We start from the raw sequence: 70,871 nt of genomic DNA on the forward strand, positions 1-70,871 counted from the left end.
ATTTATGACCCGTGTCCAGTCTACAAAGAGAGAGAAAAAGAGATCCAGGAAAAGAGCAACATTAGGGTGACAGACAATGACACTGACAAATTAAGAGAAATAGGAGGGGTTTTATTAGTGAGTTTGGGCTGACATCTTCTGAATTCTCAGACAGTGAAGTGACAGAGATGAGAGATCACAGACGCCACAGTTAGCACATGAAGTTTGTCTCATGAAGTGAGTTTAAAGAAGGTTTGGAGGCTGACTATGTCAAATCAGTCCCATATGTTAAAATAATAATAATAATAATAAAGTCTAATTCTAAGATTAATTCAATAAAAGAAGAGATTGAAACCATATTCTACATTCAGAAAAGGGTATCTCACCGCTTGACCTCTCGCACAGCTCATACACGCATAAATACAGTCATACATTTAGTAATGTGTGGTGAGGTTTGCATGTGTGATGAACCCAAACTGTGTTTGACAGACAGAGGGTGGTGTTTTTGATCTGGAGGCTATATTGTGATGAAAAGTAGGCGCTATTTTGGTTCACAAAGATGTGGAACGAATTGACTGAAGACAAAAAAACATTTTAGCTCTTATAAACTAAACGGTGTCCTTAAACCACGTCCTTAAATATATTAACATGATCTATGCATTATAAAATAAAACATCTAAGCCAGTCTCATTTGTATTAAAAAAAAAAAAAAAATTATAGCACAAATTTTAAAATAATAGATACTGCATATAGTTCAAATTTAAGACAAAAAGTATTAGGACAATTTCTTGTTGTCAAACTTTGTGGAACATGTCCATAGTTAATGTGATAAACTATACCTATGGTTACTCTTTAGGTCCCCTCTGTGAATTTGAGAGGAACTGACTTCATACATCCAAAAAAAGTCTTTGCAAAAATGGCAAAGAAAAGTGAAATTGCTTCTGAGAAAAGGTATTAGCAGATGGTTTGATATTATGTAAAATACAATAAAATTCATAAATAGTTAAGTGTGGTGTAAGTGTCCAAATACTTTTTTGGGCCACTGTATGTGTGTATTTGAAGAGAAAGAAATGGAAGGAGAAATAGAGAAACTGTGGGCTGAGGAAAAGACAAAAGATTGCGACCAGGGCAGGAGAACTCTCTGCTCAATCTAACACATACTGTATGTTGTAGGCTAACGGTGTTGTAGCTTGAGGGCACAGACAGCAGCAGCAGCAGAATGTGAAAAAGGTTTTCCACCTAGACTTCAAAAAATTGCTTCGCTTCAAATTTAAGGGAGAGGGGGAGAAAGAGAGAGGCTAAACTCAGTTAAATGGGAGGTTGTGTGTGTTTGGGGAGGAGGAGGTAGAGAAAAGGAGAGAAGAAAAAGAGATGTAAAGATATGATCAATATCAGAGCCATCTGTGGATTAACACAATTTACACCTCAATGAAAGCAGGTCCATCAGCACCTCTCTACTGCTCAAAGGAGGCCTTCAAAAAGCGTGGCCTGGCCCTCGAGATTCTCACTGCAAACCTAAATAAAAACACATTCAAGCAAGTGATATAAAAAATACTGTATGCAGATATTGTAATTGAATTTAAATGAAGTGGAATAAAGATGTAATGAAATAGAAAGGAAGAGTCGGGTTTAGCTTTAGCACAGCCATGGCAAGAATAGTGTTAAGTGGAGTTTTGTTTCGTTCATGGTAAGTTCAGACACTGATACTTTCCTCTAACACACTTTCAAGTGAGATCAAAACAAATCATGTTTGATCTTTAAAGGACTAGTTCAAATGAATATTCTGTCATAATTTACTCAACCTCATATCGTTCCAAGCCTGTATGACTTTCTTTATTGAAAATGTGAAGACAGCTATAACTGCTGTTTTCCCTATAGGTCTACATGATTATAACAAACATCATAAGTGATGATTATTTTTCCTTGATATGGTAATCACGATTATTAATTTCTATTAATAGAATTTACTTTTAAAATGTTTTGGGCATCTTCTTGTCATTTTCTTGGCTGTTACACATCCAAAACAAGCTGAGAGCTGTGTTCATGTGAGACATAAAACTAAAAAGTGCATCAGACTCTGCTAGACGCACTCTTAGATACTAACCAGACGGAATTTATGCATGCAGAATTACGCAGAAAACTGCAGATTTCCACAGAACTGGGAGTGGCACATGCATCATTCACAAATTTCCACACATTTCCTGCCACTTGTGTTTATATTTATATATATATATATATATTAGCTCATTTTTAACTACCTTCAGCACCATTAAGATTGAACTACTCTCAACTCAGTTTAACAAATTTTACCATGTTTAACCATTTTTTGGACCAGACTGATCTCAAAGTGAAATCAGAAACAGGAGTTAACTTTTCTTTAGCTAAAATTGGTCTGTGCTTACCAACATTTTAAATACTGCACCCAGTGGCCAAAGCAGTATGTTTTGTTGGGCACATGTGAGCTCCATTTTCTGGGTGTACAGTAATGTCCAGGGAGGGGCAACAAAAGTGAGCTGTGAAGTGAGTTATTTTATAAACTGTACCCCCCAGCCCAAACCCCAACCATCAGTGGAGTAAAAATGTAAAGTTAGAGGGAAGAATGCAAACTCCCAGAGGTATTATGCCCATTTAGGCTGAGGCAGCATGTGCCTCCTTAGATTTTTGAGGTAAGAGGATTTTGAATGGATTATTTTAACTTTCAAAAACGTATTTGTACGTTCGATAATTAGATTCAATGATTATTGCATGTAAAAAAGAATGTCTGTGACAGAAATCTTCATTCACATGTCTTAATTTCATCAGTCCAAGTCCAATCGGGTCACATTTGTTCCACTATACGCAGCATCCCGTGGCAGCTTTGGAGATCACACTCAAAGGGAAGGTCGAGCACCAAGGAAAAGTGCTGTGTTATGGTAGTATAAACAGATGGTAATATAAATATTAATTGCATCAACTTCAGTGCAGTTAACGTTTTTCCAACTATGTCTGATCTCTGTGGAATAGCCATTTAGTTTTTTTTTTTTATAGTCTAATATAGATTATATTTTTGTTTGATCGGCCGCTGTGCATTTACTTTGGTGCTGAAATGCATTTGACAGGTTTTGCGGCATCTTCACACTCTCTTTTCTTCATGTTTAAAGAAAGCAGTGGCTTGTTATTTTATTTCTGGGTGAATGATCTCCTTTCCAGTCATAATAAAAACTTTAAAGGAATAGTTCATCCAAAAATGAAAATCCTCTCATTTATTCACCCTCACATCCAAGATGTGTCTGGCTTTCTTTCTTCAGCAGAACACTAAAGAAAATTTTTGGAAGAATATTTCAGCTCTGTATGTCCATAAAATGTAAGTGAATTGGTGCAAATTTTTGAAGCTCCAGAAAGCACATATAGCCATCATAAAAGTAATCCATACAATTCCAGTGGATTAATTCATGTCTTCTGAAGCAAAACATTTCTATTTCTGTGTTTAAGAAATAGATCAATATTTAAAACTTTTTTTACTAAAAATTTTCGCTTCCGGCCAGCTCGTTGACGAGGGTGGAGTTCAAACTCCCTCTCACGTGACGTAAGCACGAAAGCCTCCTCTGCATAGATATTCATACATAGATACCTTATTAGCAGCCGTTCCTATGGACCGTGATACTGTTTCTACACAAAAGCAGTTTATGCAGCGATCTGAGCAAGGAGCTCGGTCTGAGGCATCTCCTCCATTCACTTGCATTCAAACCGATTCAAACAGCTCTCCTTCTGGACCATTTCAAGATGGCGCAACTGATGTATCCAAATCAGGATATGAATCACAATGAGGCATCTATGTATGATCTATACTCCTCTGTTGTCAGGCGAGAAGCCGTTTGAACTCCACCCTCATTTAGTAAAAAAAGTTTTAAATATTGATCTGTTTCTTACACACACCTAGTGTTTCGCTTCAGAAGACATTAATTAATCCACAGTCAGCAGTTACAGAAATACTCAAACCAGCCTGTCTGGCACCAAGTATCCATGCGATTATCTAATCAGCCAATCGTATGGCAGCAGTGCAGTGCATAAAATCAGGCAGATACGGGTTAGGAGCTTCAGTTAATGTTCACATCAACCATCAGAATGCAGAAAAAATGTGATCTCAGTGATTTGGACTGTGGCATAATTGTTGGTGCCAGATGGGCTGGTTTGAGTATTTCTGTAACTGCTGATCTCTTGGGATTTTCACGCACAACAGTCTCTAGAATTTACACAGAATGGTGCCAAAAACAAAAAACATCCAGTGAGCGGCAGTTCTGTGGACAGAAACGCCTTCTTGATGAGAGAGGTCAACAGAGAATGGCCAGACTGGTTTGAACTGACAAAGTCTATAGTAACTCAGATAACCGCTCTGTACAAATGTGGTGAGAAGAATAGTATCTCATAATGCTATTCAGAGATACGGGTTGGCGCTGTTTTGGTGGCACAAGGGGGACCTACACAATATTAGGCAAGTGGTTTTAATGTTGTGACTGTCCGGTGTATATATCACACACATTAGCAGAGGACTTTGTATGAAGATAGATAAAAAGACTTCACTTGCTAAACATAAGAGAAAGGACAAACCCAAAACATTGTAATTAATATTCTTATACATTAATAAATTTACATGAATCTAGCCTTATGTTGTATCAATGTTTATAGCAGCTACAAAACTTTGTCATTACTGTTTTATAGGTTCTGGACAAATGTTCTGAAGCTGACCCCCAACCTGGAGGCATGACTCAACACCCAGGTTTTGAAGCAGTCTGTTTGAACCCACGGATTCTTCAAGTTGAGTATGCATCCATGGTCCAGTATTATATGGTGACTATGACCAGGATCAATTTACAGACGAGGAGTAAGTGTGAAAAAAATTGCAAATGTATGAGCTACTATTACTATTCTGCATAAATAAGTCAGTGTTCTTTATGCTGTAATGGAGGCTTCACTTCACAAAATAATTTCACCTTTTTAAAATTATTTTGTTAATTATATTTTGTTATTTCATAATTGGTTGACAACTTTTTTCAAATGATATTGTCACACCACTTACAGGACATTTTTCAGATGGTGCTGGGGCTACTTGGGGAGAAGACTATTTTTTGTTATCCCATCATGTGTAATAGATAAGATCAGAAACACTTTTCCATCTGAGCCATACCAAGGAATCAAACTGCCTCTGTTACATCCGCACTAATATTTTTTTATTAAATCTGTGTTTTATTAAATGATGCCAACTTGACTTGTACCACTGCATTTTCATTTTACTCTTTTGCAGAACACATTCAGTTCTTACTAAGATGTTCCCTTTAACAAATATTTGAGCAGAACTTTACTCTTTTTCAAGAAAAGACTGGACAACACATTTTTCACATACTGTACATTCTTACTGTGAAAATGCTTTTTAGGAATGAAAACACTCACTCACTCACTCACTCACACACTCTCAATGTGTGAAAACAGAACATAAAATGTATAGAATGTATTTTATCACTCACCTCTTTAACTGAACACAATTATTAGATAATTAAAGACTTTACACTCTTGTTATATGGATCAAATAGCATGCTTTTTAGCATGTCTCATGGAGTTGATACAACTTACAGTAAAATGTAAGTTATGAAGTGAATGCAATTTGATAAAAAACCTGTTCCCTTATGGTTCATTAGCTGAGACCTTTGTCTACAAATAGGCCTGTATCCATTTCAAATAAATTTAGTTTTAAAAAATCAAAACGAAGATTTAAAACATATTTTGTCCCTTATCTCAAGTAAGGGGAGAAATCCTCTAATGTTGTTGAATGCTTGCTTCTAGACTGTGAACTTTATGTGCATGTAGAGCTGGAGTGTCTGGAAAATATGAGCATACTGGGCTGTAATCGGTAAGAGAGTGACTAGCTTTTTGCCAACAAAACAACGTCCACATTCACACACTGAATGTTTGGGACTGACAACTGTATTTATTAACAGTCTGTAAGAACAAATAACCGAAGTTACGACCGTATTTTATTCTCCCGATAGCCTTGAGCAGTGGTTCTCAACCTTTTTGACTCCAAAGCCCTCCCATTGTCCCAGACAATATTCAAAGACAGTGTCAACTGTCAATAGATTAAAATATGATGATTAATTTCTGGATTACAGATGTTTCAGGAACTGCCAGTTTATTTGTTGTAGGCCTACATCATGAATTTAGCTTAATTCAAGTTATTGTATTTTAATATAACTTTTAAGGATTTTATTTTTATAATTTTAAGTCATTTGGGGCCCCCTGGTTGAAAACCACTGGCCTTGAGTAACATGTAACCAGACTGAAGTAAATATCAAAGATGGCGACGTCCACACCAGAAGGTTTTATTACAATGGACGGCGCGTCATTAAATAAACAAATGCAATCGAGACGTGAGTTCATTCATCAGATCATAATTAATCGACAGCGGATTTGAATGATTTTTAAACAAGTGCAGAGCACAGCATATGTGTCGCACGGCTCGCCCCCGTAACTCCAGACGGTGGAAGGCAGCGTCTGTATCTTCGGATGACACACAGCTCATATCTCCGTCTCCGTAAGTTAAAGAAACCCCACATGAAACATACGAGATATGCGCGTTTACAGTACACAGTGGATTATATTACCTGACAAACAGTTGTCCGTTGCGGTTTCGTTCACACAGCACGGGTTTCCCGAAAATGCGGGTGTGAACCCAGAAGAAAAATCACAGGTGTCAGTTGTTGTAAGATACTGTAGAATACGGTTGTCAGTCAATCTCGTAAATAACCGACGGTCATGTGTAAACTGCACTCAAATACAGGACTGACAACCGTTTTCTGCTGCTGTGTGACTGTGGCAAACACAGAACAGCCAGATAAACTTAATAAGATTGATACTAAAATGAAGGCTGTATGTGGGACAAAACATTTCTACTGCCCTGGAAAGGAGAAACACAAAGGGACGCTGATACTTGAGTTAAGGGACAAAACATGTTTTAAATCTTTGTTTTTATTTTTTTTAAACTAAGATAATTTGAAATGGATTCAGGTCTATTTGTAGACAAAGGGGTAGTCAGAGTTAAAGCTGACCATGGCTGTGTCTCGTTTGGAAGGATGCGGCCTCCGGAGGTCACATTCGTCGGCCGCATACGTCATCGAGGCTGTCTCGTTTCATAAAAGCAGCCTTCGAATGCGACATTCTTTCACGGGTATTCGGAGGATGCACGAGGTGTATCCTTCGTGGGCACTCACAACCCACAATTCTTTGCTTCAACAGAAATGTCAAAAAAATAAATAAAAATATTTGCCCGTAAATATAATGTTCAAATGCAAGTAATGTTAATTCCCATGTAGAAGTACCTCAGTAGATGGGTGCAGAGTATATAATATGTATAATTATATTAAAGGGGACCTATTATGCAAAATTCACTTTTACATTGTGTTTGAACATAAATGTGAGTCAGCAGTGTGTGTACACAACCACCCTACAATGTTAAACGTCCACCCACTCCTCTTTCTTATATTTCTATTATTCAAAAACAGTGTCTTCATATCTGCTCTAATGTGATGTCACTTTAGAGCAGGCCAGGCCCATGACTGGTGACAGACTCCACCCTATTATCATAGATCCTCCCCTGAGTGATCGACACACAGTCCGCCATTTTTTTCCACGCTGGAGCAGCTACAGTGAGAAGAATAATGTCTCAACTTCGTAAGCGTCATAAGTGTTCTGTTGTTGGCTGTAAAAGTGAACATAAGAGTCTTCATGTACTCCCGGCATCAGAGCCACTGAAGACGGAGTGGACAAGTTTTGTTTTTGAAGAAAATGTGCCCCAAAACATACCAAAATTCGTGTATGTTTGTGCAAATCATATTACACCGGACTGCTTTGTGAATGAGGGTCAATATAAAGCAGGATTTTCTAAAAATTTGACTCTCAAGCATGGATCAGTACCAACTGTTCGTGTTCCAGCTTTATATCCTGAAGATGTAAGTATCGCACTTTATATTTTGTGAATGTTTGCAAATCGCCTTTCCGAATGTGCTTGTTTGCTGATTCCATGGCTAATACAGCTAAAGTTACCATTGTCTCTGATTGTATTCATGGACAGAGACCAGAGCTATGTCGTTATAGCTTGTTTGCACATGACATCACGTCACTGCGTTGCTGTGGTGTGAAATGTAGATGGAGGGCAGGAAGTGATTTTCTACATAAGAAGCACTATCACAAAGTCAAAATGCCTATGTTTTGCGTCGTTTACGGTTGCTCATACATGAGAGAGCTGAACTCCGGTATTTACAGTGTCATTCATATTGGTTCTGATTTGTTGTTGCTATAGTATCCGAAGCATGAGCTGTAAAGGCACAGCCCTCTTCCGGAAAGGGGGCTAGGAGCAGCAACTCATTTGCATTTAAAGAGACACACACGAAAACAGCGTGTTTTTGATTCCACCCAAAAAGAGGCATTTACAACATGGTATAATAAATGATCCGTGGGGTATTTTGAGCTGAAACTTCACAGACACATTCTGGGGACAGCTCAGACTTGTATTACATCTTGTAAAAAGGGGCATAATAGGTCTCCTTTAATATATAATTTAACTAAAGTATTAGACTAAAAGTACAGCTGTAAAATCTATTTTCTTTTCTCTTTACATCATTATAACTCTCCTGAAATGTACCTCATGCATTATCTTCCAGAGGGACTTTGTTCCCTTCTCACTCAAAGCGCTCGCGCTTGTTAAAGAGTGGCGTGCTGTCATAGCAACCATGTTACGTTCCGTTTCCGTTTGTCCTACGAAGGCCGTCTCGTTTAAATGAGACTTGTTTAAAGGAGGACACTCGGTATACTGCAGCTTTCAAAGGACATGGCCTCCGGAGGACACATCCTTCCAAACGAGACACAGCCCATGACTTTGGGCGAAATCTAAATGGAAGTGAGCCTCCCTATGCCTTACTCCCTCCAAAGGGCTGAGCCCTTGAAGTGAGAACTCTGGAGGGAGCAGGGCACTCGTGTCTCATGTATGGCCGTTTGGAACACCCTTGATTTCAAATATTGAAAATTTAGTCTTATTTAAAATTGCTTACTGTTGCTGTTTTAATAATAATAATAATAATAATAATAATAATAATAGTAATATATATGTACTACATAAATGTATATGCATGAACATTTCCCGCCGAAAGTTATTTGGTGCACGAGAGGTCTTAATAATATACCTCAGAGTTTAGCCTAGCCTACAGGAAAAAATTGACCCTGTTTTTGGAGTATCTTTCTGCTTATGGCTGTCTACTATCTTATGTGACGATGAATGTAAACTGCGGAGGAGAAGTATCTGTTATAAAAGGGCTATAGCGCTTGCCCGAGCGTTTGAACATGTAGTATGTACTGACAACCTTGCTTTAAAATATATACGAGGACACGCCAACCAGGGTCACGTGATCATAAATGGTCGAATTACTTCCTTGAAGTGACCATTGCATGTACCCTTCTCTAACAGCCTTGTGGAAGGGCCCTTCGTGGAGGGCTGAGTTGCTCACTTTCACTTGGAACACCCCTTCGTGTGGTGTCCCCTTCCCACAGTGCCCTTCAAGGGCGTAAAACCGCTATTTGGAATAGTTCTTCTTGAGTTTTATGGCAGATTGAACGCCATTCGGTGCATTACCGCCACCAAAAGGGCATTTTAAACCTCACAAGAAAAAAAAAAAAAAAGGTATTTTGTAAAATCCTGGCACTAAGGCCAGAAGACTTCAAAAATCCTATAACATATTTTGAGGTCTCAAATATTTTGTTCTTTGGGCCAAGAAGTGTGGATAGGGAACAGGTGGTTACACTAATTTTCATTAATTTATCATATTCCTTCCTTGCTTTATCATATTTTAAACATTCAAGCAATACGTGGGATACAGTATCAGACACTCTACAAACATCACATAATACATCTGGATGTTTTTCTATAATATAAAGATTTGCATTCAATCTACAATGGCCAAACCTAAGTCTGGACAACAATACTTGTTGGAATCGGTTATTTCCTGAAATGTGTCTACCATGAGTTTTAATATGTGGCTGTATTGAGAAAAGATGTCTCCCCCTACTGTTTTCTTCCCATTGTTGCTGCCATACTCTTTAGCAAGTTTATCTGCTTCTTTGTTGCCCTTAATTCCATTATGTGCAGGTACCCATAAAAATGTCACATTCTGAATGAGTAATCCGGTGCAATCTTAAAAACCGTTCTAAAATAAGATCAGGCCTTGCAGTGGATTGTCTTTTTCTTTATACAGGTTAAAACTGAAGAAGAGTCAGAGCAAATAACCATCCTGTTTGGTCTTACATCCTCTGCACATTCTAATGCCCACAAAATGGCTACTGTTTCAGCTGTAAAAACAGATAAATCATTGTGTAGTCTATTAACATATCTTAATCTTAGTTGAGAAATATACATAGCACAACTAGTCCGATTACTATCAGGATCTTTGGATCCATCGGTATAAACTTGAAGAATTGAATTCCATTTAGTGACTGTGTGTGTGTGTGTGTGTGTGTGTGTGTGTGTGTGTGTGTCTCATCAGCTATTTCTTTGAGAGATAGATCTACTTTATCATCATGAATTTCATCAAGTATGAAAAAATCCACATCTACTGTAGGCAGTAGCCATCCTGGGACTAAAGCCCTTCCAGGATTGTTAGCAGGATCAATATTTAAAATCTTAAACTTTTCATCCCATATTAAACATTGGCTAATATAACATACTACCTTTATTTTCTTTGATTTGACCAACTCAAAACATTCATATAGTACTCTATTAGCAAGACAATCCTCAGTTCTTTCCCTGAGTTTGTTCCAATAATTTAAAGTTAGTTTAATTCTTCTTATATATAATGGTTTTCCCCCATTTCAACTAATAGTGCAGGGATCGAAGTATTTTTCCATAAGTTTGACACCCATAGTCAAAAACAGACTTAATCATAGTTTGATAGATAAGTAAAAGAGTACTCTTATCTGCCCCCCATTCGTAACCTGTTAAACATTGCATGATATTTATAATATATTTTTTTTTCTAATATTTTGTTAATGTGTGTTTTCCAGGTTAATTTGGGATCCAACCAAACTCAAATATTTAAAACAGTCAACTCTTTCAATTGGAGAACCATATAATGTTAAATTACCTTCTAATTTGTTCCTAGTCTGGCTAAAAATCATTTAATTTGTCTTGGAAATAGATATTTTAAAACCCCATTTTATTGCCCAGTTCTCCACCTTCATCAATGCTCCCTGTAGCTTTTCCCTTTTGCCCAAAGTGCCCCATCATCAGCATATAGTGTGGTCCCAATACCTTGACCAGCATCTACAAAAATAGAATTAATTATAATATTAAACAGTACTGGACTTTCACACTTTCCTGTGGGGTCCCATTACTTATATGAACAATATCTGATAGCGTATTACCCACTCTTAACTTGTATAGTACGATTTTGTAAGAAATTCTTTATCCACCAATACATTCTTCCTCCAATGCCATATTTTGCTAATTTGACAAGCAGACCTTCCCTCCAAAGCATATCGTAAGCCTTCTCAATATCTATAAATACAGCTATTAAACTTTCCTTATTAGCCATAGCTCTTCTGACTTAATTATCTATTGCTATAATATTATCTAATGTCAATCTAATTTTTCTAAACCCACTTTGATAATTCATTAAAATATGTTTAATCTCTAAAAAAAATACCAAACGTTCTGTAACCACCCTTTCCATCATTTTACACCGTACAGATGTGAGCGTTATGGGTCTATAGGACGAGAATTGGGATTACTACAGCATGCTTCCAAGCTTGAGGTAACTCTCCTTGCTCCCATATTGTATTCATAAAACAAATAATTTCTTCCAAAACTGAGTCCGATAAATGTTTAAACATCTTATATAAAAGTCCATCCAGACCAGAGGCTGAATTACTTCCCTTACTGATAGCTTGCTTCAGTTCTTCTAATGAGAAATATATATTAATAGGGTTAAGAGTTGTGACCATATAATCTTCAGGAAATATTTCCTTCTCTAATAATTGATTTCTTAGTTAAAGACAACATGGCTCTATATTTTTTTGAGCTATGTACTTTTTCGAATACTTTAAGAAAAAAAATAGCTTTCTCATGGCAAGAAATAGCTATTTTATCTCCTCCTTCTAAAACTGGAATATCATATTTCCTATTTATACCATTCATTCTTTTTATGGCCTTCCAAACTTCTGTAATTGGAGTATCAATTCCCAGCTTCAATATTTCCTCCAACGGTTTCTTTTAGCTGCTTTAATCACTTTCCTAGTTAATGCCCTTAAATATTTATATTTAATAAGATTTTCTACAGTGGGATATCTCTTAAGTATTCTAAACGCTTTATTTTTATTTCTTATTACTTGATTGTACTCCTCATTCCACCAGGGAACAACTTCTTACTTTTGAGTTATTATATTTAGGTATGGCTACTGATGCTGCTTGTATTAAAAGATTTCTCAAAGAATCATTCTACTGATTCACATTCTCATCCTTAATACTTTCTAACTGTTCATCACATACGGTTTCAAACTTCTCCCAATCAGCTTTAAACAAATTAAATCTCATCACTGGATCATCCTGTTCAATTTTCAACTGCCATCCAAAAGAGCTCACAGTTGAGAAATGATCACTACCCAAATTATTTTGGTTTAAAACATCCCATTCGTTTTTCCCGTTAGTTCTCCAGAAACCAGTGGCAGATTTGATTTGATTTTGATTTGATTTGGACTGGCCATTGGGAGAACCGGGACTTTTCCCGGTGGGCCGGCCACGAAATGGGGCCGCATGGGCCACCGCGTTATGCAGAACGTGCCACAAAATGATGCTGAGATATGCGAAAGGGGGCAGCGATATGCAGAAAAGGACTGTCTTCTAAACATGGGTTGTAAATATTGACTACACTGAATCTCCCCAGTTTATCCCAAAATTCTACAACAATACCTTCCAAATTAGTTTTAATTGGCCTGTTTGATATTGAACACCATTTCTAATAAATGTTGCACATCCTCTTCCAGTCTTATCTACTCTATCTAGTTGAATTCCTATATATCTGGGATAGTAAAATTCAAACAAGGTTTTAACCATGTTTCTTGCATACAAATGATATCAACATCAAAATCTCTAGAGGAAATGAATTTCTTAAATTCTTGTCCATTTCCTATTAAACTGCGAGCATTCCATTGTAGTAAATGGAATGCCATTAATCTCCTGCATTTCTCCCATGGTTATCTACTTCTCCCGGTGTTCCTATAATCCTGCCATCTGATTTTCTAAGAAATTCAAACAGGAACTCAGGTGAGACATTGAGATGTAGATATTTTCCAGCAGCTGAAGAAATAAGCTTGACTCAAACTCGAGTTGTCTGGGCATTATGTTGTTGACTGACATTCTTCAGGATTGTTCCTACTTTCTTCACTGCTTCAGCATATTAAATATTTTCTGTATTCCTTACACGTACTTCCATAGCTTTAATATAATGTCTACATCCTTTAAATGCAGCGCTGTGTCTCACCAATTAGCGCAACACAAGTTCGTCCCTTCTGTACATTCTCCGTGAAAATGATCTCTCCTACACCATCCACACCTTCTCCTTCCCGGCAAACCGCTGCTACATAGCCAAATTTCTGACAATTATAACAGCGGAGTGGTCTAACATAAGGTTTAACCTGAAAACTTAGACAGCCCAATCCAACTCTACTTGGCATTGCATCTTCATTGAATGTTAGCAACACGCTAAGACTGTCCAACCCAATCTCATGAAAAGTCGTACATAATTTACGAGTTGGCTATTTCATATGGATATGCACGATGTTGTTCGCATAAACTCGTACGACTTCATCACGTGCAAATTCCCGATTGTCTAATGCGGAAGCGCAAGTTCCGTGCACGAGGCGTTAAAAACATATTTATTAAAAATATGCCCTAACCCAAACCCCTTTTCTAAACTTAACCAATCAGTAGAGTGTGTAAACATGATAGGAAGCTGTTGTGTGTGACAGAAGCAAGTAATTGTTGCGTATTAGATGGAAACGATGTCTAGCGATGTCAGTCGCTGTAGTGAAAGTCATAGGAATTCAAAGGAGTGCAGTCGCACGATATCATATGAATTAGCCAAATTTAGTAAAGTTGTACGAATCCTGACGATTTCACCATGAGAGTGTGTTGGACTGTCTTCTTTCTTTCCCTCTCTAAACACCTGAAATAATTTTGCTTCAGTCACATTTCCTCCTTTTGATTTTTCGAATTATTTCCGACACACTGATATCTAGTGGGACACCATAAATCACTCCTTCTGATACTATTGTTTCCTCCTGGTTGATATATTTCCACAGGGCAGTTTCCTAGATGTTTAATTGACAATGCCTTTTTTAATTGTGCATCTGATTTGCAAATCACTAGTAAATTTCCATTGGCAAGAACCTTAGCATACAAAAAGTTTCCTATCTCCTTTCCAAGTGAATCTGCAAGTTTAATCAAGTTCAATTTCCCTGACCCATTGTTTCTGTTTGGTTTGATTACTTTATATTCATTTCCAACCCTTCTCTCTGTATTACACTGTTCTTCCTCACTAGAGCTAGCCTTCAATCCATCTCTCCCCCTTCTTTAATTTGAACCTTTGGATTGGACTAACTGAAACCCTTCCTCATCACTATTTCCCATGCTATCAGTATGTCCTCTATCATCATCTCCAAAAAGAAAAAAATCCTTTACCATTTTCTATCACCTAGACGTAGCTATTAGTTACTTCAGTTGGTGTAACCACCACACTCTAATGGACTTAGCTTTGAGTTCCACTTCTCACAGGTGTCTCCACTTGTTGCACCCTCACAGCTTCCTAAGCGAAAGTTCAGAACCATCTGAAGTTGACGCAAAGTGAGGACACAACTTTGATAGACAGTTTTTTTTATGGAAAATATAATTTAAAGTTTACTTTATGTATTGTTTGGTATCTTACAGATTCCTACCTATTATTTGATATTTATATTTATGAATTTGTTGCATTTTTAAACACTTTGTTTGGCAGTTTAACATTGTGACCTCTTGCTGAGGACAGGTCAAGTTACATGTGTTTCCAAGTATAGAGCATGCATTTTAAAAAATTCTAATGAAATTTAAAAATATAATTAATAAATGCCCTGAGTATACACATTTCCTTTGTATTTTTTCAGTATTTTGTTATTATGAATTTCTTAATTTTGAACATAAAGAGGACTTTTGTATGAAGGACATGTTTTGTTCCCTATCTCAAGAATCAGAATGGATAGTTCAACCAAAAATGAAAATTCTCTCATTATTTACTCACTCTCATGCCATCCCAGATGTGTATCACTTTCTTTTTTTACAGAACTCAAAGATTTTTAGAAGAATATCTCAGCTCTGTTTGTCCATTCAATGCAAGTGAAGGTCCAAAAAGCACTGTAAATTCTCCTCCCTGCCCAGTAGATGGAAATATGCACGAAGAATGCAAACCGCCAAAAACAAAAGAAGAATGTGAGTGTGAAAGTGGAGATTTATAGTAAAAATAACTTAAATATTGATCTGTTTCTCACCCACACTTGTCATATCGCTTCAGAAGTTATGGATTTAACCAATGGGGTTGTATGGATTACTTTTCTGCTGCCTTTAAGTGGTTTTTGGAATTTAAAAGTTCTGGCCATCATTCACTTGCATTGAAAGGAAATAAATTGTTGGAAATGTTCTTCTAAAAATCATAATTTGTGTTCAGCAGAAGAAAGAAAGTCATACACATCTGGTATGGCATGAGGGTGAGGAAATGATAAGAGAATACAATTTTTTTGGGTGAACTATTCCTTTAACTACACATTTTGTCAAAAGTGAGTTTGACAAAGTTTAACCAAAATCAGGTGACTTAGACTGATCTGTTTTTGATGGGTTTGGCTCACATACTGCATGCTTGGATTCAGGGAAAACATTGTGACTATTTCATAATCCACATTTGGCTGAAAAAAAAAAAGAAAATTCAAGACTTTTTTTTTTCTTTTCAGTTCCAGCTTCCTTTTTAGGGAAATATAGTGAGACGGTGAAATAAGAGATAAAAGGGGGCCGTATGTCATGAATGACGTATGTGACTGTCTGAATGGCTATGTAGTTTGATTCAAACAGTGGGACACATTAGTGCTGCTGGAGCAATGACTCCAGGTTAAGAATATGTTGAAAGATTTGTATATAAAACAAACCCTCACCATTAAACAATGAATACAGTGAGGTCACTGCAGGCAGGGTATCACATTGACAAGATAAATGTGTTGATACCACTGCAATGGCTTAATTTCATAATTCTTTTTAATAAAAGTTTCTCTGGGGGTTTAATGCTTTGTGACTCGGGATTCGACGGAAAGTGGGTCGATTTGAACAAAGTTCATCAAAAGTTAAGCAAAAACCTATAGCAGAACTTTAGCAGAGCTCTGACATTTAATATACTGTACTTCTTGTTTTAGCTTTGCATGAGTTGCAGTTTGTGTGCTGCCCCATATTATTGCTTTAAGAAAAATAGATGACATAGATGATGATATGTCTCTGAGACTCTGTAACATAAAAATTTATGTATTATATACATCAGATGCCTTATATACCTCAAAGAATCATGTAACATAGGATGTGATTACATACAGTAATGCACTTGCATTCATTCTAAAGTATTGTCTGCAAGAAAGGGGGTCAAGTCACCTTGGTTACAGACTCTTCTGAGTTAAACTAGGTGAATTTACTTATTGCATCCAGATATTTGTCACTGATCTGTAACTTACTGTAGGCAATGGTTAACTCAATTTAATGTCGTTTAATTGTCTATTGTGAATTCACTGCCCTGGCCTTGCATTCCTGTTACGGTAATAATATATCCAGTCATGGTGCGCCAGATTTTTAGTAAAACATAAATGCATCACTTTTTTTTTTTTTGCATCCATATGAATATGATTTGATTATTCCTTTGAAACACCCGATTCTCTCCCTAATAGGTACTGATGCAATTTTATTGACCTATTAAACAGAGCAGGTTCTTGCAGTGCATGTAGAGAACTGCGAGGGAGGCTGCATACTATGCACGTGGTGCACCTGAGTTTTATTCTATGTTGGTAGGTATGGCCAGTCAGCACATTTCCAGCCACTGAAAACACAATAAAAAACAAGGGTCAGCCTCAGGTCACATTCACTGTGTGTGTTTTATACGTTGTATACTTTCACAAAAGCAAAGCTACATAGCACAATAGCTGTGTTCATATCAGCCCATTATGGCCAGCAATTTTGGTTAGATGGACAATGCTGTTTTACCAGACAGGTGAGTAATACACTCCAATATTTGTATGCCTTATTGCTTGCATACTGTATGTCTCTGTAGCATAGGATTGTCTTGTTTTTTTTTTTAGAATTATATAGTATACACTGATGGCTATAATACTGATTAGCTGGCTAACCACCGGGTTGCTTCAGTCCTTTGAAAACGGCTATTACTGGATTGAGTCCATATGTCAGGAGTTTCTGATGATTAGAGGAACAGATCTGATTTTGTGCCTTTAATAATGAACTTTAACTGGTAGTGCATAAAAAAAAATGCATTTATTTAAAATCATGGAAAATGCTGATTTTCTAAACATTAGTTTGAAAATGAATTCTAATTATGAACATTGCACTGTGTAATGATATGATCTCAATATTTATGCAATGTCTTCTAAAGGCTAAGTACTGGCTCTTAGTAACAGTTTAAAAGTTAATCTCAGCCCACTTTTGTGATTCCATCCTTTCTATCCAGACATTTGTCAATCAGTGTTTGCTCAAAAACGTTTAGCATGCCAATGGTAGTTGGCTGAAAGCACAGGAGCAGTCCACAGTGTTCTGACCTAAATTTGTCCAAGCCATCAAAACAAAGATAAAAGAGGCCTCTGTTCATGTTTTCAGATTGTAGATTTTTCATAATACTATTTAACTGCGATATTTAGACTAAACCTTTGAAAAACAGATGCTTAAACCATGACATTTTGATTCTTTGCTTCAATACATGTAATTTGTTAAGTGGTTTGAGCATTGCTCTTGTTTAATCTCCTGCGTTAAAGTGTTTCAGTGGTAACATTTTTAAAAACACTAATATTAACTAGTGCATTATTTTGGCTTTAAAATTATTAAGGATTTTTTTAGACTATCATTTATCTCTACATTATTTGGAAAATCTTAGACCTTGAAAAAGGAAACAATCCAAATTTGATATTCATACTTCTCATTGTGGTAGAATGTAAACTTGCTCATCTTCATCAACAATGCAATTAGGAGAATCAAGTGATAATGCTGATATTACATTAGTTGTGTACTTAAAGATGATGTCACGGTGATCTGGGTTTGTTTTCAGGGACGAAGGCCATTGTGCAGAAATGACTATGGTCTGTCTGGCTGATTTTGAAGAGTATGCTAAGCAGCATCTCTCAAAGACTACATGGGACTATTATGCAGCTGGAGCTGATGAATGTTGCACAAGAGATGACAACTTGCTGGCCTATAAACGGTATTGTGCTGCATAAATTTGTATGATGATACTCCATTTGGCAACTTCATGGTCCATGGTGCTTTTTCACCACTGGGCAGAACGGTTGGGTACCGTTGCTGAATCATGCGGTTCTGTACTGATGAGGGCTTGTTGTGGTGCTGCAAAATCAGGATTAGAATGGACTGACTGGGCAAATTACCAATCGCAAGTTGCTAGTCAGTAAAGGCTGTTCAGCCAGCACAGTTCTCTCTGTCCTGAGTACGTTTAGCTAACCATGCTAAAAAATCCAGGCCGGGAACAGTGTGAAATCATACAGCACTTATCCATGCTCAAGTGGGAATGCTACTGTAACCATTACTTACTGTGCTCAAAACCATTTGGCCCAATGGTGGAAAAGCGGCTATTGTTGTTTGGCGGCTATATTCATGTCATTCCAAACCTGTATGAGTGTTTCTTCTGTGGAAAACAAAAAATGAATTTTCCTTTGCAACTCTTGTCCACAAAATGTGGATGAAGTGAATGAAGCTCCAAATTTTGTCAAACTCCAAATTTACAAAAAGCAACATAAGCATATCATACAATTTGCCCAAAAAACTTTGGGTAGTCTTCCAAAATCAACTTTGTGTGTTCTACAGAGAGTCATAAAAGTTTGTAACAACATGAGGGTGAGGAAATGGTGACAGAATTTTCATTTCTAGGGTGAACTATTCCTTAACCTGAATTACAACATAATCTCAAGGTATGAACATGTAAAAGAGGGGTTGTCATCTCTTTCAGGATCCGTTTGAGGCCACGGATCTTACGGGACGTGTCGGTCAGTGACACTCGGACCACGGTGCTGGGAACGGAGATAAGCTTCCCAGCTGGAATTGCACCCACAGCCTTTCACTGTCTGGCTTGGCATGAGGGAGAATTGGCCACTGCCAGAGGTGAGAGTAGGACTTCGGACACACACTCTGATTTCTAAAAAGTGGCCTACACTTGTAGCAGACATGATTTAATAAAATTAGAATTAGTTGCATTATAACGTGTTATGCAAGTACAACTGCATGACATTCTCTACTTTGGCCACTAGAAAGAGCTGTTGAAAAAAAGATACATTTTGAAGCTTCTAGTACAGTACAGTACTTGTGTGTCTTTCCAACTAATCTCTGCTTTCTGCACTTCTCTTATTTCCCAGCTACTGAGGCAGTGAAAACCTGCTACATAACAAGCACATACTCCACATGCTCAGTGGAGGAGATCTGTGCAGCAGCCCCCAACGGTTATCATTGGTTCGAGCTCTACTTGTGCCGTGACCGTAAGCTGTCAGAGCAGATTGTACACAGAGTGGAGGCGCTTGGCTATAAGGCTCTGGTGCTTACAGTGGATGTGCCCTACACTGGCAAACGACGCGATGATATCCGCAACCGGTTCAAGCTCCCATCACACCTGAGGGTTAAAAGTTTTGATGGAATGTTCCAGGTAAGACAGTGGATTTCTCTCTATTTTGGCCTTTATGCCATTTTTATTTTATTCTTTTATTTATAGTACAGCACAAAAAACAACAGGAAATGATGGGGAGAACAGGGGAAAGTGGATCTGCAAATGTTGCAGGGTATGCACTTCAACTCAATGTGTCTGTGCATGTCATGAAATATTCTGAATGTTGGCATATGTGAGAACGGTCCTCTGCTTGATTGTATGAATCCCTGTGGCTCTCTCAACAGCAGCAAGCAGGCTCCCAGGAGGAATATGGCACCCCAGCCAACACCTTGGACCCATCAATCAGCTGGAAGGATGTGTGCTGGCTCCAGTCCCTAACACAGCTGCCTATAATCATCAAGGGCATCCTCACTAAAGAGGATGCAGAGCTGGCTATAGAGCATGGGGTCCAGGGCATTATTGTGTCCAATCACGGGGGCCGACAACTTGATGGAGGGCCCGCAACAGTAAGGGACTCTATCCGTGTCTCTGTAAAAGTCAAAATGTAGATTCAAACAATCTATTTAGTTACATCGTGCCCTTATGTGTTACACAGATAGATTGTCTGCCTGAGATAGTGGACACAGTGCAGGGCCGTGTCGAGGTCTACATGGATGGGGGGATCCGTACGGGCAGTGATGTGCTGAAGGCTATAGCCTTGGGAGCCAGATGTGTGTTTATTGGCAGACCGGCAATCTGGGGCCTCACTTACAAGGTAATTGTGTGGGAATCAGTGTTTTTGTGTGTATATTCACCAGTGGTCAAACGAAATGGCCATTGCTGATGCGAAAACTAGGCAGCGGAGTGGCCAATGACCAATATAATGCCAATATGTAAAACAATATAGTTTTTTTTTTTTTTTATAGCAAGAGAAATGTACAGTACACACATACTGTATGTTGACATTTTATGTGTGTGTGTGTGTGTGTGTGTGTGTGTGTGTGTGTGTGTGTGTGTGTGTGTGTGTATATATATATATATATATATATATATATATATATATATATATTAATACTGTGCAAAAGTATTAGGCACGTAAGATGCTTCACAAAAACATTTCTTAAGATGGTTAATTATATTTTCCACTTTAGTGTGTCAATAGGAAATATACATTTTAGACTCCCAAACATTTCTTTTGCAAATAGAATAGAGTAGAAGAACAGGGAGCCCTACAACAGATGGCATGGTCCCCACAAAGCCCCCCACTGAATATTGAGTCAGTCTGAGATTAAATAAAGAGACAGAAGCAATTGAGATAGCCGAAATATAAGAACTGTGGCGAATTCTCCAAGAAGCTTGGAACATCCTATCTTCCAACAACCAAGAAAAACTGTGTCCAGGTGTACTTGGGAGAATTGGGGTTGTTTTGAAGGCAAAGGTGGTCACAACAAATATTGATTTCCCTTTTTTATGTTTACTGGACTTTGTATGACGTTAATTGATAAATGAAAACTATTTATGGCATTAATTTTTAAGACATCCTCACTATGCAATATTTTTCCCAAGTGCCTAAAACTTTTGCACAGTACTAAAATATATATATAATATACATATCTCAGATTTTTGACCTTTTGTTTCTCATACTTAATGTTCATCAGCTACCTGTCTATTTGAACAATTTCTAAATTTGCCATCAACACTTTGTTGGATACCAATGATTTATTGTGCAGATGAGATATTTATTCAAGTGTTTTTGCCAGGGGGAGGAAGGAGTGAGAGAAGTATTGCAGATTCTGCATGATGAGTTTCGTTTATCCATGACATTATCAGGTTAGTCTGCAGTACATTGTACTGTATAATAGAGGGCATGCCATATCTTATACATCATAAAGAGAAAGTCTTTCTGTTAAACCGTTCTCCTCTTGATCTCAAAACTCATCTAATTCTTCTAGGTTGCAGAAATGTTGCTGAGATCAACAGGAACCTCATTCAGTTCTCCAGACTTTGAACAGCAAAAAAGAGCTATAATAATTTAAACTTTACAGTTGACAACAGAACACTACAAAGATCCACCATTAAGTCAAAATGTATTCTCAAAGATGTGTATAAACCACTGGTGGTAGAAACGCTTTACAAATGAAATGCAATAACTACATCTGATTAGGAGTGCATAAATACCAAATTATTTGCCTAAATTCAAGACAATTTGACAGTTTTTTTTTTTATGTTAATGCTGTTTTAAGAAAACTTTATTAACAAATTTGATAATCCCCACAAAGTGCTAGTCTGATAAATGAGCATATGCTCTATGGGAGAAATTGATTCACAGGACTTGGCATGTCTGTCTGTAATGCAAAGAGATATCCAAGAATGTAATTTATGAAGGTGGTTTTGAAGGTTTCTCATGTAGGTAGCAGCAAAATAATGTGCAATGAGAAGTTTCATTTGAATTAAAAGATTTTATATTTTGAAGCAGAGAGACCTTGTAATTGATGGTAAATTAATATTGAACATTAAAGGAAAAATTCACCCAACTGAGTGAACTATTCCTTTAACATTGTTTATACTGGGGTTAAAAGTCTGTGAAATATCTAGGGTAGCAAACAAGTCATTTTGAGATTCTTAAGGTGATACCTGATGTTAATTTAGTATCTTAAGTCTTAATATTTATCTGAACAATAAATGCTGTACTCTTAGGCTTTCTGCTGTCTTCTGTCAGTGATGTTACATTTGTATGGGTCTGTATGACATTTAAAGGAAGGACCACAGATCATTATGTCTTTATTTCTAATTAAAGTGCCTGTTGGTTCTTTCACTGGGCACTTTACACACTTGGCATTTTTTACATACATAGATTAAAGGAATATTCTGGGTTCAGTACAAGTTAATCTCAAACGAAAGCATTTGTGGCATAATGTTGATTAACACAAAAATAGATTTCGACTCGCTTCTTTTCTTTTAAAAAAACAAAAAGCAAAAATCGAGGTTACAGTGAGGCACTTACTATTGAAGTGAATGGGGACAATGTTTGGAGGGTTTAAACACAGAAATGTGAACCTTATAATTTTATTAAAGCACATTATTTCTTCTGTTAAAACTTGCTTATTTGAGCTGTAATGTCATTTTTACAGTCATTTTAGGGTTTGTTGACATTATGTCATCAAAGTAACAAAGTTGAAAATTTGGTTATAACTTTACACAGAAAAGGTTAAGTGATTTTATCACACTAAATCATGTTTACATGCATATCCTTTATATTTTGTGGCCATACTTTTGAAACAGATTATTTTAACATTAAACAAAATTGGCCCTCATTCACTTCCATTGTAAGGTTGTGGTAAACAGACTACATACCCATTTGTGTCGACTGAGTGTGATCATAGTGTGATGCTTTGTGCAATAATGGGAAGAGACATTTGAAAACCCCAGAGAAAGCACCACGTCTTGGTAAGCTCAGTTTATTTCATATATAAACACTTTTTGCGTGGCAGTGCTTAGATGATGAGTGATAGCATTAGTACTACTTAGGATTAAGCTGTAATATAATATGCAGTTAATTTAATATTTAGCTTTAATTAATTTCCAAATACCTTTGTAATCCTAACTAAAGAATGACCCTCACATTTTACATGCACATGTACTGTATATTATAGGGCCACATCTAGTTGTTTGTCATACTGGAGCTGGCAGAGTTAACTTCCCCTTTTTAATTTTTGGTAAAACTTTTTCACTTTGATCCAACTAAGGTTCCTGCAGCTCAGGTAAATAAAGCCTTTTTTCTCTCTCTCTCTCAGAAATCTATTGTGGAGCGCAATTTGAAAATAAGCAAAACAAAAACCATGGGGTAAGTTCTTACTGTCCCATTAAGATATTGCATCATAGTCCGTTCTTTAAAGAGTGGATTCATGTTACAGTCTTACGGTTAACAGACAGAATTTCATACTTTCACAATAGTTTTTATTATTAGTACTATTTTTTTATTACTGTTTCTGTTGCTGTTATAGATTTCTAGTTGTGGTATCTCTATCTAAATGTTGAGGTATCCACCTAAACTAAACTGTCAGACAGCGGCCGTCATTCTTAAATAAGTGACTACTGGAAATTGTTGAGATTCAAACGTCTTTCCAGCGCTTGTCTCCATTTGGTTTATTGCATTTTCCAGAATAGTAGCAGATTTCAGAGCCATAGCTGTAGTTAAATTTAAGGAGATTTTAAAAGAAACTTTTCTTTCTGGGTGAACTAAGCACTATGATTTGTATTCACATACAGTGGAAATGAATGGACAATTGTTTGTTTTTTCTCAAATCTTAATTTAAAAATCCTTAAACAATGGTGGTGACAGATCACTTAACTTTTTTAACGTATTTTTTTATTATTTATCCAGGTCAATAGTCTCAATGTCTCATAGAATTATTTTGTTTTCAACTGGACTTATGTTTGACAAGTTCATCTAATAAGTGGCAAGGCAGCATCAACTAATGAAAAATAATGTATAATGTTGCAAATTAATCAGTGTAGTGTCTAAAATTATCAACTTAATAATCACTATTATAAAATCAGAGTAAAATATTTAAGATTAAGAGCAAACAGGAAAGGAGGAAGAGAAAAACAGACTGGCAATTTCAAAACATGCCTTAGAGGAACTATAAACACTATCATATTCATTTCAGTAACAGTGGCGAGGAAGGAAAGCTGCATCGCAGACTTTCACGAATAGGAAGCAGATTGCACAGGGAGACGCCACTACCCCCTCCTCCAACGGAGAAGCCCCCAACAGCGGCCCCCCAAGACCAGCTGAGACTGCAAAACCCCCAGAACCTGCACCAAAAGCTCCAGAACCTTCACCAAACCCCCCCCCCCCCCACCCCCCAGATATAAATGACTGCAGATGTTTAGGATCTATAGATTCATGGCATTTTGCCTTGTCCCAGGGAGCTGGATAATTTTCGATGTGATTAGACGCTTTGTGATGTCACTCTGGTGCCTGGCGACAGCAATGAAACTTTCCCAGTTCACAGGGTCATCATGAATTCATCCAGTGATTACTTCAAGGCCATGTTCACAGGTGAGTCAAGTTATTCAAGGCCTTATAAAAGTGAACACTCAGCTCCATGTGGTGGTCTGGTTCTGCCTTTAAGGGCATCGGAATGGATTTGGCCATTTAACTCATAGAAGCTCTTAAGGGATTCCTTGATATATTTCTTACTAAGAAGGATCTAAGTTGGATTGTTAAAAAGACTATAAAAAAAATGCATTATTGAAATAATTTATTTTGGGTACCAAGTGGTTTAAGTAAATGGAAAGAGTAAATGGGTAACTCTGTTTTTTATGTGAGTTTTGTGTTTATCATACAAAATGTTTTTTGTTTTTTTTAGCATTTCATTCAAACTTTGTGTAGTTTTTCTGTATTCTAGCTCATAATTAGGTTACCAATGATGAGAGAGATGAAAATGTGGATCAATCCATATTGATCTAATTTATTATCTCCCTTCCTCTTTTTGAGTGATAGGAGGCATGAGAGAACAGGAAATGAAGGAAATTAAGCTCCATGGTGTGAGCACCACAGGCCTGAAGAACATCATTGTGTTCATTTGCACATCTCATCTAAACCTAAGTGTGAGCACCCTCCAGGATACACTAGAGGTGGCGAGCTTCCTCCAGGTGCTTCCCATTCTCAGCTTTTGCAACCAGCTGCTCAGCAGTAAGGTATAAACCCCTTAAAATGTGGTGTTCATTCTTCCTTTGCATGAATTTCATTAAGTATTTGTTTGTGAATAATTAAAGAAGCATGCCATCTAGGGCCGGATGATGACTGACAAGGACCCCGATGCTGACTGTGGCAGTCATTGTCACAGTCATCCACAATGTTGGGAAATTACAGACATGGTAATTTAAATCCTAATAATTTAAATACTGTAATGTTAAAAGCATTCTGCATTTAAGAGGCCAGTTGTACCTATTTTCACTTCTGACATATTCTCTAAATAGTATGAAATATTTTCCATAGAAGTTATAGCCTATACTTTAGATTCAGACCTAATTGTAAAAAAACATGATATGGTAGCTACTAGATAAAAACAGCACAAAAATCAGATATGTTTGTCATTCAAGTGAAACACTAATGCCAATAAGACAATTATATCAAAACTATGCCATCCTGGGACATAAACTTGTTTTCATCATTCACTCCATAAAGTAATACTTTTCCCAAGTTTTAAAGGAATGTGTTTGGTTTATCAGCATTTGTGGTATAATATTGATTACCAGAAAAAAAAAATTTTATCACACTAAAATCATATAGAACAGAGATATTATCACACTAAATCACGTTAACATATTTTTTATGTCTTGTGGCTATACTTTTGAAACAGTCTGTATTGTAACATTTATGGACTGGCCCCATTCGATTCCAATCAAAGTGCCTTACTGTAACCGCGGTTTTTGCTTCCTCTTTTTTTTTTTTCTGTGGTAATCAACATGGTACAAATGCTGTTGATTGAACTTTACTTGAATTGAACCCAGAACATTCCTTTAAATTTGCTTTTGCTGAATATAGGCCATTGAATGAATCTGAGTTATGAGTTTTGTTTTGAAATCAAATTATGGCACATATTGATATTGTTAAAGCGCCAGTAGGGGCTGGTGGCGTGGGGGTGGCCTTTTTATATGAAAATATTAAGAAAATATTTTTCAACAGCCAACATTAATGGCAGCTTTTTTTCATGGCAGATCACCATAGAAAACTGTGTAGAAGTCAAGAACATTGCCAGAGATCTTCTCCTGGTGTATGTCCAAAGACATGTCCACACTTTTGTAAGTAACAACTTTTCTGCACTGGTGCAGAGCGGCCGGCTCCTGCAGTTATCTGAGGCAAGCATGACCTACGCCCTTTCCAGCGACTCAATGAGTGGATTCTCTAAGATGGAGCTCTACCGAACCTCCGTGCTTGGCTGTCCCATAAACTCTCTGAAGTCATTCTGCTGTCTTCTCCCTGATGCGTCATATCCGCTTCCCTTTAATGTCCCCTGCTGAGCTCCTCCAGATCTCTGGAGAACAAGAGAGAAGAGGGAGTAAACAGAGGAAAGGAGGAAGAGGAGCACTTCAGACGATCGCATACAGCTTATTTTAACCTCCTCCTGTAGGCCAGCAACTACCAGATGCTACTGTTTCTCCAGCTGGCACTGCAGACAGAAAGGACAAAGATCTGATCAGATTCCACTTACCTGGTTGTTCTGGGCAGTGTAATGAGGCAGCAACAGGTGGTGAGCAAAGATCTCAGACTGTATCATGAGGAAGGTGGTGGCACCAGGAGGGCCCTCCAACCCATGGAGGTGCCATGTTACCAGCATGGCGTGGCCCTTCTTGGGGGCTTCCTTTACATTGTTGGAGGTCAGAGCACTTATGACACCAAGGGCAAGACAGCTGTGGACAGTGCATACAGGTATGATCCTCGCTTTGACCGCTGATTGCAGGTGGCCTATCTGAATGAGAAGAGGACATTCTTCCATCTCAGTGCCCTTAAGAGGAAGCTCTATGCTGTTGGAGGGAGAAACACCACCGGTGAGATTGGTAAGGACTTGTCTGAGCAATTACTGTTTTTTTTTTTTAACTCTGTTCTAAATGTTCTGTCTTAAATTCTCCTGTGAAAAACAAAAACTCTCTGTCCCATAGATTCTATGGAGTGCTACAACTTGAACAAGAACGAGTGGACTTTTGTTGCACCAATGAATGAACCTCATTATGGACACGCAGGCACAGTACATGGTGGTCTGATGTATTTGTCAGTTGAGTTTTCAATCATCCTGTTTAAAAGATCAGCTTATTGGTTTATGCTGGTTGAGTGCTGATCAAGCATAGCCACACTGTCTACCAGAAAAAATATTGGTCGGATGAAGCTGGTTGACCAAGTTAAAATGCTCTGATACCAAAAAAACATTATCACACAACACACATACAAATGCGTAGAGCTGCTGATGTGCAAGCTGGCGCACAGAGTACATTGAGCACTGGCAGAGACTGATATGATCTATAAATTAGATACCTCAGACATTGTTAGGCTTTAAAAAAAAATAAATAAAAAAAAACCTAAGTGTAACAAATGTGTTTTTAAGTTTAGAATGCCTTGGTGATCAGCTATGTGTTCTGTAATTTGAGTTAAAAGATCTTGTGGGGGGGAAGATGCATCTGCCTCACTGTACTGGACTTGTAAATGACAACATTACTAAAAGAAATGAACTGGTATTGGCAAGTACCAAAAAAGAAAGTATGGGTAGGCCTCCTTATATTTAATTTCTAAAAATGGCATCAGTGCATCTCTAAAATATTCTACATGTAGTTGTGCATCAATGCAGTAACATCCATTTTTGCAAGTGACCCCAGCTTAGCTGGGATATGTGAAAAAAAAAAAATTCACTGTATATGTGCAAATATATAATGTGTGATTAAATTAAAAAAATTATAATTATAAGTGAAATCCACATAGTGAGAGGATATTTTGTGAACTAATTAAATGAGCCTCACAAAGTTTAGATAAATGGCTTTAATCCACCACAGTTCTTTGCTTGAGTTGAATGAATGCACAGCACAAGAGGTCTACCAGTACATTCAGTCCCAAAAAAAAAAATTCTAGAGGGGAGGTTCTCGAAACAAGAATCAAAAGCGAACAACAGATAGCCAGGAAACAGATATACATCATGCTGAAGTGCGTCACTCTTCTGAGGTTAGACCGCAGTCTGAAAGGGGCATGCCAAACCTGTTGTGAAACCGTGAGAATGTTCCTGTATGAAGAGTTGCAAAGATACCAATCAAAATAAAGGAATTTGAAGCAATGGGAAGATAAGAAATAAACATGTTTTATACAATTATATAGGGTTTTGGAATCAGTATTAAAAACATTATCTTTAGATTGCTAAAAAGATGCATAGGGATGATTCTAATAAACATTGCTTGCAGTGTGGGTCGGGGGCTCAGTATAAGACATTGCCCAACACTTCAGAATAAGAAAAAGCTTTATTGCCAAGTATGCTTACACATACAAAGATAATTTCTTGGTGACAGAAGCTTCCACTGCACAAACAATACAGCAACAAGACAGAGATAATAATAATTACAAATAAATAAAAGCCAATACAAAATATAAGTATATATAGAAATACACAAAAATGATATATACAGTTGTGCTCAAAAGTTTGCATACCCTTGGAGAATTGGTAATATATGTACCATTTTTAAAGAAAACATGAGTGAGCAGGCAAACATTTATTTCTTATGGGATTCATATTCAACTGTAGGTTATAACAGAATGGCACAATCATAAAACAAAACATGGCAACAATGAAAAAAAGTCTGCATACCCTTAGTTCTTAATATTGTATCGTATCGCCCCCTTTAGCATCAATGACAGCGTGCATTCTTTTGTAATAGTTGTCTATGAGGCTCCAAATTCTTGCAGGTGGTATAGCTGCCCATTCGTCTTGGCAAAATGCCTCCAGGTCATGCAAAGTCTTTGGTCGTCTTGCATGAACCGCACGTTTGAGATCTCCCCAGAGTGGCTCGATGATATTAAGGTCAGGAGACTGTGATGGCCACTCCAGAACCTTCACCTTTTTCTGCTGTAACCACTGGAGGGTCAACTTGGCCTTGTGCTTAGGGTCATTGTCGTGCTGGAAAGTCCTAGTGCGTCCCATGCGCAGCTTTCGTGCAGAAGAATGCAAATTGTCTGTCAGTATTTTCTGATAACATGCTGCATTCATCTTGCTTATGGTTGTGACCATAAAGCTCTATTTTGGTCTCTTCACTCCAAATTACATTGTGCCAGAAGCTGTGAGGCGTGTCAAGGTGTTGTCGGGCATATTGTAACCGGGCTTTTTTGTGGCATTGGCGCAGTAAAGGCTTCTTTCTGGCAACTCGACCATGCAGCTCATTTTTGTTCATGTATCGTCATATTGTGCTCCTTAAAACAACCACACCGTCTTTTTCCAGAGCAGCCTGTATTTTCACTTGTTTTGACTATAAAAACTCTGCCAGTACAGTAATACAAAATACACACGTTAAAAATACATTCTCTGAAAAACCTAAATATCTTATGCAGTGTTGTTTCTAAAACAAGATAAATCAAATTGATCTTGTTTTAAGGATTTTGTGGTATTTTTACAGGAAAACAATACAAAAATTATTATCAAGAATAAGATTTTTTCCCTAATATCAAAGGTCTTACTAGAAAAAAAGAAATTATGATCCAACGTGAATTTTCTTGATAAAAAAATATGATCATGCCTGGTAACATGTGCATGTAAAATGGCTAGAAATAGCATTTTAGCTTAGCGTAAAGCTGACAATTTACACAAGGTTTATTTCTATTTCTTCTGCTCCAAACTTACTTCAAACTTACTTCTCTGTCTGCTCGTATGAATGTAACACATCATAAGAAAGTGTTTCACTGCTGTTCAGATGCAATTTGGATCGCATCATTTATATGTATAAATGTTTTCCACCTGAAAGGACTAAATATTAAATGAAACAAATGACAATAAAATGCAAAGTAATCTCTTCAGTAATCAAAATACTTTTTGAATGTAATTGTATTCTAAATACCAATGATTTAAATTGTAACTGTAGTGGAATACAGTTACTAATATTTTGTATTTTAAATACGTAATCCCGTTGCATGTATTTCGTTACTCCCCAACCCTGGTCATGGGTGGCAACCACTTCCAGGGAACTAATGACTATGGTTATGTGCTAAGCTGTGAGTTCTATAGCCCTGCATCTGACAAGTGGATAGTGGTGGCTCCAATGCCCAGGGGTCAGAGCGATGTTGGTGTGGCAGTTTTGAAGGAGCGCATCTATGTGGTGGGGGGTTATTCTTGGAACAGTAGGTGCATGGTGAATTATGCAGTGTTATGACCCTGAAAAGGATGAGTGGGAGAAGGTATTTAGCGTCCTAGAGCCTCTTGGAGGTATTCAGCATGCGCTATGACAGTTCATTGTCTAAAGGGTTCAGTGGATGAGGATCAGATACAGGAGTGTCCTCTTTTAACTTCCAAAAATGAAGGCAGATTAACTATTTTGGTAACATTTTACAAGAAGGTTCTATTCATTAACATTAGTTAACAACATTAACATGAACTACCAATGAACAAATACTTTTACAGCGCTTACTAATCTTGGTTAATTTCAACACATACAGTAGTAATACTTTTTTTTATTTTTTATTTTTAATTAAGTTTTATATTTTAACATTAGGTAATGCATTATGAACTTCCATGAACTAACAATGAACAGTTGCATTTATTTATTTTTTATAAATGAACATTAAACGATTAATATATGCTGTAAAAACAAATTGTTCATTGTTAGTTCATGATACCTATTGCATTTAATAATGATAAGAAAGAAATAGAACTTTATTGTAAAGTCTTACCAATGTTTTGAAATCTCTGTTGGCATTAAAACTTGAAATGTGAGGTATTGAATTTTGCTTCACTTTGCCAGCAATGTGGTAAGCTTCAAGTGCAAACTGGTTAAATGGTTTAGTTACAGTACATGTCAGTTTTGTAACAACAGCATTTGTGCTATTTGTTTAAGCACTCATGACTGTGCTAAAGCTGAAATGCTGTTTTCTTTCAATGGCTGATCCCAAATTTGTGTGCCACAGTGCTTAATATTGCATCTCTAAATTATACTGTTTTATGTTTATATTCTATCTGTATTCTAAATCAATTTTTACTTCAACGATATTTATGTGCAATGCAAAAATAAAAGTATTTTCAAACAATTGTGTTTGGTTTCAGTTGTTTTCAATCAAGTGTCTCTCTCTCTCTCTCTCATAATAGAACATAATGTCCATCTATTACAGTCATGGCAAAAAATAATAATAATTAATTAATATTTTGCCATTTGAGAATACATGCCAAAATACTGTGTGTGTGTTTCTATTATGAGGACATTTCTAGTGTCCCCATAATTCAAATCGCTTAAAAAAACATGTCTTTTTTGAAAATGTAAAAATGCAGAAAGTTTTTTGTGAGGGATAGGTTTAGGGTTAGGGTTAGGGGATAGAATCTATAGTTTGTACAGTATAAACAAACATTGCCTATGGAGATTCCTCATAAGGATAGCCGCACCAATGTGTGTGTGTGTGTGTGTGTGTGTTTTGCACAGAAAGGTTAGCTGTACAAAGATATTATTTCAACCTTAATTTATATTATTACAACCTTCAGCTTATTTTGACTGATGTGTGCATTTTGCCACATTTATTTACAGTTTTAGTTTAAACAGATAATATATCACACTTTATTTGGAAACTAAATAAGGACTAGAGAATATACAATTACTACTGAGTTCTTGACAGTACAGTTTAAAAGGATAGTTCCCCCAAAAATGAAAATTCTGTTGTCATTTGTTTGTTGTTCCCAACCCATATGACTTTCTTTCTTCTATAGAGCATAAAACAAGATGTTATGCAGAATGAGAGCCTCAGTCACCATTCACTTTCATTGTATGGAAAAAAGATGGAATGAAAGTGAATTCTGACTGAGACTAACATACTTACTAATATCTCCTTTTGTATTTAACAGATTAAACAAAGTCTTACAGGTCTGAAACAACAATAAGGTGATAAATTCATAAATTATGACAAAATGTTCATTTTTGGGTGACCTATGCCTTTAAAGTAGAAAAAATGGTATTCCGTACTTTGTCAGTTGTGTGCAGGGCACAGTTCGACCCAAAACCTTGACTAGTTCATTTTTCATGAAAATGTTTTAGATAAGACCTTAGACAGACCAAGCCAAAGAACAACTATCTCAAGGTCTGTAGAAATCCACAGTAAATGTAAAAAATAATAATAATAAATGCTTACAAACAAGACTAACTCACTAGTTCTCACCCACACACAGACAGTCTAAATTGCTTTACAGAGAAGCAAAGAAATCAGCATGATAAGAGTAAGTGCAGACAACATTTCAAAACTGGGTCATGGTGAATCATTAGAATTAAAAAGTGAAGAAGATAACTTTTAATTATCTGTTTCATGTTGTCTTTATCTAAATGAAAATATCTGTGTGGACAGCCTAAGTGCAAAACCAAGCTAAAATCCCATCCTAGGTAATTCCCATCTGATAACATGAAAAGCCATTACATAAAACAATTCAAATAATTTCATGTCAACAGTGGTTGGCATTGAAAATAAGCAGACATCTGCTGACTAGCACTTTGACACGTTTCTCATCGCCTGTCCCCAGCCGTCAGCATTGGGGTTGTCCTTGGCAGATATCAAGGCTTAAAAACGCACCACCCTCTCAGCCTATTCCACCAGCTCTGAGGACACTTCACATCACTGTGGTTTCCCAGACTCTATTCTCTGGAACATTCCTAGTGGCACAATACAAAGTGTCAGCCAGGAGTGGAGTGTTGCTGGTGCTAGTAGCAGTTGCCATGTCTCTGTCAGGAGAAGTTTGTGTGGTGACAGGAGCATGTGGCTTTCTGGGAGAAAAGCTGGTCAGACTCTTGCTGGAGATGGAGAAGCTTGCAGAGGTCCGACTGTTGGACAGAAACATCCGGTCTGAGCTTATACAGTCACTGGATGGTTAGTACATACTCCCCTTACAGAATTTCTGATCCAAATTAACAAATCCCTGTTGTATTTGTCTTTATAGTGGTGTCTGTTGGTCACTTTTTGTGTTTCTCTCTTTTGTCAATTGTCTTTTCCATTCATCATTAATACATATATTTGCAACTCTTCACGTTTCAAATTTCAGACTTTTCGACCTCCTTGCTTCTTAAGAAGAAACAAACTGAACAAAATGCGTATTTTTTTATATGCGTATATATATATATGTATATATATATATATATATATATATATATATATATATATATATATATTTTTTTTTTTTTTTTTTTTTTTTTTTCAGTTTGACATTCTTGTATCTTTGACTGTTTTGGTTCTCAGATTGCAGAGGAGAGACTAAACTGAGTGTGTTTGAGGGGGATATCAGGGACCGTGAGTTGCTGAGAAGAGCCTGCAGGGGAGCAGCACTTGTTTTTCACACTGCATCTCTCATTGATGTCATTGGAGCAGTTGAATACAGTGAATTGCATGGAGTCAATGTTAAAGGTCAGAGGTCTATGGCTGGTCTTTGGCAAGCAATAACAAGACTGAATTTGATCAAAGAAAAAACAACCTGCTGAAAATAAAAGGATTTTTAGATTAGCGATTTTTGATTTATGAGGTTTGTGGTTAAAATTATTTGAAGAGACTAACTGTTTATGTGCTTAATGAATGGCATGTCCATATGTAGTAATCAATTTTAAAGGTTTTTGAGCACACGACAGCTTCAAAATGTACATTTGAGGTATAACTATAAATTTATGTTGTATCACAAAACATAAAAGTCTCGAGCAATGTTAACCACAGCCCTTATTTTACTTGTAAACCAAATTAATTCTAAAAACCATTCGAAATTCCAAGGGAATCCATGGCTCGAAAATGCTAATTCTCTTGAACAGCTCTACATTTGTTTGACAGTAAAAAGACAATGAGAGAAAAACTAAAAAGGTATGGTATTTGAAATAAGTCTTATAAGTAGCTCAACTGGTAGAGCATGGTGCTAGCAACAGCAAGATCATTGGTTTGATTCCCAGGGAACACACAAACTGATACAAAATCAACCTTCAATGAACTGTAAATTGCCATGGATTAAAGCATCTGATAAATGCATAAATGTAAATGTAAGTCAGGTAGGGTCAATTACTGTGGGTGATACTTGCATTAGACACATGCATAAAAAAATCAGCACAAATTGACTCTGACAGACAAAAATATTGAAACATAGCACAATATTACACTAAAAATCAGAAAGGGTCAATGAAAATTTGATCTGTTTTCCATGACAGGAACACAACTACTGCTTGAGACATGCATTCAAGAGAATCTGGCTTCCTTTATTTACACTAGCAGCATTGAGGTCGCTGGTCCCAATCCCAGAGGTGAACCAATCATCGACGGTAATGAGGACACTCCTTATTCCTCCTGTCTTAAATTTAACTACAGCAAAACCAAGGAGGAGGCTGAACGGATTTGCCTTCAGGCCCATGGAGAGCTGCTCCGCAACGGAGGTCAGCTGGCTACTTGCGCATTAAGGCCCATGTACATCTATGGAGAGGGCTGTCGTTTTACATTAGGCCACATGAGGGATGGGATCCGCAATGGAAATGTGCTGCTGAGAACCTCGCGTCGTGAGGCAAAAGTGAATCCTGTATATGTAGGAAACGTAGCCCTAGCACATCTGCAGGCTGCTCGAGCCCTCAGAGATCCTCAAAAGAGAGCAGTAATGGGTGGAAACTTCTACTACATTGCAGACGACACCCCACCTGTCAGCTACTCAGACTTCAACTATGCTGTTCTTTCACCACTCGGCTTTGGGATACAAGAGAGGCCTATTCTGCCCTTTCCCCTTCTTTATCTTCTGTCATTCCTCATGGAATTACTGCATGTTGTGCTCCGCCCCTTTTTTAGATTTACCCCACCCCTAAATAGGCAGCTACTGACCATGTTAAACACACCCTTTAGTTTCTCATATCAAAAGGCCCACAGGGATTTCGGATATACACCTCGCTACAACTGGGAAGAGGCACGCAGGCGCACCACTGATTGGCTAGCATCTGTCTTATCCACAGAGACGCAACAAGTTCACTTGAAATAAATTAAAATCTTGTGTATAAATACAGTGCTTCCCATATTTCTCAATCTGTCATCATGTTCTGGTTGTTGGTTTATTGTAAACTGTCCTTCTCTGGAGATCCAGTGTAGCAGATATACAAACATAGAATTAACTCTATTTATGTATTAGTTGTGTAGTTTGGCATGAAATATAATCAGTGAATAATGCATGCCTTACATTATGAAAATATTATTTCTAGCAAATGACTGTATATTATGTTTGTTCTTGTATGAATATAAAAAATAGAAATAAATATCATCAATATTAAAACAACATTGTATTTCTTATTCCAGCACACTGCAAGTAATAGTAATTATTATTATTCTATTTATTAATGATGATGATAATAATAATAATTTCTAATAATTTTATTTTTCTGACTCCATAAGCATATTGTATAATTTAATGAATAATTTAAACAATAATGGATACTTTTTTTTTTTTTTTTTTAAACTGGGTACGAAAATTAAACGTAACAAGACAAAAATACTGGAGAAAAAAAAAAAGTCTTTATTTTTCAGTGCAAAAGATGCCTCTGTGGGGGAGTCTGAAGAAGCAAACAGCTGAAAATAATATCTGTCAAGTGGGGCCATTTGATTGTGTTAATTTCACTTTCACTTCACATCTCTTCTGACAATCCAGCTAAAACTGTTTTGAAAGCACAGGGTTTACACTGTGCTAAAGTCCAGAGTCCAGCCTGCGGGCAAACAATCAAACATTTCATCTATGTGAGGTCATAGGTTCACATTCAACTGCAGGCAATGCAGCATAGATCAATCGTTTTTCAGTTGTTGTAGAGAAAGCTTACTAAAGCCCACTAGCTATATTTGCGATCCAGCGGTCTCTATATCACAAGATGAATGCTTGGAAATTAATGTCTCTCTCATCTATATGCTGGCATGGGTTATAAGAGCGCACCAGTGAGTGAAAAGCTCTCCAAAAGGCCCTTCATCTCACTTAATCGGATATTGCAACATTTTTCTCAGAACCAGGCATTGTGTAACAGATTGTGGCTGACTATTAAGTGGATTCCAGGCTTCTTAGTGCTATTAGTTGAAGAACAATAACAAAGATGATGCAGAAAAAGGAAGAATGATTTTACATCTTGGAACTCAGAGCCAGCAATAATGTTTTACTCAGTTGATTTGGCACTGTTGATCATTATATCCAATGAAGAAATGGTTTGGAAATGGATAAAGGTTTTGGCTTATGTCTCAATGTTTGTCACCTCTACTGTGGGTAAGTTCTTTCAGTATTACATCCAGCCATGTTCAGCTAAATCTTCATTAAGTTTTTTGTGTCAGTTCTAATGGTTATTTCTGAACGCTCCAAAATGAATGATTCACGGTGTGCTGTATTATAGACTTGCTTATACCTGATTATAAACAACTAATGTCTGTGGTAAACTTTTCACAGATTACCTCACATCATAAACTTAAGTACATATGTTTTATATAAAAAAGGTTATAATGTATCTGTTTGCAGTGGTACATTAATTTGACTTAATCAGTAGTTATTAATGCCAAATTTGAGTTCAAATGTATACAAACCCATTGTTATGTTTCATACTTCCTGACCGCCAGGGCAGTGTTTCGTAGTGTATGTTCTCTTGTGGTTCCCGCAGGTTGAGAGCTGTATACCTCTGTCTGTGACGTCACCGATGTTATAATATGGGGCGTCACACAGACTTCCTCATTTCTCTTTACACGACTGATCAGTTCAGAGCTCAAACAACTATAGCCTGGTGACATGTTTGTCGGATCCTCGAATTAGTTCGTCCTCCACAGGATGTTATTAGTGACCCTCCTTGTGATCAGAATTTTTTGACGATAAAGATCAACGAAGCTATTGTGAAGCGCAAGCAGAGTAACTACCCCTTGAGCCTTGCTCAGGAAAGCTTACTTAAAGTAGTGTTAATTTTTCACACACATTATATCTGTATAAACATGCACACACACACACACACACATATAATATATATATATATATATATATATATACAGGTGCATCTCAATAAATTAGAATGTCGTGGAAAAGTTCATTTATTTCAGTAATTCAACTCAAATTGTGAAACTCGTGTATTAAATAAATTCAATACACACAGACTGAGGTAGTTTAAGTCTTTGGTTCTTTTAATTGTGATGATTTTGGCTCACATTTAACAAAAACCCACCAATTCACTATCTCAAAAAATTAGAATACATCATAAGACCAATAAAAAAAACATTTTTAGTGAATTGTTGGCCTTCTGGAAAGTATGTTCATTTACTGTATATGTACTCAATACTTGGTAGGGGCTCCTTTTGCTTTAATTACTGCCTCAATTTGGCATGGCATGGAGGTGATCAGTTTGTGGCACTGCTGAGGTGGTATGGAAGCTCAGGTTTCTTTGACAGTGGCCTTCAGCTCATCTGAATCTTTTGGTCTCTTTTTTCTCATTTTCCTCTTGACAATACCCCATAGACTCTCTATGGGGTTCAGGTCTGGTGAGTTTGCTGGCCAGTCAAGCACACCAACACCATGGTCATTTAACCAACTTTTGGTGCTTTTGGCAGTGTGGGCAGGTGCCAAATCCTGCTGGAAAATGAAATCAGCATCTTTAAAAAGCTGGTCAGCAGAAGGAAGCATGAAGTGCTCCAAAATTTCTTGGTAAACGGGTGCAGTGACTTTGGTTTTCAAAAAACACAATGGACCAACACCAGCAGATGACATTGCACCCCAAATCATCACAGACTGTGGAAACTTAACACTGGACTTCAAGCAACTTGGGCTATGAGCTTCTCCACCCTTCCTCCAGACTCTAGGACCTTGGTTTCCAAATGAAATACAAAACTTGCTCTCATCTGAAAAGAGGACTTTGGACCACTGGGCAACAGTCCAGTTCTTCTTCTCCTTAGCCCAGGTAAGACGCCTCTGACGTTGTCTGTGGTTCAGGAGTGGCTTAACAAGAGGAATACGACAACTGTAGCCAAATTCCTTGACATGTCTGTGTGTGGTGGCTCTTGATGCCTTAACCCCAGCCTCAGTCCATTCCTTGTGAAGTTCACCCAAATTCTTGAATCGATTTTGCTTGACAATCCTCATAAGGCTGCGGTTCTCTCGGTTGGTTGTGCATCTTTTTCTTCCACACTTTTTCCTTCCACTCAACTTTCTGTTAACATGCTTGGATACAACACTCTGTGAACAGCCAGCTTCTTTGGCAATGAATGTTTGTGGCTTACCCTCCTTGTGAAGGGTGTCAATGATTGTCTTCTGGACAACTGTCAGATCAGCAGTCTTCCCCATGATTGTGTAGCCTAGTGAACCAAACTGAGAGACCATTTTGAAGGCTCAGGAAACCTTTGCAGGTGTTTTGAGTTGATTAGCTGATTGGCATGTCACCATATTCTAATTTTTTGAGATAGTGAATTGGTGGGTTTTTGTTAAATGTGAGTCAAAATCATCACAGTTAAAAGAACCAAAGACTTAAACTACTTCAGTCTGTGTGCATTGAATTTATTTAATACACGAGTTTCACAATTTGAGTTGAATTACTGAAATAAATGAACTTTTCCACGACATTCTAATTTATTGAGATGCACCTGTATATATATATATATATATATATATATATATATATATATATATATATATATATATATATATATATATATATATATATATTTAATTTATTTTTTTTAAATGTTGGTACTTTTGATTACTGGACAACCATGGATAAACCAGAGCAGTGTGTCCAATGCGCCAGCACACTGGAGTCTTTTGATGGCCACCAACTTTGTCCACCGTGTTTAGGGTTGATCATCTTCGGGAAGCATTCACCAATCCTTGCATGAATTGTTCAATAATGTCAGTGGCTCAGAGAGAGGCTAGGCTCGCTAGATTTGATGGTGCATATGAAGAGTCTGTGACCAAACCTACTCAAGGGGTAAAAAAGGCTTTGAAACGTCACACACCAGATAAGGTTGAAAGGCATCAAAAGAAGAAAAGAGCGATGCAAGGATTAGCACAGTAGGTGCAGTCACTGTCATCTGACATGGAGAAGATAAAATCTCTCTTACTGTCATTAAATTAGAACCCTGCCAATGTCGTAGTGGAGGAACCTGCGTTATCAGACAGGGTATATGAAAACATTGACGCCCTCTCTACAGCAGCATCAAATACCACATTCCAACACAATCTGTTGGAAGTAGAAGACTCCTTGTCTGATCCACAATTTGCACCCCTCACTGAGCCACAACCAACTACGGCATCTCAAGACTTTAGTGACATCTCACTGACATCTCAAGGTTCTTCAAAAAGCCAGACATTCTCCCTGCAGACAGCTATGAAGATAGCTCTTGTAAAGCTGGGCCTGGATACCCCGCCTGCTCATGGGGCAGGACCCAGTGCCTTTTTCAGGAAAACAATAGCAGCTAGTGAATTCTCTGTGCCAGTGTGTAAGGATTTTGTTGCTGAGTTTTCAACAGCCTTAAGTTCAGAGACACAGTGCCCAGTAGTCCGCACCTTATCTAGTATGGAGGAGGTGGTAGAGAACAACCTAGCAACATGCCTGCAGTAGACCCTTGCATTGCAGCACTGGTAGTTTCACCAGATGAGGCATTGCGACCAAATCCACGTTGCCCCAGTACTGAATGCAGACGCACAGGTGACCTTATTGTTAAGGCTCACAATACAGCGACCCGGGTGGGCCAGCTCTCTTAATTCCCTGGCTCACCTACTGCTAGCATTACAAGCCTCATTAATAGACAATAGAGGAGACCAGATACAGGATGTTCTTCTGAGTACAACTCTGCAGATGATGGGTTACATAGCCCAAGATCTAGGCAGACTGGTAGGCTTCTGCCTGATACATGTAGAGTCATGACAGAACCTTGCCTCTCGTTCCAGAACCGGCAGTGAAGGACACACTGGACCATCACACTTCTCTGGCTGAAACACATCAACAGGAAAGTGCAATGAGAGCTTTTCAATCTAGACCCTCAGTACCCACAGGGAGCTATTTAAGCCTCTCTCGCTTTCCCAGCCCTAGACAGATTAGAAAACCATGCTATGCTAGCCACACAATTGCCTCCCATGAGTGCCGAGCACAGCCTCCATGACAACCACCTCAGTGTCGGGAGACACGACACCCAACCCAACAACCTACATTGGACATTGGGGTGAGGAAAACCAGACTTTGACCCGCCACGGCCGATGATGGGGTTCCTGTCAACTCGACATCTAGCCTACTGGCAAAGTTGTGTCAAGGACCTCTGGGTGATATGCACAATGACAGAAGGCTACAGACTGCAATTCCGTTATCTGCCCCCTCTAAGTTTTCAACCCAAGGTTACCAAGGTTCGAGAACCATCTCGGGCCTTGATACTTTTTCAGGAGATTGGTTCCATCCTGGAAAAGGAAGCATATAGAGAAAGTGGACCCCCACACTCTAAACAAAGTATTTTATTCAACTTATTTCATAATTCTAAAGAAAGGAGGGGGTCAGCGACAAATTCTGGACCTCCGTCAACTAAACAAGTTTTAAAAGTTCTTTCCATTTGTTGCGCACTGTGGCTGTCCTGCAAGGGGTTCGACAAAGGGACTGGTTCACCCTGGTGGACCTAAAAGATGCCTACTTTCACATTCTGATAGCACCAGAGCACAGAAGTTTCCTTCGCTTTGCCTTCAAAGGACACATATACCAGTTCAGGGTTCTTTTATTTGGCCTGTCTCAGGCTCCAAGAATATTTACCAGATGTATGCAAGCAGTACTGACCCCCCTGATGCTCCAGGGAGTGAGAATTTTGCCATATCTGGATGATTGGCTAGTGTGTGCCCCTTCAGCGGAACAGGCCATCCATGATACGCATGTACTTTTAGCACACATAGAAGCACTGGGCCTCACAGTAAACAGAGATAAAAGCAATCCTCGCAATGATGCCAGTTCATAGGGATGATAATTGACTCTCAGTCGATGATGGCCTCACTGCCGCCGGATCGTGATCAACGATCATTACACCGATCAGGAGACTGAGATTGGGATAATGAGTACCCTACTTAACACTGCTGCATCTGCAGGGACTGCTTACAGCCACAGCACTGGTTGTTGCACCAGGGAAGCTTCATGTCAGACCCTTGCAGATGTGGTTGACAGCTCTGCGTTTAAATCCGGTGCGTCTTAAACATACTTTGGTGTGCATCTCTCTGAAGTGCTGGGCTGCTCTTTAAAGATGGTAATCTAGGAACTTCCTTCAATCTGGAGTGACCATGGGACAACTCCCATCATGCAGGGAGGTAATAGCAACAGATGCCTCCAAAACCAGCTAGGGTGCAGTGTGGCATCACAGAGGAGTACGGGGAGAATGGTCAGATCATACTGCCTCCCTGTCCTACAGGGTCGTCAGGTACTTGTGCACACAGATAACCTGTGTACCGTCTTCCATATAAACCACTACAGGGGGTACCAGGTCACAAGCTCTGCTTGCTCTCATACTGAAGCTCTGGAAATGGGCTTACCCCAGGTTGCTCTCCTTAAGGGCAATGCACCTAGCAGGGGTGAGGAACAGCACAGCGGACACCCTGTCCTGCAATGTACTGAATCCCGGCCAATGGAGACTGCATCCAGAGGTTGTAAAGAGCATTTGGCAGACATTCAGCAAGGCATAGGTGGAAATGTTTGCCTCCGCAGATAAAACTCACTGACATCTATGGTTCTCAGAACAGAACAGAACAGGTCAGGATGCATTCGCCCACAACTTATAACACTGGTAATGTCACACACAGGGGTCATGGAGTGACCTTTTTGGTATACAGCTCACAATCTGCAGGAACCACAGGAGAACATCCACTCTGAAGCACCGCCCCTGGTGGTCATCCACTAGTCACATAACCACAGTTACATATGTAACTAGCATTCCATTGAAAGCTCAAAAATGTAATTAAGTCAGAGTCACATATATTTAGTATTAGACATAGAATTTCAAAATATTTTGTCATCTTTTTTTTTTTTAATCCCCTTTTCTCCCAATTTAGTATGCCCACTACTTAGTAGGTCCTCGTGGTGGTGCGGTTACTCACCTCAATCTGGGTGGTGGAGGACAAGTCTCAGTTGCCTCCGCTTCTGAGACAGTCAGTCCACGCATATTATCACGTGGCTCGTTGTGCGTGACACCGCGGAGACTTCCAGCATGTGGAGGCTCATTCTACTCTCCGCGATCCACGCACAAATTACCACTTGCTCCATCGAGAGCGAGAACCACTAATCGCGACCACGAGGAGGTTACCATGTGACTCTACCCTCCCTATCAACTGGGCCAATTTGGTTGCTTAGGAGACCTGGCTGGAGTCACTCAGCACATCCTGGATTCAAACTCACAACTCCAGGGGTGGTAGTCAGCATCAATACTCGCTGAGTTATCCAGGCCCCCTGTCATTTTTATTAGATAGAAATATAGATGAGGTAGAAATTTCTTGTTAAAGGAATCGTACACCCAAATTGACAATTCTGTCATTATTTACTCACCCTAATTTCATTCCAAACATATGACTTTTTTCTTAAGTGGAATGCAAAAGGAGGTATTTAAAAAAAAATTGTGATCTCTGATTTCCATGCAATAGCAGCTGATAGTGACTCACTTTAATGCTTAAAAAAGACCTAAATTGTCATGAAACTGCAGTGTTCAATGTGTTGAATTCAACAATCACAACATTCTTAAAAAAATATGGTGTTTTGCAGAAAAAAAAAAGAAAGTCATATGGGTTTGGAACAACATAAAGGTGAGCAAAAAAAGACTGAATTTTCATTTTGGGATTAAATATTCCTGTTAAGGCAAACTATTATATGCATTACTGCAGAATGCTGACAGTATCAATTAAATATTCAATTCAACAGGTACTAGTTAAATTAACATAAGCCTGGAAACAAGCAAAAAAGTGATTTGATTTACCTCTCTACAATACAGCAGACAGACAAAGTATGTTGAAACATGTCTTCCTTTAAAGATATGAACCTGGTTAAATTGATTAAAGCTGGTGAAGCTACCAATTATACATCAATCAAATATCAAAACTACTTTTTGGGGAAACTATGCACACAGTTCCCACACAGAATTACCTGCATACAATTTTGAAGGTGGTGAGGACGTATCCCGAATGAAGTGTGCTGACTTCAAAAACACCACGTGGCTAGAATACAAACAAGGCGCCAAGCTGCAGGTTCAGTACCTGCTCCTGACACGAAAGAATGCAGACTGTGCCAGCCTCTTTTCACAGGACTGCCTCAGTCACACCAAGAAACACACCTCTTACTTCAACTCATCACTCCCCACTAAAGTCATCGTCCATGGATACAGGTGAAACATCTTTGGCAATAGGAAAGCATTCACTGCGAATAATCCTTTACACAGATCTCATTATTTACTACTGTCTCACCCTTTCTTTTAGGGCTCTGGGCAGTAAGCCCTCTTGGGTGAGTGGCTTAGCACAGGCGCTACTGCGTGAAGAGGATGTGAACATTTTGGTGGTGGACTGGGTCTATGGAGCATCCTTTGCTTATAACCGGGTAGTAGAGAACTACAAGGAGGTGGCAGTGCAGATTTCAGTTCTCATTAATCAACTTATGGTTAGAGTCATTGCTTTGATTCATTTCCAAACCTTTCTGTTCAATTCATTGTGGTATTAGAATACTTAATTACCAGTGTTGTATAAAGTATCCATTCGTTATACTTAAGAAAAAGTAAAGATACCTTCATGAAAATTGACTCAAGTAAAAGTTAAAGTAGCTTGTGAGAAAAATACTTAAGTAAAAGTATTAAAGTAACAGATTTTAAATTTACTTAAGTATCAAAAGTACAAGTAGATCGCATAAATTACGGAACAGCTAATTAAACCCATGGCAACTTATTTGATTGGTGGTGCTCATCATTTACTCATTCTCATGCCATCCCAGATGTGTATGCCTTTTTTTCTTCTGCTGAACACAAAGATTTTTAGAAAATATCTCTGCTCTGTAGGTCCATACAATGCAAGTGAATGGTGACCAGATATTTGAAGCTCCAAAAAGGAGATAAAGACAACATTAAACTAATCCATACGACTACAGTGGTTTAATCAATGTCTTCTGAAGAGATCCATTTGGTTGAGGGTGAGAACAGACCAAAATATAATATATCCTTTTTCACTATACATGTTGCCACTGCAGTCTTAAGGCACGATCATGATTTCAAGCTCGATTACACTTCCTAGTGCTTCACACATGTGCGGAGCACTAGATGGCACTATAGGAAGTGTAATTGAGCTTGAAATCATGATCGCCAGGGTGAATGCTGTCAAAATGTACAGTGAAAAAGGAGTTATATTTTGGTCTGTTCTCACCCAAAACCAACTGGATTGCTTCAGAAGACATTGATTAAACCACTGGAGTCTAATGGATTACTTTTATGCACCCTTAATTTGCTTTTCAGAGCTTCAAATGTCTGGTCACCATTCACTTATACCGAAAGGACATACAGAACAGAGATATTCTTCTAAAAAAATATTTTGTGTGCGTGTTCTGCAGAACAAAGAAAGTCATATCTGGGATGGGATGAGGGTAAGAAAATGATGAGAGAATTTTAATGTTTGAGTGAACTATCCCTTTAATAATGCATTCAAGTCATGTGAATTATCATATTTATGAGATTAGTGTACATGAACACCACCACAAAATCGTAAATTCAGTGAGATTGTCTTTGATTGCCAATTTTCTGAGATGGTGGCATGTCAATTTAAGAAATATGTCAAAAAGCAAATTCAAAATTACAGGTGCAGTTTCTTGTCTTCCCCAGTGGAGAGAGACGATAGAACACACGTTATCTAGCATTGATTCAGAGTCATGATTCGCAAAATGAATCATTCAGAACACTTTTTGAATCTTTTTGATTGGTTCAATGGAATCAAATTTAAAAGATTTGACTCAAATGAATCAGATATCACTGTCGCCGATCTGCATGTATTTTTGCATGTACAGCTTGTTATTTTTTGTGGTTTTCAGTCGCAAAAGTAACGAAAGGGTCTGGAGAAATGTACTGGAGTATAAATATAAATTTTTAGTGAAGTAAAAGTCCAAAGAAATATTTATAATCAAGTAAATTACAAATATTGAAAAACTGTACTTAAGTACAGTAACAAAGTATTTGTACTTCGTCACTATACACCTCTGTTGACTACTAAATACTACTGTGAGGTTTTATGTGAGCAGTGTTAATCTGCCAGTTAGTTCACAATGTTTAAAAATACAAGTAAACTCCCTGCTGAAAAGATCATATACAGCTAGTTTATCCTGGTTTGGTGTTGGTCTAGCTGGTGGACCAGCTTAGCCATGCTCTTTGTCAGCAAAAATGCTGGTCAACCAGCACAGCTGGTAGACCAAGGACTGATTGATTAAGTTAGTTAAGAAACCTGGTGGGTTTGCCACCAGTGGCAACCAAAACACAACATATGCTGGTGATCAGAAATGCTAGTCTTCACAAAAATTAAACTTGTTCACAATGATCAATAGATATGGATATAGAAAGCACAAAGTACAACAATTCAAAAGTACATATTTGCTGTCTTCTTTGCAGAAGGATGGAAGCACTCTGGAGTCTTTCCATTTCATTGGTGTGAGTCTTGGAGCACATGTTTGTGGATTTGTGGGGACCCTGTTTGAAGGCAAGCTGGGTCGAATTACAGGTAGTATATTAATATTGTATAGTACTAAAAATGTATTAAAATTATACATTCATGTATTTTAATTTGAAATAATTTTAACCCATGGGTTATTGATAAGGTTGTGCGATATGGCAAAAATGAGAAATCTTTTTGAAAAGTAGTTTAAAACATGTGTCAAGTTTTTAGAAATAGAATCTTTGTGTCAATGTTTGTTTCATACATTTTTGGAAAAACATTTATAGCATTTTCCACAAAAAAAAAATATATATATATACATATATATATGTATATATATATATATATTATTATTATTATTATTATTATTATTATTATTTAATGACTTTAATTTTGTCAAATGTTGTAACCATCAAGTAAAAGGTATTAAATACTTTCCGCACCTTGAAAACACAAGTGTACACAACTTAATTATTAATAAAAAAAAACAAAAAGTACAAATATTAGTTTTATTTTTAGTTCATTCTCGATCATGAGGGTAATAACTCCTTAAAACAAAATTGTTTCACTGCTTATTTTTAAAGAAATAAAAATAAAAGATTATTACAAACTACTTATAACAACATTTATTTTTTTTCAAGAATTTTAGCTTTTAATGAGACTTTTATTCATTTATTTATGTCTTCGGACAGAAACACCACAATTTTTTTTACTTAAAAACCCAGAAAAAAATAACAAAAGGATTTTAAATTGAAAACATAAGCATATTCATTATAGAGGAGAATTCCAGTAATTGTTTTGTGTGAATTGCATTTTTTTATGTTTTTTTTATTTATTTATTTATTTATTTTATAATTTAATAGATCTGGACAAAAAAAAAAGTGCCACGTCATTGACCCACATACAGCCAGTGTTGGGGAGTTACAGAATACACGTTATGGGATTACGTATTTAAAATACATTAGTATAATACAAAATATTAGTAACTATATTCCACTACAGTTACAATTTAAATCATTGGTATTTAGAATACAGTTACATTCAAAAAGTATTTTGATTACTGAAGAGATTACTTTGCATTTTATTGTCATTTGTTTCATTTAATATTTAGTCCTTTCAGATGGAAACCATTTATACATATAAATGATGCGATCCAAAGTGCAGTTGAACAGCGGTGAAACACTTTCTTATGATGAGTTACATTCATACAAGCAGACAGAGAAGTAAGTTTGAAGTAAGTTTGGAGCAGAAGAAATAGAAATAAACCTTGTGTAAATTGTCAGCTTTACGCCAAGCTAAAATGCTATTTCTAGCCATTTTACATGCACGTTACCAGGCACGATCATATTTTTTTATCAAGAACATTTACTTTGGATCATAATTTCTTTTTTTCTAGTAAGACCTTTGATATTAGGGTAAAAATCATATTCTTGATAATAATTTTTGTATTGTTTTCCTGTAAAAATACCAAAAAATCCTTAAAACAAGATCAATTTGATTTATCTTGTTTTAGAAACAACACTGCATAAGATATTTAGGTTTTTCAGAGAATGTATTTTTAACATGTGTATTTTGTCTTACTGTACTGGCAGAGTTTTTATAGTCAAAATAAGTGAAAAAATCTACCAGTGCTGAAGAAGTAATCCAAAGTATTTAGAATACGTTACTGACCTTGAGTAATCTAACAGAATACGTTACAAATGACATTTTACAGCATGTATTCTGTAATCTGTAGTGGATACATTTCAAAAGTAACCCTCCAACCCTGCATACAACTTATGTAATGATATTACATAAGGACTAAATGTAATGATAAACATGCCATCAGTCTTGAGAAAGACAGCCTACATGACAATCTATGCTGTTAATTTTATTCTGCTGAGACTTTTGAAGATGCTTGACAAAGTTGTGAGTGGAACAAATATCATCACTGCACCCCATTGAATGAGGCTTTTAGACTAAAGCAGAGGCAGAGAGAGCACTCCAAATAAACAGTTGTTCGGTCATACAGCCTTGAAAACAAAATAAGATCTTATTTGACCAATTAAAATGCAGTCTAACGTTTAATATGTAATTCTAAAATTAGCTTAATCCTAAAATTAAATTTAGAACATTTTGGTCCAATAAAAATGTATAGTAGACAGAATATCATAGATTTGAATTCTTTGTCCCTAGGTCTGGACCCAGCAGGCCCAATGTTCAAGAGTGCTGATCCATTTGACCGCCTAGATTCATCAGATGCCCTGTTTGTTGAGGCCATCCACACTGACTCTGACTGTAAGAGTGAATCACCTAAAAAAAAAAATTATATAGAACATGATCAGAACTTCTAATTTATTTAAAAACACAGTCTAATATTATCTCATGAACAGTGTGAATGGACGGCTTTTTTGACACCATGGCCATCTTGATTAATCATTCAACTAAAAGAGTTCTTATTAGTATGCCACTACTATTTTCATTATGGAAGCCATTTGTGTATAACTGAGCTGTCTTAATTGTGCAGACTTTGGCATATCCATTCCTGTCGGGCACATGGACTTTTTTTTAAATGGTGGAATGGACCAAGCTGGGTGCGCACACTCAAGGTTTCCTTCAAGTAAGTGGGTAAAAAGTGCTGACCAAACACTATCATAAAATTTTGTTTTATTTTGTGCTACGGAGAACTCCATAAAATATATCATATTATGCAATCTACATTAGACCACAATGAAATGTACTTTGCTACCTACTTTCCAGTGTACGGTTATGTCATTTGTGACCACATGAGGGCATTGCATGTTTACATGAGCGCCCTGAACAACTCCTGTCTGCTGGTTGGTTTCCCCTGCTCCAGTTATGAGGAATTCCTGGCAGGAAAGTGCATCAACTGTAAGGGCCCCTTCAATGGCACATGTCCACAAATAGGTAATGATGAGTAAGGAGAATAACTAACAGTAAAAAGTAACAATGGAGTGTTTGAAAGGGCAAATTTTTATTTATTTATTTATTTTGACATATTTGAGCCTATTTGTGAACACAAATAAGCAGAGTTATAAAAATTATTGATAAGCCTACTAAGTTAAAGTATCTAGCCAAACACTTGAGTGAAAGGAAAGAGGTTTAATTGTAACTAAGTATTTACAAGTTGTAGCACTTGCTAATTTCTTATTATGAGTATTGTTATAAGTATTCAGAAGTAAAAAGTAAACTTTTAAAGGTTTTGAAGTTGACTGATGAAATAGGTAATTGAAAATGCTAAAGACTAGTAAACACTAAAATAATGAGAAAAAAAAAAACTACAGATATTTGAAGATTTTAATTTTATTTTCATTCAGATTTTCCTTTTTAGATTTCATTTTATTTTTTGATGCACAAACTTGCAACCTAGTTAATAACTATGTCCAGGACAGAGCACATGTTCAGAAAACCTGTTACCTGAAATTATTCAACTTTAAATTTAGTTGCAGCTGATTTTATAGTTGCTTAAAATTTTAGTATAGTTGTTAGACTGATCGTTAATTGTATCCAAACTTGAGTGAAGTTCATTCAACATCAGCCATGGTTAATTAAAACACAAAGCTTTAAGTCAAAGACTCATAATTGATTCATAAGGACAAATGACCATAGTTATAGCCAATAACATGTTGTAAAGAATATATCAAAATAATGATTGCTAGCTGAACATGTACTAGGTGAATTAATCTAATCTTGAATGGGTTTGACCTTGCTGTTGTAGTTTGTTTAAAGGGATATTTCACCCAAAAATGAAAATTCTCTCATCATAAGTTAACTCTCATGTTATCACATTTGTGCATGACTTTCTTTCTTCTGCAGAACACAGTTGAAGAGTTTTTAGAAGAATATCTCAGCTCTGTAGATCCATACAATATGAGTGAATAGGGATAAAAAAAAATTGAAAGCTTTTTTGCATATGCATATGAATTCAGCATAAATGTAATCCATAAGCAGGGTTGGGGAGTAACGGAATACATGTAACGGGATTACGTATTTAAAATACAAAATATTAGTAACTGTATTCCACTACAGTTACAATTTAAATCATTGGTATTTAGAATACAGTTACATTCAAAAAGTACTTTGATTACTGAAGAGATTACTTTTCATTTTATTGTCATTTGTTTCATTTAATATTTAGTCCTTTCAGAGGGAAAACATTTATACATATAAATGATGCAATCCAAAGTGCATTTGAACAGCGGTGAAACACTTTCTTATGAAGTGTTACATTTATACGAGCACACAGAGAAGTAAGTTTGAAGTAAGTTTGGAGTAGAAGAAATTGAAATGATCTGTATTTTCCCAACTCTGTCCATAAGACTCCAGTGGTTAAATCTACAGCGGATTTAAAAAGTCAACGCACCCCTGTTAAAACCACAGGTTTTTGTGATGTAAAAAATTAAACAGAGATAAATCATATCAGACTTTTTGCACCTTTAATGTAAATTAAAGGTTATTCTAAGTTTTATTTTTTTTCTCTCTCTCTCTCTGAAATGTGTCATTTTGGTTTTCAGTGGCATTGCATAGGTTGTAATTTTTACATTAATTTTAATTTTTACATCCACTGTACATCTTCAGAAGCAATATAATAGGTATGGTTGAGAAACAGATCAATATTTAAGTCCGTTTTTACAATAAATTCTCCTCCTTGCCCAGTAAGTGGCGATATGCACAAAGAACGTGAATCACCAAAAACAAAATAAAAAGAATGTGAAAGTGGAGATTGATAGTAAAAAAGGACTTTAATATTGATCTGTTTCTCCCCCACATGTATCATATCTCTTCTGAAGACATGGATTTAACCACTGGAGTCATTTGGATTACTTTTATGCCGCCTTTATGTGCTTTTGGAGCTTCAAATGTTTGGTACCCAGTCACTTGCATTGTATAGACATACAGACCCATTTTTGGGTGAACTATCCCTTTAAGTTAAGATGTTTAGTCAGCCTTGACTTTTCCTTTGTGTGCTTAAGTACCTTGCCATAGCTGTTCAAACTTTATCACTTGAAGCTGAATATGTAACAAACTGATAACATTCTAAACGACACATCCCTTTGATGTATCGTGGGTCAGCTCAAGTATGGTCCTTCAAGTCTGTGTCTTTGTGTGTGTATTTTAGGCTTGTTAAAGAACAATGGGATAACAGTGTCTCCCCTGCTGAATCAAGAGAAAGTCTTCCTCCTGACCACTGATGCACCTCCGTATTGTGGTGTGTATTTCTTTAAGTGTATATATTTTCATTTATGCAACAGTTAGTTCCGGTTCTTAATCTAATTGGACGAGTGTGTTCCAAGAGTGACGATATTTAGTATAACAGCATTGGGATGCTTTACTGTTTGTATCACTTTGCTTGTCTGTGTTTGTGGCACTCCCTATAGGTTGACAGTCTGTGGGTTGTCGATAATACATGTGAAATCCATGGAAATATCTGGACCACTGTACTAAATCATTAAATTAATTGTTTGTGTCAATCAAAATGAGTAATTAGAAATACAGCATTAGATTTACAGCCAAATAAGCAAATTCAAAATACTGTATATTTTCTATTTAAACAAAAATGGAACGTGTCTGCCTCATCATCTTCCTCAGCACATCACATCCTTGTGGAGTTGAAGGTTTCCCCTTTAGATAAGACTGCTGAAGTTCAGCTCACCCTGATCTCTGCGGGATACCCTGAAACAGAGCTAAAACTCAAGCTGTGAGTTTTACCAGCAACTCATTTCAATTATGTATTTTCAGTGGGATTAATTATGGATTAATTGGGGAAATGGTTGTGTGCCATAATCTGTTCATTTATTGATACTTTATATTCATTCATGTGTGTGAACATGTTTGTTAGTTGGGCAAATGTATATTGATTACTATATATTACTATATTAGTAATATATTGTAATATATTACTGTATTACTACTATACTACAGATATACAAATGAAACTGGGTGCAAAAGGGTGACTGGACACCCCGAGTGGCTGTGTAAAATTGACTCGATGCAGCTGAAAAACACCGGAGCACGAATCTACAGACAAGGCAACATCCACTTCGAGTACATATGCATCTCCGAATTCCCTCGAAACAGGTAAAAGTAGTTTTACCGTTTGTTCTTGAAAATCCCTTTCATCTTTCTGAATGCTCAGATCTATTACACAATGTTTAGAATGGAAGTGGAGGGTGCATGCACTATGTACTCTAATACTATATTTGTGTTTTATGTGCAGAGGGATGGATCCATTATGTGTGAAGAACATTCATATTGGAAGGGGAGTACCATGGTCACATGACTTTGTCCAGGTGTGCTAAATTAGGAGATTACTATTACACCACACAAGATCTCTTTAAGAGAGGTGATGCATTAAGCAGGTAACCAGCTTTTAAAGCTTTATGCGTGTATGCTGAATACTGCTTTATATTATACAACAGATTAGTGAGACTCAACCACACTCACTAGAAACGGTCAAAACACTAAAGCTTGGGTTTGGAGGCATAACAGCTTGGCAATGCTTATGACACAAAAAGGATACATGGGGACTCTGAATAAATTTGAAATACTCTGTAAAAGATGTATTTATTGTTTTTGATTTCTCCACAAAATTTTGCCCTTACAGTGTTTAAAATATGATTTCAGATACTTTTGTTGCTAAAATTACTACTTTGTGCACTGTTCCGGGGAGTTTAATAGTAAAATATCAGAGAGGAATTTAATGTGACTGAATTTGTACTTTTGGTTTTCTTAAACACCAATCAACTACAGAAAAATTGTTTATGATGAAACTTGGTCATTTGGAACATGGTTCTTAATGTGATAACAAATGTGCTAAACATACTGGTGCATTTTCATGATTAAAAGTTTTGGGAGTAGTCCAACAAAAATTCAGCATTTCTGCACCCTGCATAACCATACTGGACACCATATTAAAATCTGAATATGCTAATTCAAAATTAGTCATAAAGCTAATCTCTGCTTTGAAATGGCATCTGAAGAGGAATATCAAGTAACATTATAACCCAGAGTTTAAACAACAGTTGGCCCCATTAAAATACATTCTTAATATGGTCAGTATACAGTCCCTTCTTTACAGCGAAATCTAAATCAAATCAGTGTATGATGTTGTAACAATTATTTCTTTCTTGTGTTAAATAAAAAAAAAAAATTAAAAGCACACAATTTTGTAATAAACTATCAATCAGTGTTATATATCAATCTATATGTCAGTGTACTCTGAAGTGCTTTAAACTGGATTCATTTGTTTGTATGTTATAAAACCTCATTTGTTGCTGTATACCTTACAAAGCCACCCTCTCAAGTGTTCCAAACAGATTTAGCTAACAATCACATGCCAATGTAAATGATTATAAAACAGCCATTCTTCACAGCAATGTGTAATCATGTAACACAGTATCAGTCTGAAAAAGTGAGTTTTGGAGAGGTTTGGAAGGATTTTGAAACCCTGTCCTTAAACAAAAAAATGCATATTTGATTATTTACTGATCTTTGTTAATGTTGTCTTCAGTCAGCAGAGGAAATACAGTTTTGATGGTGTTGAGATTAGGAATTGTATCATTGTCCAATCCTGGCCATGATATGCTCTTTGCAGTGCTGAAGCCATTCCTATAGCTCAGGGGTGTCAGTAGGGGCCAGTGGAGCACATCCTCTTTGGAATTGAAGTGGAAAACTTCCTGATGTGTCATCCTCTGTTAGATTTATGGAAAAAAAGTTGGACACAATAAAGTCAATGAGAACACTGAAATGAAGTCCCATAAATCAGCAACACATTACATATATAACTAGAAACAGTAGTAACAAAGAATCTGCCCTCCACTGAGAAATGTAGTGTAGTGTAGTTTTCACATTCTTTTCTATAGGGCAGGCTGTATTTCTGGACATGATCCATGTATCTCATTGCTTTGCAAACCATGTGTGAAGGTCATGTCTCCAATAACAGCAGAACAGTCCTCCCACAGCTGTCCCACTATCCAATACTCTACGAAACGCAATCTGCCCCTGGCTGGCAAAGCCAAGTATTCAGAGAGGGAGGAGTGCTGCATAAACAGTGCTGGCAGGTTTGGATCCCTGGACGTTCCAACCCCCTTCCAGTCAATGACACAAGTATATGTAGTAAAATAATACCACCCTTCTCCTAAGCATAGAAACATCTATCAAAAATATCCCAAGACAGAAACACTCAACATAACTCCACTAACATGGACTAAATAAAACTCTCTCTCTCTGTCACCTAAAGAAGCCTTTTAATTCTTGGCAGAAATACACACACACACACATACACATATGCTTGTTTTTCTATCATGCTAGGGACTTTTAATTGAATTCTATTGTTTTATACTGAGCAAATTTTTTTTTTAATTTTTTTTTTTATTTTTAATTCCGGAGTTATTACCATGGGCAGAATTGGATGAAATTTGGCATGTATCCTCAAAATGTCTTAGTGTCCAAGTTTCCCAAGTTTCGTTTAGTTCTGCATTTGCATTAAGATGTAGGTTTATAGATAATATTTTCATTTTAAATTTTAAATTAAATTTTTTTTAAAAAAAACGTTATATCTGGTTTGGTTTATATCTTCTAAATGATTTGACAAATCAAAAATCTTTTGAAAACTTTTTTATCATGAGGGTCTTTAGGTGATACATGCCAAATGTTGCGGAAATTGGATAAACGGTTTCAGAGGACTTCAGTGCTTGGACCCCTAATTACTAGAGACTAACCCTAACCTTTCTCCTAAAAAAACTTCTTCTTTTTCCTTTTTATAATAATAATAATAATAATAATTTTTAAAAAATTAAAAAAAAAACATTATTTACTTTACAGGACATTCCCAAAGGAGATGTTTTTGTTTTGTTTTTTAGATTTTGGGACATTTCTGTCCCCAAAATATAGCTAAGCTATCTTATTCTGTAGCATATTCAATTACTATATATTAATAATTATACTAATACATTCCTTCATTGCTTCCACTGAATTCATCCGACAACACTAAAAGCCAAGTCAAAAAGAATCATTAAATTCAACAAAGCTGCATGCACATTCCTCACTCTGCATTCTCTCAATTAGTAAGTGTTCGTGCAGTCCAATGTCAATTAGTGCAGTTGTGCCTTTTCATGCATAATAGACTCCCCCTCAAACAGGCCCTGTTCAGACTACTCCCATCCCTCATTCTTTACTTGTGTACTTACATAACTTAAGAAGTGGCCCAGTGTGTTAGCTTCAACACCCCAATCTTTACATCAAATATTCCCTCTCATTCCCATAGTCCATTAGAGAGCCTGTCATATCAACAAAGTCCTCCAGGACCAAGCTGGTTGAGTCCTCACCAGAGGGCATCTCTGTGTCTGAGGGCCACATTTGGTGCAGGGGTTTGGGCATAGGGGCCTTTTCCTGATTCTGCTTGGAGTTTCTTGCGTCTGAGCCCTGGTTAGGTGTTGGATCAACCCTGACAACAGTAGGATCTTCTTGGCTTCCCCGGGGTGGTGAGCTAGCACTGCCGCCCTCACTGCCCTGTGGCGAGGGGGCAAGAACATGGTAGAGACTGGGTAGACGAATATCAAGGCGCACACCACTCTTTGCAAATAGCTTGTCATTGAGTGAGTAGAGTTTGTCAGCAATGTCACTTCCAAGCATGACAGAGAAAAGTCGGGCAATGTAACGATCCTTGGACAGTAGAAGGTAAAGCCGACGTCTGCGCCAAGAGATGTAATGGCAGTCTGTCTCTGCGGTTAGTGTCACCTGAGGTCAAAGGAGGTCAAAAGGATCAGGGGGAGTTTAGGACATATAATATTTCACGAATGTATGAACATTGCATCATTTTGCTCAATAGCACAGGACAAAGTGTGTTGCCGTCCATGATGGGGTCAATCCAATTAGTTCTAATTACAAAAACAGTAAGTTATCATACCTGGAAGTTCCCCTCTTCTGTTGGTCTAAGAGATTCCCATTCTGGAGAGTCAAGAAACTGGTGAGGGAAGATATAATGGAGAAACTGACCTTCTAAGGAGACTCTAATCCTGTAAAAGAAAAAAATAAGAGCCATCCATTTAATGTCACCTCACATTGTGGATTGACTGATTGTTTTATTTGGTAGAACAAAATGCAAGTTACAGTGTAAAGCTAAGAATGAGCTGCTACTAGAAACATTAACCGTCATGTTCTGTTTGGGGTCTAAGAGACACCAAGACCCTTTTTAATAGCTCAAAAACACTTGGATTTGTTTCATTGTGTGTTTTTTCCAGGGTCAAATTCAAGCAATATTACTATATTGGATAACAGTGACATTTCTGAAAAGTGTATCCTTTATTAGTGACACAATAGAAGGTTTATGCTTTAAAAATATCTGTCTATAGAGCACAACAGTGCCCACCCACTTTTTTAGCCTTCTTGGTTCGTCTAGGAAATAGTTCTAAGCCCTTGACCAAACCGATTATCTCTGAGATGAATCACAATATTACAAACTTTGATTTGAAGCAAAAAAGTATTAGAAAATTTAAGAAAAATACAAAGGTACAAGACTTTGGGAATATACAAACCTATGAAGCATTGTGAATGATGTAATAGAATTAAAAACAGTGGAAAAATATAAAACTATTAATTTAAAGTTGTTGATTATACAGTATGTGTGGAATCAATATATTTAAAAGTATTGCAAAATATTCAGATATATACAAATATACAAATAGTTTAAAGAGTGTAGGGAGACCGACTGGATTGCGTCATTCACAGTGCGTCATGGAAGTGGGCGGTGACAATATGGGGCTTGTTTGGCGGGCTTTGTCAGCTGCGATTCTCTGATTGGCAGATCTTTCTCTGCTGGATCATGGATACTTTAGTTCTTCACCAGGAATTCCGCAATCAAAAATGACTTTTAAACAATGAAGTTAAAATAAAGTGGACCAATGGCTTCAACAGAAGCATACCATAGATTAACAACCTCGGAGCTCACGGTTAGTCTGTCTTTAAAGGTTTATAAGTTATTGTTAAAGATCAATTCACCTATGGAGAGAATCAATGGGATTTTTACTTGCTGAAATCCAACTGTTGCGCTCTATTGAGTTTCAAGTGAAAACAAACGGTTAATTTTAAAGATAATATTATTTATAAACATAAATCATTGGGGTCTCTGGAACCCCAAATATAAAGATGGTAAAGTCAATCTCAACTGAACATTAGGGTTATAAATGAAATTATAAAACTAGGGTGTTAAGAGTGATACCTTGTACCAACACAAGACTAATCACTAATTAACAAAACCGTATGTCTATATTTATCTATGATAAATCACTAGGTGAGCTATTAAAGCCAAGCCCTGCATTCTGTTACTCACCTGCCAGAAAGGAGGAAGGACAACTGGTCAATGGGTGTCTTCCCTTCCACAGCATATGTCTCCTCGGCCGCTAGAGAGAGCACTTTGTTCTCACTGGCAGCAGTGATCTCTTTAAACACCTGCACAGGTACATCCAGTGGCAGATAGACAGCTGTGTACAGTGCGGAAAGCTCTTCATTGGCTAAACCATCCTGCATTAGCCGAAAAATCAGATGACACACCTGGGCCAAGCACTGCAGCATCAGCAGCATGTTCCAGAGGAAGACATCGAGGCCACACACTGTCAGCCAGCCCCAAAGACCCAGACACAGGAAGGAGGGAGCCAAGAAACTGAAAATGTACAGAGCCCCATATGCTCCACTGCCCCCCATGTACCCCAAAAAAAGAATGGTGTTACCCAGATGGTAGATGGCACCTTCAGTGTTGTTGGTCCATCCATCGCAAAGTGTGTTGTTGTATATTATAGTGCCAAACAAGTCGCCACCATTCATGTTTCTGTCTTTGGCGTCTCCAACTCAATCAAAAGAATTCAAAAAACACTGAATCAAAAAATAACAAATAAAAAATAAATCGTCAAATCTATGATGGTTTATAAGCACAAGGTGTCACAAGGCTGATTACAAATAAAAAACTAACAACATGTATAAAACGACTAATTTCCCTTAGCATCTAACAGCTAATACACACCTTACTGTTTGGTTCAAACTTTTAAAAAACAGTTGGAATAAAGTCTGCTTCATAATTCCATTCCATTGAATTCCATTGGCATCCACTAGTCCTCCTGAATTTTACAACATCAGCCCCACAATGTTTCCTTTTTCTCCTCTTCTGTTCCCTCTGACTTACTGGACTGAAGACTGTTGGAAACATGGAGCGGGAGAGGCGGGGGAGAGACCCAGAGAAGGATAACCATGTTTGGAATTGAAACCTTAGGAGGAAAGAGCCACCGACGGAAAACAGACTCACTACTTAACATAACACAATGATCGCCAGGCAGAGTGATTATGATAACAAGTGACACTAAGCAAAGCATTCTGACATTTGGGAAGATCATGAAAGCTCTGCCAGATGTCACCAACTCTCATTTGTTCACTATCAAACAGTAAAGTGTATTCCAGCACTTCTATAGTAATGGCATTTAAGGGGAGGTGGGTTACAGGCTATTGGGGGCATATATGATAATCTGAGACCAATAAAATAACAGGGGAGGCATGTAACACTGTTTACCTCCCCCTCCAAACAGTCCTTGTTTGTAGTTTTACAAAACTTTGCCCAGGAATTGCTGGTTGTTAATGGGCTACACCATTCTGCCGCTAAGCAATAGTGTCATAATATCTGCTGTCAAAACTTTTTGATTGCTTTTGTTTATTATTAGGAGACATGCAATTAAATAGGATTTTGTGATATGATTAATTTTGAAATTTGATACCAGGCATACAGCTTACATAGATACCATGATAACTAATATACAACATACTTGCATATTGCACAGTCAATATACATTGGATGTCTTTGGATGGCAATTTTACTAGCTGACATTCTAGATTGCAGAGTGTCATGGCTACTATTCAGTCTTTTTACCATCCACCCTGCAAGGGAGGCATGCAGATAGAAATGTTTTCATACACAGCCTTTGTCTCATTTTCAGTAAATGAACAAGCCTGTTTACACTTTAATCACTGTAGTCAAGCCCCCTGGAATCAGTCACCCAGAAACTTATAAGCAAGATAGTGAAGCAGTAGTCGGCTTCTTACAGTACATGTGTATATTGTACTTGTAGGGTCTTCTCTCTGTAGAGGCCAATAAGCAGCAATGGTTACTCTCCAAAGCTACATCCATACATGGCATTGGGCCAAAATGTGTGTGCGCACACATGTGGGAGACAGTTAACAAGAGTAGGCTCTTTTTGTCTGCAGCAAATGTGCATATGAATCATTTATACATTTAATTTATTTTATTATACAATAAAACTAATAACTTTAACAAGCATGTTCTAATTCAAATATGGCTTTGAATAGTAGTATGTTGAGTTTACCTCAACAGTATTGTAAATACAAATAACAGTATAATGATCATAAGGAAACAACATAAGGAAAACTAACTAATTTACACATTTAATTTCTTAAATGGAATCTCCCTGTGCCTATGGGATAACACTTTTTCATATCTATATCATAATTATACATAGGAATAGTCATGTTCTTTAAAGAAAGGTTTAATTTATATTTACATGACATAAAAAATTTTTTTTTAAATTGTGCTCAGTCACCAAGCTGTCTAGCTATACAACCTCTGTGAAAAAAAGGCAGATGCTATTTGCACTCTGATGCAAATAATGGTATACGCTATTTGCACCCTGGTGCAAATAGTGTCAGATACTATTTGCACCCATATTTAAATACTAACATACAGTATGGGCATCACTGCAGTGTGTTTATTGTGTTTATTTAGAGCCCCACAGACACAATACATTAACCCCTACCCCTAATCCTAACCTTAACCTTACCTTAGATAAAATAACCTTGGTTTTACTACAGTAACCATGGTTTCACGAGGGAAGGAGTGCGATCGACAGACCCTGCCTCCAGATCAAACTCTTCTCTGCACTCCCTGACACTCACAGTTACTAAATCACTGCGACGAAATCAACATTTATATAATTTTTTTTCTATTAATTTTAGTAGTATTAAAGGAAATATTAAGAGTGGAAACAAGAAATCGGATAAAAAAAAATGAGTGGGTCAAAATGCAGATTAGAAACCGTGGTTGCTAGGACAACAGTACACATTCACACACACCATCTTTACACCCCAAATGTAAAGGTGCAAATAGCTGCACTGTGTGGGGTAGATGGTATTTACACCAAGGTGCAAATAAACACTCCGAAAAAGACAAACCCCAATCTTTAGTGGAAAATGCAAATGCTGAGTTGCATTTGCTCTGCTCACACCAGGTGTACGTACATAATAAAAGCTCTTCTGTGAGTAGACCTCAGATTAGAGTTTGCTGGGAGCAGCAGCTCTATTTTAAGCCTGCGTGCATAGTTAAGTGCAGCTGTCACCAGCCAAACACTGGCACAGAGAATTCAAAAGAGTAGGAAGCTTAAATCGGAACAAAGTTCAGACTAGCCTACAAGGAATAATTTGTAAATGCTTCCACTAAAACCCAAATAAAATGATTTAAAATTATTTAAATGGTGTCAAGTAACCAATACTTCTTAATGCAGCATCAATCATTTAGTAAAAAAAAAACTGAGATACTGTAATTATTGATTAGGCTGAGTAATTCAAATATGCACTAAAGACAAATATTAGCCAGCCATTTCATTATAGAAATCTCTTCATTTAAATTTATAAATAGTAAACTTACAAGATGAATGACATAAAACATCTTGCATAGGATCTTTATTCATCTTAAGCTTAAGTAACAATATGCACATATGAAAAAGACAGAAAATAAGACAATATTTCCCTCAGAAACAATTTCAGTACTGCATAATCTTCCCTCCAGTGTTTAAGTATAAATAAAAATGAAGCATACACCAGGTCCATTTCACACAGCCAGTTACAAACTGTAAACGAAAAGAAAGAGACACAGTTATTGTAAGCATTTTTTAACCGATTCATAAAAATAAATTTTAATGCTCTCAACAACACTAAGAACACTACAATTGCGATTAAGATTTTCCTTTATTTAATTCACAGTTCACTGCACAGCGCAGTAATTAAATCAGAACATCTAAATAGTCATTGTGAAACCCATTTTACTTCCCATAATCTGGCGTATTCCCAAGTGAAACAGGTTATTCTGTGAGAAAAAAATGTTGGGTATGATTTTGGGAATTGATTGGATCGAGAAAGTGGGCGTTACATAACCGAGGCGGAGCATAATACTAAATTTTGGAAAAAGATTACAAGGACAAATGTTCTTGCTGGAAAAAAAGAGGACAATTTTTTTATTATTTTTTTAATAACATGCACCAATGCACAACAGGTCTCGGAATGTGCATTAAGAAAGTAAATGGGGTCAAATCAAGGTTGTGCCAAAATAGTGATAACAAAAATAATGAATGTGAAAAAAGCAGCATATCCAGCACTGATATAGAAAGTCTTGGAAGGGAACTGTAAACACAAAAATGAAAATTCTTTCATAATTTATATATAATTATTTTTTTTTTTTTTTTTTTTTTTTATTGTTTTTTTTTTTTTTTTGCTGAACACAAATGAAACTTTTTAGAAGAATATCTCAGCTCTGTTGGTCCATAAAATGCAAGTGAATGGTGGCTAGAACACAGAAGCTCCAAAGAGCACATAAAGGCAGCGTAAAAGTAATCCATAAGACCCCAGTGGTTAAATCCATGTCTTCAGAAGAAATATGATAGGTGTGGGTGATAAACAGATCAATATTTAAGTCTTTTATATTTTACTATAAATATCCACCTTTGACAAGCCCCAACCAGTAGGTGGCGATATGCACAAAGAATGAGAATCGTCAAAAAACAAAAGAAGAATGTGGAAGTGAAAATGGAGATTTATATGCTTTTTGGATATTCTGAGCTCTAGTCACCATTCACTTGCATTGAATGGACCTACAGAGCTGAGATTTTCTTCTAAAAATCTTTGTTTGTGTTCAGCAGAAGAAAGAGAGTCATACACATCTGGGATGGCATGAGGGTGAGTAAATGATGAGATAATTTTCATTTTTGGGTGAACTATTCTTATGAACTGTACTTGCACATTCAATGCACTGAACCGTTCAGGCAAAGCTCGATACAATTACATGACAACAGACCCTCCTGTGCGTATCTTGCTTTGTAATTGCTGGTCATCAAAAGACTCATAAGACAATCAAAAGAAACTTACCATCCACGCAATTACATCATGATGGTGTTAGATCTTAAAACCAAGTGACCTCATGCACACCTTGTGAGCTTCGATGAGGTCTGTGCAGCTTTCTTCTCCCTTTTCAATGATGCTGAGATGGAGCACACAATATGTTACAGCTACTCAACATGATGATAATACTTTAAGCAAAAGTTAACCAATTATTATAATATCCTTACCAGGCATCTCTTGCTTTCTTTGTCTCAGGACACGCACAGCAAGGTTTCAGAGGTTTCTTCTGCTCTGTTCCCTCAATAGCTGGTGAAGACTCAACACTGGCTGCCGACAGGCTCGACATTTCCACTTCCAAGTGCTGCCTGAGAAGAATAGCAGGTGACGTAACTTGACCAGCTCTAAACCACCTCAAAATTATCTGCACATAATTTGCAGGAAGTACCAGCAACGTGCCAAAATGGTCCACCATATTAACGGATACATCATGTCCACTATTGCTCAACGATAAAGCTGCTGGATAAATGTTTTATTTAAGATCCAACAATGTCACCTTATAGTAACTATAAAATATAGTTGTTCCGATATCAAAACAAACAGTTGTACTGTTTCATCAAGATCAATATTGGTTAAATATTTTGTTGTGCTTGGGTGCAACAACTGCATTATCTTATCTAGTCACAAAAATAATATTGTCCTATCACAAAAGCCTATGTAAAATAATTAAAAACATTAATCTGGTAAATATCCACTCACTTTGTGTAATGTACTCGCGTGTGCCCTTCCTTACATAACCTGCGTGCTGCTGTTGCAGCTGTCAAATCACACAATGACCCTGTGGTGAAAGCAGAAGTGTCGTATAACTTCCGGGTCATGGTATAAAACAACAAAATGAATAACATGTTTTTTTTTTTTTTTTTTTTTTTTTTTTTAATAAAGATATTCATGTGAGGGTACATTATATAATTGTACTATAGAAAAATATACATGTGAGGGTACATATGCGCCATATGAGAATGTTAAACGAAGATCATATTGCATTTGTTTTGGTTGCTTTTCTGTTTTTGGATTTTGATGACATCTACACTCAATTTTATCTCCTTCTCAAACACTGTAAAAAGAGGCTTGCCGTTTGGCTCATTTGCATTTGTGAATATAGAATTCACATAAAAATAAAATACAATTTATAATGAAACCAGCATAATTTGAGTAATGATCCTTAATATAATAACTTAAAATCACATGCTTGTAGGATAAGATTTTTTTATTTAATTATTTATTTATTCTGTAGACAATAAAAACCTCGACATCTTTCCAAAAACTCTGGGAAATTAATAACTAAAATATCCACCGGATAGTGTTCCACGATTCGACTGTTTGTATTTCCGGTCTCCAGTGTTTTCACTCGCATCGGCGTAAATTCTTAGCGGGTTGCGTAATTTTTAAGGTATTACATTTGTAAAAATGGTCAAAAAACATGCCGATACTTCAAAGAGTCGAGATGAGACAGTGCCTCACCTGAGTGTGAAGATGACATCCAAGGTTAGTTATGTTGATATCATTAATTATTCTGAGCTGTTATGACAGCCAACAACTTTACAAGTTCAGCCTGAAATACATTTTTACTCCAAGTAACACTTAAATGGTTGTTGTTCTCCTCTGGATCCCTCATTTTGGCCGTTTTTACTTGGCGTCTCAAGACCGGAAATACAAAACAGGCAATTAGAATCATCATGGCGCCGCGTAGTGGTTGCTCAGGAAAACTGTAGATATGTATTAGCATGACTCGACTCCAGTGGACTGAAAAAATGGCCATCTTGACTCTGTGAAGTATCGCCATGTTTTTTGACCATTTTTACATATGTAATACCTTAAACATTCAGTAGCGGTTTTAACCACCACGCAAACCACGCAATTGCATGGGGCCCCGGATGTAGAGGGGCCCCCGCCCCAGTAAGAAAGCTCCTACATGTTTTGGGTACACGCGCGAATACGCTGTTGTCAGTGCTTTCAGAGCGGTTCATGTTAGAGGTCTGGCAGGTTCTGGTCAGTTTTTCAAGTAGGACTTTGGGTACGGGTTTGTAATTTATGAAAAAATATATTGGCCTTCCAAACTTGTTTCGCCCTTGCACTCTCACTCACAGATGTGCGTGAACAGAAAAGTTAGGGGCTATTCACACCGAACGTGTTTTTGTGTGCGTCTGCTCTGTTTTTCCATTGTTTTCCTACGTAAACGTGCAGGACGAACGTCCTTGACTGCTGCACCGCGTCTCGCTGTTTCTTAAGTGTCTTACACAGGACCGGCACATTTCAAGACACAGTGTCAAGTTAATAAGAGCTTCAGGTTTCAAAAACGCATGTCGACATCTGCATTCTGTTTAATTCGTTGCGCTGCATCTAGATGGTTTTTAGCGCATATGTGTCACAAAGATTTAACATTCTGAACAAGTTCAGGTTGCAAAGAGATGAGTGTTACAATGTTTAACATTATTCCAGATTGTTCTGCCCCAAGCAAAGTTTCAGCACTTGATAAACACCAATGATGTTTTTTCCTTTCTGCTCTAGTGCTGAGGGGCCACTGTGCCTTGTATGTTTACTGTTACAGTACTGTTACTAATGTTGCTTACGATGCTTACATAAAATACTGCCTTTTGCAACATGGTAAACAATACACTGCAGTGTTAGAATATAAGCTCCAGGTTAAAGTAAATAAGACAGGAATATATTACTATTGTATAAAACAAATCCTCAAAGTAATAATAATAATAATACTATATCATATTGTAATGACAAACTGTACAACAATAAATAATTGTTGGGTTATAATATTAATTAATAACAACTGAATTCCAAAATGTTATTGAGTGAAGTAGTAGGTTTTGCACACCCTGTTCAAAAAAAAAATTAAATAAAAAAATGAAAAATGTTTTGTACAAATATATGTATATATGCTTTTTAATCACTGTATTGTGGAAAAACTGGAAAACATGCATGGATTATCTTTAACTAGATTTCTATTTCATTAAACATTTTGAATGTACTTGGCTACAAAGGCTTATAGAATGAATTTAAAATTATGATTTAAAATCAATTTTATGTAATTTTTTAAGCACATTTTTTTTAATGGGGCCCCGGGTTAATCGGTTGCTTGGGGCCTCAGAAATCGTAAACCTGCCCCTGTAAACATTACAAAACCCACTAAGAATTTACGCCAATGCCAGTGAAAACACTGGAGACCGGAAATACAAAACAGGCCATTAGAATCATCATGGCGCCGCCCAGTGGTTGCTCAGGAAACCTGTGGATAGCCATTTCTAACCAAAATATGACTTGCACTCCCAGTTTAGGGAGTAAAGGGAGCACCATTCTACTTAAAAAAGGGGGCTTACAACAAGGTAAACAAAAACCATTAATAAAAGTCTTTTACAAAATAAAGTTTTAAACATTTTTGTTTTGATAGATTCTATGAAAATAATATTATAAGAATATAATTTTATACAAAATACAATATATTCATACTGACTTATATTTTAATATGATTAAAATTCTAAATTGTAATATATATATATATATATATATATATATATACACACACACACACACACACACTGGCAGCCAAAAGTTTGGAATAATGTACAGATTTTGCTGTTTCGGAAGGAAATTGGTACTTTAATTCACCAAAGTGGAATTCAACTGATCACAAAGTCAGGACATTACTGATGTAAAAAAACAGCACCATCACTATTTGAAAAAAGTCATTTTTGATCAAATCTAGACAGGCCCCATTTCCAGCAGCCATCACTCCAACACCTAGAAAATCACTTGCCATTATATCAAACACAGTTGAAAGCTATTTGGTTCATTAAATGAAGCTTAACATTGTCTTTGTGTTTGTTTTTGAGTTGCCACTAGACTGGCATGTCTTAAAGTCAATATTAGGTAAGAAATGACAAAAAAGAAATAGCTTTCTCTAGAAACTCATCAGTCAATCATTGTTTTGAGGAATGAAAGCTATGCAATGCATGAAATTGCCAAAAAAAAAAAAAAAAAACTGAAGATTTCATACAAAAGGTATACACTACAGTCTTCAAAGACAAAGGACAACTGGCTCTAACAAGGACAGAAAGAGATGTGGAAGCCAGATGTACAACTAAACAAGAGGATATGTACATCAGAGTCTCTAGTTTGAGAAATAGACGCCTCACATGTCCTCAGCTGACAGCTTCATTGAATTCTACCCGCCCGACACCAGTTTCATGTACAACAGTAAAGAGAAGACTCGGGGTGCAGGCCTTATGGGAAGAATTGCAAAGAAAATGTGAGATGGTAGTGCCCAGGAATCTGAATGACTCCACTGCTGCCACAGTGCTGTTTAGAATGGTGAGGGGGGTCAGTGTTGGGGTGTTCCTCCTAAAGTCCACAATCATCTCCACCTTTTTGAGCGTGTTCAGCTCAAGGTTGTTTTGACTGCACCAGACAGCCAGCTGTTCAACCTCCCTTCTGTATGCAGACCCATCATCATCTCGGATGAGGCCGATGATAGTGGTGTCATCTGCAAACTTCAGGAGCTTGACAGAGGTGTCCTTGGCGAGGCAGTCATTGGTGTAGAGGGAGAAGAGTAGTGGGGAGAGCACACATCCCTGGGGGGCACCAGTGCTGATTGTACAGGTGCTGGAAGTGAGTTTCCCCTGTCTCACAAGCTGCTGCCTGTCCATCAGAAAGCTGGTAATCCACTGACAGATAGACATGGGAAAAGAGAGTTGGTGTAATTTATTCTGGAGTATAGCTGGGATGATGGTGTTGAAAGCCGAACTGAAGTCCACAAAAAGGATCCTTGCATATGTCCCTGGTCTGTCCAGATGTTGCAGGATATGATGCAATCCCATGTTGACTGCATCATCCACAGATCTGTTAGCTCGATAAGCAAATTGAAGGGGTTCTAGAAAGGGTCCAGTGATGTTCTTCAGGTAGGCCAACACCAGTCTCAAATGATTTCATGACCACAGACGTCAGGGCGACAGGTCTGTAGTCATTAAGTGATTTTTGGTTTCTTTGGGACAGGAATAATGATTGAGCGTTTGAAGCAGCATGGGACTTCACACTGCTCCAGTGATCTATTGAAGATCTGTGTGAAGATGGGGGCCAACTGGTTAGCAAAGGATCGAAGACATGCTGGTGAGACGCCATCTGGGCCTGAAGCTTTCCTCGTCTTTTGTTTCTGAAAGACGTGGCTCATATCATCTTCACAGATCTTAAGTGCAGGTTGAGTAGCAGGAGGGAGGTTGCAGGAGGTGTTGGTGTTTGTGTGAAGTGAAGGTCAGAGTGGGTGTAGGGTGTGAGATTGGGCTTTTCAAATCTACAGTAGAACACATTCAGGTCGTCAGCCAGTTGTTGGTTCCCTACAAGGTTGGGGGTAGGAGTCCTGTAATTTGTGATTTGTTTCATGCCACTCCACACCAATGCAGGGTCGTTTGCTGAAAACTTGTTTTTCAGCTTCTCAGAGTATCTTCTTTTAGCCACTCTGATTTCCTTATTCAGTGTGTTCCTGGCCTGATTGTACAAGACTTTATCCCCACCCCTGTGAGCATCCTCTTTGGCCTGACGAAGCTGCCTGAGCTCTGCTGTAAACCACGGTTTGTCGTTGTTGAACTTTAAATAAGTCCTAGTAGGAATGCACATATCCTCACAGAAACTGATATATGATGTAACAGTATCTGTGAGCTTGTCCAGGTCTGTGGCTGCAGCCTCAAAAACACTCCAATCAGTGCAATTGAAGCAGGCTTGTAGTTCCCGCTCTGCTTCATTGGTCATCTCTTTACAGCCCTTACTACTGGCTTGGTTGATTTTAATTTCTGCCTGTTGGTTGGAAGAAGATGAACCAGACAGTGATCAGAGAGTCCCAAAGCTGCTCAAGGGACAGAGCGATATGCATCCTTTATTGTTGTGTAGCAATGATCCAGTATGTTCCTGTCTCTGGTTGGGCATGTAATGTGCTGTTTGTATTTGGGCAGTTCACTTGTGAGATTTGCATTGTTAAAATCCCCAAGAATAATAATAACTGAGTCCGGGTATTTTTGTTTCGTGTCTGTGATTTGATCAGCCAGCTGTTGCAGCACTGCATTCAAACATGCGTTTGGTGTGATATACATACTCACTAGAATAAACGAGGAAAACTCCCGCGGCGAGTAGAAAGGCTTACAGTTAATAAAGAGCGCTTCCAAATTAGGACAGCACATCCTCTTAACCATTGTTACATCTGTACACCAACTTTCATTGATGTAAAAGCATGTTCCACCGCCTCTCGTTTTCCCCGTTAATTCCGCAATGCGATCCGCTCTAAACAGCTGAAAGCCTGGCAGATGTAATGCGCTGTCCGGAATGGCTTCACTCAGCCAGGTTTCTGTGAAGCACAAGGCAGCAGAGGTTGAAAAGTCCTTGTTTGTGCAGGTGAGGAGATGTAGTTCGTCCGTTTTGTTAGGAAGAGAGCGGAGATTCGCAAGATGAATGCTCGGCAGCGCTGTTCGAAAGCCCCGCCGACGGAGTTTGACCAGCGCACCGGCTCATCTTCCTCGCCTGCATCTCCTGAACAACAAAGGGCAACAAAGGGCACCTCCAACTAAAATGTCTAGCAAAACGTCTGAATATTCAAAAACCGGGAAAAGATTGTCTGGTATAAGCTGTCGAATGTTCAGCAGTTTGTCTCTGGTAAAACTAACTGGAAAAAGATTACTAAACACAGGACAAACAAACAAAAACAACAAAACAATAGGAGCGCTCACACCAAGGCGGCCATCCGTGGCACCAACATGATGGATAATCAGCGCTGCTGATACAGTTCTACTCAGCAGTCATTGAGTCTGTCCTCTGCACTTCAATAACTGTCTGGTTTGGTTCAGCTATGAAATCAGACATCAGAAGACAACAAAGGACAGTTCAGACTGCTGAACCCCCCCCCCCCCCGCCCTCTTCAAGAACTATACACTTCCAGAGTGAGGAAAAAGGCTGGAAAATCACTCTGGACCCCACTCACCCTGCCCACTACCTTTTTGAACTGTTGCCTTCTGGCCAATGCTACAGAGCTCTGAGCACCAGAACCGTCATGCACAGGAACAGTTTTTTCCCTCAGGCTATCCATTGCATCAACAGTTAAATTGCCCATTGAGCAATAACTATGTGCAATACACAGTTTAGTCTTTTTTTATATTTATCTAACACATCCAATCTCTTCTGCCATTTCATTCCTCTGGAAAAAAAACAAAAACAAAAAAAACATTTGCACTGTACATAACAGATTTGTATTTACACTGTACATAACAGATAACAGATTTGTATTAGATTGCACTACATATGTGTATGTGTGTATGTATGTATCTGTGTATAACTATTTTTTATTTTTTATTATTATCTATGTCTTGCTGCTGTTTTTGTATTGTTGTACACTGGAAGCTCCTGTCACCAAGACAAATTCCTTGTATGTGTAAGCATACTTGGCAATAACGCTGATTCTGATTCTGAAAAAGACACTTTTGAAACAGAAAAACAAAAAGAAAAGGTTAGAGTGGGGAAAGAAACACAGACATTGGACAACAGATGAGTGTTATGGATCTCAACCCCGTTGAGATTTTGTGGGATCAGCTAGACTGTAAGGTCCGTGAGAAGTGCTCGACAAGACAGCCACATCTATGGCAAGTGCTACAGAAAGTGTGGGGTAAAATGTCACCTGAGTATCTGGACAAACTGACAGCTGGAATGCCAAGGATCTGCAAAGCTGTCATTGCTGCACATTGAGGATCTTTTGTTGAGAACTCTTTGGAGTAGTTTAAGAAGTTCTAAAAAAAAAAAAAAATCAAATTGTAATAGTAATTTTTCACGTTATTAATGTCCTGACTATACATTGTGATCAGTTGAATGCCACTTTGGTGAATAAAAGTACCAATTTATTTCAATAAGAGCAAAATCTGTACATTATTCCAAACTTTTGGCTGCCAGTGTGTATATATATATAATTTTTATTTTTCTCTCCCATTTGAACACTTTGTTGAATGAGTACCATTAACAGTTCTGTCTGACAAACAACCAGACAGATCAACCTAGTTTTTGGAACACAAAACATTGCCAACTTCTTAACAGTGTCTCAATTCATGACAATGAAATAGTAAAAAATCTTTTAAAAAAACATGCAGGATTAGCTGTGAGAGGAGCCATTTCTGTCACAGTAATCTGAAATATCTCCCTCTCTCTCTCTCTCTCAATTCTTATATAAAACACATATAGAAAATGACAACTGGTCAAAATAAAAATACGCAGTGTTTTCAGACCTCGAATAATGCAAATAAAAAAAGTTCATATTCATTTTTAAACAATGCAATACAAATATTTTAACTTAGGAAGAGTTCAGAAATCAATGTTTTGTGGAATAATCCTGATTTTCAGTCACAGC

At 37.3% G+C, this 70,871-nt stretch overlaps 6 protein-coding genes and 1 pseudogene across 13 annotated transcripts in view; 5 read left to right on the plus strand and 2 right to left on the minus strand.

Moving 5' to 3' along the window:
• The first annotated feature begins 6,328 nt into the window (after positions 1-6,328).
• Positions 6,329-22,616, plus strand: LOC127448583 (2-Hydroxyacid oxidase 2-like). 3 transcript variants are annotated; one of them, XM_051711238.1, is made up of 8 exons: positions 6,329-6,544; positions 18,381-18,533; positions 19,293-19,444; positions 19,696-19,979; positions 20,225-20,446; positions 20,536-20,694; positions 21,680-21,749; positions 21,872-22,616. In XM_051711238.1, exons 1-8 carry the CDS (start codon positions 6,456-6,458, stop codon positions 21,925-21,927), a joined length of 1,185 nt encoding a protein of 394 aa, XP_051567198.1. In that variant the 5' UTR covers positions 6,329-6,455; the 3' UTR covers positions 21,928-22,616. The 3 variants fall into 3 exon arrangements, with proteins under 3 accessions (XP_051567198.1, XP_051567199.1, XP_051567200.1); XM_051711239.1 differs by having other exon boundaries at positions 20,228-20,446; XM_051711240.1 differs by lacking the exon at positions 6,329-6,544 and adding an exon at positions 17,154-17,318.
• A 2,201-nt stretch (positions 22,617-24,817) lies between these two features.
• Positions 24,818-31,663, plus strand: LOC127448582 (kelch-like protein 13; annotated as a pseudogene).
• Positions 31,664-33,239: 1,576 nt separating this feature from the next.
• Positions 33,240-35,885, plus strand: LOC127448584 (3 beta-hydroxysteroid dehydrogenase/Delta 5-->4-isomerase-like). The gene is made up of 3 exons (XM_051711241.1): positions 33,240-33,507; positions 33,874-34,038; positions 34,818-35,885. The coding sequence occupies exons 1-3, from the start codon at positions 33,357-33,359 to the stop codon at positions 35,624-35,626; spliced, it is 1,125 nt and encodes a 374-aa protein (XP_051567201.1). The 5' UTR covers positions 33,240-33,356; the 3' UTR covers positions 35,627-35,885.
• Positions 35,886-36,454: 569 nt separating this feature from the next.
• LOC127448581 (phospholipase A1 member A-like) lies at positions 36,455-52,647 on the plus strand. The gene is made up of 11 exons (XM_051711237.1): positions 36,455-36,883; positions 43,755-43,974; positions 44,066-44,243; positions 46,225-46,333; positions 48,443-48,544; positions 48,774-48,866; positions 49,007-49,174; positions 51,387-51,476; positions 51,857-51,965; positions 52,190-52,345; positions 52,485-52,647. Exons 1-11 carry the CDS (start codon positions 36,772-36,774, stop codon positions 52,564-52,566), a joined length of 1,419 nt encoding a protein of 472 aa, XP_051567197.1. The 5' UTR covers positions 36,455-36,771; the 3' UTR covers positions 52,567-52,647.
• A 154-nt stretch (positions 52,648-52,801) lies between these two features.
• LOC127448585 (popeye domain-containing 2) lies at positions 52,802-58,630 on the minus strand. Of its 2 annotated transcripts, XM_051711242.1 has the most exons (5): positions 58,284-58,630; positions 57,597-58,135; positions 56,175-56,283; positions 55,456-56,005; positions 52,802-53,958 (listed from the first exon to the last, which is right to left on the minus strand). In XM_051711242.1, exons 2-4 carry the CDS (start codon positions 58,085-58,087, stop codon positions 55,502-55,504), a joined length of 1,104 nt encoding a protein of 367 aa, XP_051567202.1. In that variant the 5' UTR covers positions 58,088-58,135; positions 58,284-58,630; the 3' UTR covers positions 52,802-53,958; positions 55,456-55,501. The 2 variants fall into 2 exon arrangements, with proteins under 2 accessions (XP_051567202.1, XP_051567204.1); XM_051711244.1 differs by having other exon boundaries at positions 55,594-56,005; positions 57,597-58,619.
• Positions 58,631-60,985: 2,355 nt separating this feature from the next.
• Positions 60,986-63,983, minus strand: LOC127448590 (cytochrome c oxidase copper chaperone-like). 2 transcript variants are annotated; one of them, XM_051711247.1, is made up of 5 exons: positions 63,950-63,983; positions 63,188-63,266; positions 62,659-62,796; positions 62,519-62,570; positions 60,986-61,167 (listed from the first exon to the last, which is right to left on the minus strand). In XM_051711247.1, exons 1-5 carry the CDS (start codon positions 63,966-63,968, stop codon positions 61,081-61,083), a joined length of 375 nt encoding a protein of 124 aa, XP_051567207.1. In that variant the 5' UTR covers positions 63,969-63,983; the 3' UTR covers positions 60,986-61,080. The 2 variants fall into 2 exon arrangements, with proteins under 2 accessions (XP_051567207.1, XP_051567208.1); XM_051711248.1 differs by having other exon boundaries at positions 62,459-62,570.
• The window catches only part of LOC127448578 (potassium/sodium hyperpolarization-activated cyclic nucleotide-gated channel 1-like), a 21,125-nt gene continuing 14,097 nt past the window's right edge, over positions 63,844-70,871 (plus strand). For 3 of the 4 annotated variants that reach the window (XM_051711230.1, XM_051711232.1, XM_051711233.1), the window contains exon 1: positions 64,118-65,826. In XM_051711230.1, the coding sequence (XP_051567190.1) occupies positions 65,646-65,826 (181 nt within the window). In that variant the 5' untranslated portion in view covers positions 64,118-65,645. Of the gene's footprint in view, positions 63,974-64,117; positions 65,827-70,871 lie in introns of those variants that run through there. The other variant, XM_051711234.1, reaches the window with a different exon arrangement.

This window comes from Myxocyprinus asiaticus, chromosome 11 (genome assembly GCF_019703515.2).
Source record: "Myxocyprinus asiaticus isolate MX2 ecotype Aquarium Trade chromosome 11, UBuf_Myxa_2, whole genome shotgun sequence".
NCBI lineage: Eukaryota > Metazoa > Chordata > Actinopteri > Cypriniformes > Catostomidae > Myxocyprinus > Myxocyprinus asiaticus.

What these genes read in the sequence shown, in the direction of transcription:
- LOC127448584 (XM_051711241.1), top strand. Translation starts at nt 33,357, where the DNA reads ATGTCTCTGTCAGGAGAAGTTTGTGTGGTGACAGGAGCATGTGGCTTT. An exon ending in GCTTATACAGTCACTGGATG is followed by an intron (nt 33,508 to 33,873) that starts GTTAGTACATAC and finishes TTTGGTTCTCAG; the next exon opens with ATTGCAGAGGAGAGACTAAA. An exon ending in GCATGGAGTCAATGTTAAAG is followed by an intron (nt 34,039 to 34,817) that starts GTCAGAGGTCTA and finishes TTTCCATGACAG; the next exon opens with GAACACAACTACTGCTTGAG.
- LOC127448590 (XM_051711247.1), bottom strand. An exon ending in ACGCGAGTACATTACACAAA is followed by an intron (nt 62,797 to 63,187) that starts GTGAGTGGATAT and finishes TATTCTTCTCAG; the next exon opens with GCAGCACTTGGAAGTGGAAA. An exon ending in AAGAAAGCAAGAGATGCCTG is followed by an intron (nt 62,571 to 62,658) that starts GTAAGGATATTA and finishes GCTCCATCTCAG; the next exon opens with CATCATTGAAAAGGGAGAAG.
- LOC127448583 (XM_051711238.1), top strand. Translation starts at nt 6,456, where the DNA reads ATGTGTCGCACGGCTCGCCCCCGTAACTCCAGACGGTGGAAGGCAGCG. An exon ending in CAGCTCATATCTCCGTCTCC is followed by an intron (nt 6,545 to 18,380) that starts GTAAGTTAAAGA and finishes GTTTGTTTTCAG; the next exon opens with GGACGAAGGCCATTGTGCAG. An exon ending in TTGATGGAGGGCCCGCAACA is followed by an intron (nt 20,447 to 20,535) that starts GTAAGGGACTCT and finishes TGTGTTACACAG; the next exon opens with ATAGATTGTCTGCCTGAGAT.
- LOC127448585 (XM_051711242.1), bottom strand. Translation starts at nt 58,087, where the DNA reads ATGAATGGTGGCGACTTGTTTGGCACTATAATATACAACAACACACTT. An exon ending in TCCTTCCTCCTTTCTGGCAG is followed by an intron (nt 56,284 to 57,596) that starts GTGAGTAACAGA and finishes TTTCTTTTACAG; the next exon opens with GATTAGAGTCTCCTTAGAAG. An exon ending in CAGAAGAGGGGAACTTCCAG is followed by an intron (nt 56,006 to 56,174) that starts GTATGATAACTT and finishes CTTTGACCTCAG; the next exon opens with GTGACACTAACCGCAGAGAC.
- LOC127448581 (XM_051711237.1), top strand. Translation starts at nt 36,772, where the DNA reads ATGTTTTACTCAGTTGATTTGGCACTGTTGATCATTATATCCAATGAA. An exon ending in GTCATCGTCCATGGATACAG is followed by an intron (nt 43,975 to 44,065) that starts GTGAAACATCTT and finishes CCTTTCTTTTAG; the next exon opens with GGCTCTGGGCAGTAAGCCCT. An exon ending in TGGCACATGTCCACAAATAG is followed by an intron (nt 49,175 to 51,386) that starts GTAATGATGAGT and finishes TGTGTATTTTAG; the next exon opens with GCTTGTTAAAGAACAATGGG.